Source organism: Camellia sinensis, chromosome 1, assembly GCF_055761805.1.
Source record: "Camellia sinensis isolate YWXY chromosome 1, ASM5576180v1, whole genome shotgun sequence".
NCBI classification, from domain to species: Eukaryota; Viridiplantae; Streptophyta; class Magnoliopsida; order Ericales; family Theaceae; genus Camellia; species Camellia sinensis.
The window spans coordinates 244959363-245031451 of record NC_138961.1 but is presented as its reverse complement, the minus strand read 5'-3'; the positions used below and the strand labels follow the sequence as shown (position 1 = coordinate 245031451).

Below are 72089 nucleotides of genomic sequence, written 5' to 3'. Positions count from 1 at the left end.
AACATGTGAATTGGTGTACTCAGATCGGGATGGTTTAATGGGGTTAACTGGGAATGGAGTAACTGAAACTAAATGGCTGGATACAAATGGATCGGCAGCCAATGCAGAAGAGTAATCAGGACGATAGATGTTACCAAGAGTTTGGTAACGGTTAACCATTTCAAGTGAATAAGATTGGGTGACTGACTCCAAAGGAGGAGGGACAATAAGTTGATTAGGTTTACTGGAAAATGAGACCAAAGCCTTGGAGGGAGGCCTTGGACGAGACATTTGTTGAGAAAGAGACAATGGTTAGCAGCCAGAGAGAAGATCTAAATAATCTTGATGGTGATGTAAACAATTGTAGTTGTGAGCAAGTAAATTACGGCGAGCTTGAATTTGATGGTAAATGATATATTGGGCTCTTTTGGTGGTTGGTCTGGCTAATTTGAGGCGGTGAATACGGTAGGTAAGTTGTTTAATTAGGGTGTTGAAATGGGTAATTCGGGATTTATGGTAAGAAGTAAATGGTGCAGTCATCCCTTACCCCCCTGTAAAAATTCCCGGGTAAAAAAATCAGGCAGGGAATTTTGACAACCAGGGATATAGGTAATATCAAAATAAAAAACGCTTAAAATGGATTGCCAACGAGCAAAAATTTGTTTACTAGCAAGATTTTGAACATCTTTTTCCAAAACATATTTAGCAGATTTGCAATCAACACGAAATAAAAATTTTTGATTTAAAATATCATCTTGAAATTTTTTAATGCATAAGATAGTAGATAAAATTTCCTTTTTAATAGTACTATAATTTAATTGTGCTTTATTCCAGATACCAGAATGATAGCGAACAATTTGTTCAGATGATTGAGGAGTGACCTTCTGAAGAAGAATGCCACCATAACTAATATCGGAGGCATCAGTTTGAATAATTTTGAATGAATTCTCAGTGGGGATACCAAGACAAGGAAGAGTTTTAACATATTGTTTGACTTGTTGGACAATAGAAGTATGAACAGAAGACCAAGGAGGAGGATTATCCTTTAACCTATCAAACAACGGTTGACAGACTTTCCTAAGGTCTTTGTAAAATTCAGCAATGTAATTGAGGGATCCTAAGAATCTTTGTAATTGGGTTTTATTAAGAATTTCATCATGAAATTTAGAGGCAAATTCAATGGATCTACTAATGGGTAAAATAGTATTATGATGAATATCATAGCCTAAGAACCTAACTTTAGTTTGAAACAATTTGATTTTAGGAGCAGAGATAACAAGACCATGACTTTTAATGGTGTAGAAGAATGCAGTTAAATGTTTCTAATGTTCACTAATTGATTTTGAAAAAATTAATATGTCATCAATGTAAACAATCGAAAAATGACTAAATGGGTTGAAAATGTCATTCATGATATTTTGAAATTCACTATGAGCATTTTTTAAACCAAATGGCATGACATTCCATTCATATTGACCAAAGGGTGTGTTGAAGGCAGTTTTATATCGATCTCTAGGATGAATTTGTATTTGCCAAAAACCACTTTTTAAATCGAATTTACTGAAAATAACAGCTTGACTAAGTCTTTTAATTAAATCTTTTTTATTAGGGATAGGATAGCGGATCCATTCTAGAACAGCATTTAAGGGTTTATAATTAATAACTAAGCGAGAGACACCTCTTTCTAATTCAGCATTTTTGTTAACATAAAAAGCAGGGCAAGACCAAGGTGATTTACTTGGACTAATTATTCGATTTTTTAATAATTCATTAATTTCTTTTTTACACATTTCAAGTAATTCATGATTCATTTGAATGGGTCTAGATTTAGTAGGAATTTGTCTTTCATCAAAATTCTTAATATAAGGTAAGGTAACTACATGCTTCTTCCTATGCCAGAAGGCAGTAGGTAAGGTGGAACAAACAGTTGATTCAAGTTTTAATTTGAAATCATTGATTTGAGAAATAAGAACTGGATCAGTTAATTGTTGATCAATGCGTTTGTAATTAATTTCTTCTTTAAGAAAATTTAAATGCCGAGTTAGACGACTAATTGTATGAGAAATAGAACAATCTTTTAATTGATTTAATGCTAACATTTCAGGAGGAGATAAGAATTTAAAAGTAACAGATTGACCTAAAACATGTGTAGTTATTCCTGTACTAGTTGTAGTAAATGGATATAATAAATATATAAATGGGGAACCTAAGATAATTTTATCAGTCATATTTGTAACTAAAACAAAAGAGGTTTTAAAACATACATTATCTTGGCAAACATGAACTTTAGGTAATTTATATTTGATATGCATTTTACTACCATTAGCAGAAGTTAATTTCTCGTGACATTTCTCATAATATGTAGTAGGAAGTAATCCTTCTTGTATACAATTTAAATCAGCACCAGTATCAATTAAAGCAATTAGTTTTAATTCAAAATCATTAATGATTATTTTAATTTTAGAATACCATTTTTGAATGTAAAGCTTATTAATTAGACTTAATCGTTTTTCTTCAGGATTGTTGGAGTGAGATTGGTGTGATCGATTATCAAATAGCAAATTATCAGGATTAGTGGGATCAGAATCATGTTCAGATTCTTGTGGAGATTCGTGATCATTATTTTGGAAATTATCTAGACTTTTATTAATAATTTCGTCTTCTAATTTTTTATCTTTATTTTGTAATTCTTTAATGGTTTGTTTAATGTGATTGATTTCTTGTTGTAAATCTTGTAATGTAACTTCTTTTTGTTTATTTTTAAATCTATCTAAGGTTTTGGATAAACTAATTATGGGTTTATCAAACTTAGGTTTATTATCGGAATGAATTAATAATGATTTTAATTTATCAATATATTTTTGTTTTAATTTGGGATCATCTAATTTACTAATTAGGTCAATAAGAACAGATTCTTCTTGAGTATTTTTTGTAAGAACAGTAATTTGTTTAACTGGTTTACATCAAACATCATTACATCCGATATTAATATTGTTATCAGAATCGTCACTAAGTGATTGGTAATCAGATGAAGTATCAGGATGATCAGAAGAAGAGGAACTATTAATAGATTGATTTAATTGAAGGATTTCATATAATTGATTTTTGGAGTTATCATCAATTTGAAGTTGGTTAACTTTACCTTTTAATTTTTGTTTTTCTTTACATTTATTGGAATAATGACCTTTTTTACCACAGTTATAGCAAGTAATATCTTTGGTAGATTTAGATTTTGATTTCGGATGTGATTTGGATTTATAATATTTCTTTTTAGGTTTAGTATAGAATTTATCATTGGATTGGGAAGGGGAATAATGCTTTTTATATTTGTATGATGTTTTATGTTTATGTTTGGAGTCTTTGTGTGATTTCCTACGAGAAGGTACAACAGGAGGTAAACCATATTGTTCACAAAAATTACCTAATTCATATTTAGCTTTATGTTTATCTTTATTAGCTTTTTGACTAAGTTTAAGATCAATACACATTTTTAATCCTTCTTTTTGAATAGTGCTAATTATATCACCATAGGTTAAATTATCATATTCAATAACACCAGTGGGTTGACTAAGTACATCTCTAATTTTGTGAGCAAATAAGCTAGGTAATCCATTAATAAATTTTTCTTTCCAAAATGATTTAGTACAGTTGTAATAACCCTCATCACTATTTACCGAATAACCACTGATTACCGTTAAACTGAACTGATTATGACTAATAACTGAACTGATTATGACTAATAACTGAACTGATTATGACTGATAAGTGAACTGAATAAAGTACTGAACTGACTGACTGAAAACTGGAACTGAATCGACTGAGTATATGTGTTAATCTGTATTCTATCTGTTTGATTGTTTACTTGTTCTGTTCATGTTTTATGTTCAAATTGCTAATTGGAGGCCTTATCGGCGGCCGAGCCGGGAATTGATTGATGTTTTATGATCATTGTAATTTATGTGATTTTATGGTATAATTATCCGAAAATTGATCTGGTATGATTAAATTAGATTAAAATGAGCCAATTAAAGAGTTAGGCTTAATTACTAAATTGCCATCCTAGTGGGTCACTTACTTAATACTTTGAGGACTCATTCTTATGCATTACAAAACATTTACTCAGCTCATTCCTTGCCTTTGCCGACCAGAGAGAGAGAGATAAGGGAGAGAGTTAGATTTCATCTCACTTTGCTTGGTCTTGCTTGGAAATTAAGACGATTGAAGTATAAATTTGCATAATTGAGCTTCCTTGCCTATAATTCAAGACTTAGGTAAGAGAATTTAATCTTCTAGTAATGTATTTGAACTTGTTCATGCTTAGTTCTTGAGCCTCTAGTGATTTGAGCATTGATTGGTCCATGTATGTTGAATTGGAGCCTGGTTCATTCATGCATGCCTTCATTTTGAAGTTTTGAAATTGTCTTTTATAAAAATTATACATGCATGCTCATATCTTTACAAGAGACCATGAACTCATCATGTTTTTGAAAGATTTGGCTCACTAGAGCATGAAATTGAAGCTTTGAAATGGTTTGAATTCATGCATGTTGCATGTTCATCCTGCTCTTGAAAATAGTTTGAAATTGAGTTTGAATTAAACACCCTTGGGCTTTGATTTCTCAAATTGAGCTTTGAACCATGCTATTCCATGTGTTTACAAATGTTTTTTGGAAATTCAGCCCAAGAGGTCGAGTTTTGAGCTGTTAAAACTTAGTTTTTGACTTGGAGGTGCAATTTGGGTTTTCCAGATTTTGCACCTCCGCTCGAGCGGGGACTAGTGACGCTCGAGCATGGAATCCGAGCATCCAGTATTTTCTCTGCACTGTTTTACAGTCCGCTCGAGCGGAGGATTGGGCGCTCGAGCGGAGGCATGTGTCTCACGATCGAGCGGGCGTCGAGCGTCTGTCGAGCGGAGATTTCACCCATCCAGTACTTTTACAGTACGCTCGAGCGGGAAAGTTGACGCTCGAGCGTGTACCTTTGTTGCATGACCGCTCGAGCGGGTAAACCTGCGCTCGAGCGGGACTCTGTTTTTCTGAAACTTCTGAAACTGCTTTTTGAGTACATCTTTGCATCCTCATCTCATTCTAGGCATTCTTAGGCCTAGTTTATGGCATCTTATTGAGGATATAGATGTAGAACACACCGAGGCAAATTAGGGATTAAGTTATTATCTTTCCCAGCTGTGTAGCTTAGTGTGTTCAATCTGTTAACTGTGTAGGGTTGGCGACTGGGGAGGCACGCTCTAGCATACTGTAGCCCAAACTTTGTAAGTAACGATTGTGTAAAGATATGTTCACAAATGATTATCTTCTGAACAACTGAACTGTACTGTTGTAGACACCCCATTTTTGACCCACCTTAAGACTCAGACGTCACCAGTTGAGCACTTGGTGATATTGCATAATGTGCTCGTTCAGAAGTTTCAGAGTCGCGGCTGCGAGCCCCGCCTCCGGACTTCCGGACCTTCTTCGGTGCCTTGCTTCGGTTTGCGAACCAGACTCGGTTTTCTCTGTTTCTTTTCCTGAGGGGAGGGAGAGGTCCCGTAGACCATCTCTCAGTGGCCGTGGGCTACATTTGGTGGCCGTAGGCCATTCTGCCCATTTCGGAGCCCGGTTCCCGGTTTTCGGAGCCGTCAGGCCGTGTGCCTCGGTTCGGGACCGTCTAACCATCTCCGTTTGCTCTGATTTTTGGCATACATCTTATTTTCTCCCTTTTGAGGGACACTGGGGTCTGAGAAACCCACTTCGTGGCCGAACGCCACTTTCGGTGTTTAACGGGCAGTTTCCGGGACCCCGAACTGCGTGTTTTGGCTCCGGAACATTCGTTTTGCAACGGTTTTCGCTCATTTTTGGCAGGTACCTCTGTTTTATCCCGAGGAAGGTCACTGAAGGGTGGGAGGCCAGCAATTGTTGCAGCAACCAGTTATCTCTCCTCCCGAGCCTCCCGGCGCCCGTTTTTCGCACTTCCGGGCTAATGTTGAATACCTTAGAGCTAGCGTTGCCAACTTTCAACCACGTATCTGTGATCTACACACCTGAGAGGCCCCTAAAAGTTAGTGGCCGGCCATTAAGGTCACCTGACCCTTTTGACCCCTTTCTTCCGGGCTAATGTTGAACCTCTTGGACCTTTTTTCTTGAACTTTGAACCACATATCTGTGATGTACACACCTGAGAGGCCCCTAAAAGTTCATGGCCGGCCAGTAAGTCAACTTGACCCTTTTGACCCCCTCTTTCCGAGCCATTGTTGAACCCCTTGGGCCCACTTTCTTGGAATTTCAATTACATGGTTGTGTTGTACACACATAGGGCTACCTCCCCAATACCTGGCCGGCCAGAAAAGCTGGTTGACCCTTTTGACCCCTAGCCGGCCGGCTAGGGGGTGTGGCCGGCCGGCCACCTCCAGCAAAAGTGAGCGGCCGGCCGTGCTCTCCTCACTGTACCCTTTCCAGCTGTGGGGCAATATCCCCCAGATATTTTCTGTATCCGGGGGATATTTTGGGAGAGAGGATTCCTCTCCAACTCACCCCCCTTTTACACCCCTTTCTTGACCTTATAACCAGCTGAGGGTCTTCTTCATGAGGGTTAGAAAAATTCTTCTCCAAGGACAAACCCTAAACTCCATTGTCTTCTTCTTCAATTCTTCAAAAAACCCTAAGTCTATAACCTTCATTCCTTCTACACCACCAAGCTCTACCACCACCATCTCATTTCCAGCAGCTAGGAGGGATTCTTGAAGGCTAAAGAAGCTGCAAATCAACCCAAGAAGCAACAAAAACTTGGATCTTCAAGGGTAAGTTACACTTTGATCCTTTTGACCCTTTCCTTTGATCTATTTTTAAGCCTCATTTCTTTTTGGTTTCAAGCTTCGGCCCTAACTGAAAAGGGCCATATTTTGAGCTCATCTTCACTTCTCATTAAGGGCTCAACCTTATTTGAGCCCTCCATAATATACTTGCTTCATTGACCATGTTGTATGTCATGATTTTGCATGCTATTTTTGACCCATGAGCAATTTATTTTCGAGCATGTGGTAAACTGATATGAGGCATATTTTGAGCCCCTCTTCAATATTGGAGAAGGGCTCAACATTGTTTGGTGTTTCCATATGTCACTTGTAGTTATATCCCCTATTTGGCCCCATTTTTTGCATAAATTAGTAGCCCTCTTTGCTTCTGTTTTTGGACCTTGGTCCGAACTGAAAGTGGTTTTATTTTGGCCTATACTTCATGTTTCATTCACACTTTTTTCTGTTTGGTGATTATTTTATATACTTCATGTTATAGCACCTTTTGAGCCTCATTTTGCATCATATTTTTAGCATGTTTGTATACTGATTTTGAGGCTGCCATATACTGTAAATGTTCATATTTTTGGTCCATCTTCAGTGTTGTAGAAGGAAATTTTTCAGTTTGGGTTTAGCTTATACCACTTGCTTCATTACCCCTCTTTTGGCCCCTATTCTTGCATGCCATTTTTGCCATACCTATGCTTGCTGTTTGGCCATGTTTATAACTGGAAAAGTGCTTATTTTGGGACTGTCTAGCTTCTGTCTTTGCATTGCATGTCCATGTTGTGCATGTTTAGTATGGCTATGGGCCATTTCGGGTGCCTAAATTCGCATTTCGGGACATTTCCTTGCATTTCATGTCATTTCGCTTCATTTCGGGACTGTTTTCCCCCATATTTTAATGCTGAAATTCCATTAGTATGCTTGCATATCATTTTTGCCATGTTTCATTGCATTTTGTCATCGCCTCGGTTTGCGTGCCCGTGTGAACGCATTTCGAGGCGTCTCATTTTCTGCCATCGGCATCTTATGTGAGTGTGGCTGAGGCTCTCTCATGTTAGTATAAGTCCATTTGTCATTTTCCATGTCATTTGCATTGCGTATGCACCGCCTCGGTTTGCGTGCCCGTGTGCACGCATTTCGAGGCACTTCATTTTCTGCCATCGGCATCTTATGTGAGTGTGGCTGAGGCTCTCTCATGTTAGTATAAGTCCATTTGTCATTTTCCATGTCATTTGCATTGCGTATGCACCGCCTCGGTTTGCGTGCCCGTGTGCACGCATTTTGAGGCACTTCATTTTCTGCCATCGGCATCTTATGTGAGTGTGGCTGAGGCTCTCTCATGTTAGTATAAGTCCATTTGTCATTTTCCATGTCATTTGCATTGCGTATGCACCGCCTCGGTTTGCGTGCCCGTGTGCACGCATTTCGAGGCACTTCATTTTCTGCCATCGGCATCTTATGTGAGTGTGGCTGAGGCTCTCTCATGTTAGTATAAGTCCATTTGTCATTTTCCATGTCATTTGCATTGCGTATGCACCGCCTCGGTTTGCGTGCCCGTGTGCACGCATTTCGAGGCACTTCATTTTTATCCGTCGGCATCCTATGTGAGTGTGGCTGAGGCTCTCTCATGTTAGTATAAGTCCATTTGTCATTTTCCATGTCATTTGCATTGCGTATGCACCGCCTCGGTTTGCGTGCCCGTGTGCACGCATTTCGAGGCACTTCATTTTCTGCCATCGGCATCTTATGTGAGTGTGGCTGAGGCTCTCTCATGTTAGTATAAGTCCATTTGTCATTTTCCATGTCATTTGCATTGCGTAGGCACCGCCTCGGTTTGCGTGCCCGTGTGCACGCATTTCGAGGCACTTCATTTTCTGCCATCGGCATCTTATGTGAGTGTGGCTGAGGCTCTCTCATGTTAGTATAAGTCCATTTGTCATTTTTCATGTCATTTGCATTGCGTATGCACCGCCTCGGTTTGCGTGCCCGTGTGCACGCATTTCGAGGCACCTCATTTTCTGCCGTCGGCATCCGATGTGAGTGTGGCTGAGGCTCACTCATGTTGGTATAAGCCCATTCGTCATTTCCATGTCATTCCATTACATTCTGTCACCGCCTCGGTTTGCGTGCCCGTGTGCACGCATTTCGAGGCACTCCATTTTTATCCGTCGGCATCCGATGTGAGTGTGGCTGAGGCTCACTCATGTTGGTATAAGCCCATTCGTCATTTCCATGTCATTCCATTACATTCTGTCATCGCCTCGGTTTGCGTGCCCGTGTGCACGCATTTCGAGGCACTCCATTTTTATCCGTCGGCATCCTATGTGAGTGCGGCTGAGGCTCTCTCATGTTAGTATAAGTCCATGTTTCATTTTCCATGTCATTTGCATCATCATATCATCGCCTCGGTTTGCGTGCCCGCGTGCACGTACTTCGAGACACACATCATCGCCTCGGTTTGCGTGCCCGTGTGCACGCATTTCGAGACACATGTCATTTTCTCGGTTTGCGTGCCCGTGTGCACGCATTTCGAAGCATCTCATTTCATAGCATTCTGTATTTTCTCGGTTTGCGTGCCTGCGTACACGCATTTCGAAGCATCTCATTTCATAGCATTCTGTATTTTCTCGGTTTGCGTGCCTGCGTACACGCATTTCGAGGCATCTCTTTTTCATAGCATTGAGTATGTTAGGATTGTATCTTAGTTGCATTTCACGCATATCATGCATATTGCATCGTGTCCGGAATAGGAGTTAGCCCGGGCACGGGAAACGAGGTACATTTCGTACTCCGAGTGACGGAATGTGTCTCAATTCCCCAGTCACCCACACTCCGGATTATCCATGATGGAGTTAGGTTTTAGCTGTAGTTTCATGTGCATTCATCCTATATTGAGTTGTGCATTTCGACTCCTCTGCCATCATGCCTCGGTATGCGTGATTGGTGGCACGAGGATCGAGACATGCATATATTTGTGCAAATACATTGCTATGCCCCTTTCCTGCTCTCTGTTGCAACAAAATCAGGAATCAGCAACTTTCCGGGACTTGGCACGCTTTTCAAGAATAACAGGTGTAAACAGAGGCTAATTGGGGCATTCCGGTGGATTTCCGCGCAAGACAATCCGGACATGCATCATCCATCAGAAGCAAGGCAGTCCCCGGCTTGCACGCCAGATTTATTTGCTTTCTTAGTTAATTCATTAATTAATTAGGATTTTGTAATATTTTGGACTGTAATATTCTCTTATTCGGGACTGTAATATTTGGACTGTATTATTTATTCGGACCCTCCGAGTGAGGGCACAACTGTAATAAGTGTGCGTGAGTGTGATGTATGTCTTCCAACCCCACGTCTTTCTCCCTTTTATTTATCCGCTTATGATGGTTAGATTAGGGCATATTTTAATTAGCATATAGTATGACAGCATGTTTGCATCATTCATCTGTATTGCATACATCGGGCTCGGCGCATCATACTAACTGCATTGTACTTTCAATACCAAGATGAATACATGTTAGTTGTAGCATTTCATATGCCATCTTAGAATAGCCGAGCCTACTACAGTTGCATTTTGCATGTGTTGCATTAGGCATTTCGGTACACTTAGGATCATGCATAATTTCTAATATAGTTTCTATTTTGGCTTGGAGTACTCGGTGAGTTTTATGCTTTAGCATCCTTGCATGCGTGTGAGTGAATGCCATGATAGCATGCTTACCATGAGGCTATGTGCTTATCTGATATATCTGCCTGAATGCCTGTGGGTGAAGGTTGGGTTATCTGAATTGGAATGAATCATCAAAATGTTTCGAGCCTACCTACGGGTAGCAAACCATTTTCAAAAGCAAACATGAAATGTTTTGTTCCAATTCGGGCGACCCGGTCTATACTTATATGCTGTGAGCATCACATAGTAACCTAGGCTAATAACCGGAATAAGAACTCACAATGTTTTCAAAAATTGATATCATGGTTAGTAGAGGCCGGTCTATGACCGGGCGAGCGGGGGTGCTCAAGAAGTGACCTTCCCCAATCGTACCCAAGTTCCCGAGCTGAGGTAACTTTGGTGATGACGGACACGTGGCCTTTTGGCACCGAGTCAGGGTTTCCTAAATTTCCCAAAATAAAATATTTAGGTGGCGACTCTGTATCTGGCAAAGCAGTCCATGTTTGGCACTTCTTTCAAAAATCTGTTTTCCTAAAACGATTTGCCGGATTTGGACTCTTTGGTTCAGATTTAGAACCGTGACAACAAAAGTCGAGTCCGAGCTGTAGCGAGGTCCCCCGCGGGCTTGTTACAACTGTTTTCTGAACTGATTTACTGTTAACCGAATGAATGTATGTCCTATATTCTGAACTGTATTGTGGCATCCTTAGCACCTACTGTTTACTGTTACTGTGACAGAATTCTCTGTCGGTTCCCTTGTTGGAACCACTACTGTTTACTGACTGATGGCCATCATTACTGTTCGGTCTTTTAAGACCTACTGCTTACTGTACTGTTATGCTAATGGATGTACCATATAGACTGTACTGACTGAACGACTGAAATACTGTTTAAATGGACTGTTTTCATTACTGTAAGGACATTCATTCCTAACCTCTTTACGCATTATGTTATTCACTGGGCTTTAGCTCACTGCTCTTATATATATGTAGGTGTTCAGGCACCAGACCGCGGCTAGGAGCGTCAGGGTTACTCCAGTTTTGTCAAGCCAGCCTATGTGCCTCACTGCGAGGTTCCGAGCCTATCTTGTTAAGGCTTAGGGGTGTTTTACAATTCCCCCTTCTGTACTGTCTTACTGTTTTGTGTAGACCGAATGCTTACTGTACTGTGATGTAAAGGGTTGAGTCCCTAGTCTGAATGATTGTGCATTTTGTGCATACTGTTCTGTACTGATTATGTATATATATGTATGAAAAGTTTTTTTGCATACAGACTGTCACAGCTCATTGGACATTGTTTATTTACTGTTTTGGCTTCCGCCAGGCCCTGTACTCTGTTTTACTGTTCTACTGTCCTGCAGGCCTTCGGTAATCTCGGATTACTGGCCGGTTACGGTGCTAAACCCATAGGGCCGGGTTTGGGTCGTGACAGAGTGGTATCAGAGCGATACTTAACCACGAGTTATACCGCACACACGTGTCCAAATGAGCTATAGGGTGTCCTAGAAAAGTAATTAGGGCATCGCATGAGCATGATAAGTGTGTGGTTATGTTATGACTGAATGTATGCTAACGTGTTAAACTGTTAAACATATGACTGCCTTTGTTAATAACTGTCATAACTGTTTATAGTGAAATGGATAATGCAAACACTGCAAACGAAACTGAAACCTCATCCTCTGAGGCCAGAATGGCCAGACTGGAACAAATGATGGAACTGATAACTGCAAGACTGGACCAACAACTGAATCAACAGCTCCCACCTCCTCTTCCGGTCGTACCAAAACAGAATGTGAATGTAAATGATGGGGACATAATTGCTCTCACCCAGAAGTTCAGCAAAATAAAACCGCCATCCTTTCAAGGAAGCCTTGAACCGTTAAAAGCTGAAGCTTGGGTTCTGGAGACTGAAAAATTGTTTGAAGTTTTCCCGTGCTCTGAAGCACACAAAGTACTGTTAGCCACCTTTACATTGTAAGAAGAAGCTAGAAGGTGGTGGATGCTCATCCGTGATGAAAATACCGTTCTGACTTGGGCTCAATTCAAATGAGCCTTCTTTGAAAAGTACTTCCCTCAGTGTGTAAGGGACAGAAAAGTAACTGAGTTTGAACAGCTGAGACAAGGGGCAATGTCTGTGGCTGAATATGAAACGAAGTTCACCGAGCTTGCTAGATATACACCGCATATAGTGGATACTGATTATAAGAAGGCCAGAAAATTTGAAGGCGGCCTGAATGTTACAATTCTTGACAGAATAAATGTTCTGAAACTACCGAATTATGTAAATGTCCTTGACAGAGCCTTAATGGCTGAATCAAATATTGAAGCACTGAAAACTGAAACGCCAGCGCCTGAATGGCGGGGTAAAAGGCAGGGTTTCAAGTTTAAGAAAGGCAAGCATAGTCCATTGAACAAGAAACAGAATACGGGGTCAACGACTACGTCTAGTCAAGGAAACCGTACCATACCGCCCTGTTCTGAATGTGGTAAAAATCACAAGGGAGTCTGTTACAAGATATCAGGAGCCTGTTACAGGTGTGGCAAGGTGGGCCACATGGTTAAAGACTGCCCCTCTGCTCCACAAGCTAGTAGTAAAGCTACATCAAGTGTAGCGGCATCAACTGTTACACCGAAACCGAACCCCAAAGCTACTGGGAAAGAGCCTATAAGGCAGGGCCGAGTGTTCGCCCTAGTACCGGGAGACGTCCAGAATACCGAAACCGTTGTGTCAGGTATTCTCTCTATTTGTACCCAGAATGCTTATGTACTGATTGATTCGGGGTCTACGCATTCTTATGTGTCGCATGTTTTTTCGCGTAAATTGAATAGACCCTTAGAACCCATGAACTATCTGTTAGCTGTATCATCATCCGTTGGGGGATCTATGACCTGTGCATATATGTACCCTGTTTGTGAAATCATTGTTGGAGATGCACATCTGTTTATTGATTTACTGCCATTGAACATTGACCATTTTGATGTTATATTGGGGATGGACTGGTTAACGAAATATCATGCCACCATAGACTGTGTAACAAAACAAGTAGTTTTCCATCCACCTGGTCTACCTGGATTTGTGTTTAAGGGGGTTGGAGTAGTACCTCCCCCGTATCTGATTTCATCTGTGAAAGTTGTAAAATTGATTAGGAAGGGATGTAAAGGGTATTTGTGTTCTGTACTGACTGTATCTACTGATGATAATGCTAATGTGAATCGTATTCCTATAGTCAGAGAATTCCCAGATGTTTTTCCAGACAATTTGCCAGGGGATTTGATTGACAAGGAGATTGAGTTTACTGTTGATGTGGTTCCCGGAACACAACCAGTTTCTAAAGCTCCTTATCGAATGGCTCCAACTGAATTGAAAGAACTGAAAGTGCAACTGCAAGAACTGTTAGACAAAAAGTTCATCAGACCCAGTACCTCACCTTGGGGTGCGCCTGTTTTGTTTGTAAAGAAGAAAGACGGCTCACTGAGACTGTGCGTTGACTATCGTGAACTGAATAAGGTAACTGTAAAGAATAAATACCCATTACCGCGTATTGATGACCTGTTTGATCAGTTACAGGGTGCTAAAATATTTTCGAAGATTGATCTCAGATCCGGATACCATCAGTTGAAAGTTAAATCAGATGACATTGATAAAACTGCTTTCAGAACGAGGTATGGACATTACGAATTTTTAGTTATGCCTTTCGGAGTTACCAATGCACCTGCTGCATTTATGGACCTTATGAACAGAATTTTTAAACCATACATTGACAATTTCATTGTTGTATTTATTGATGACATACCGATTTACTCCAAAAGTATAGAAGAACATGAACATCATCTGAGACTTGCCCTACAAACCCTAAGAGAACAGAAACTGTATGCTAAACTGTCTAAATGTGAATTTTGGCTTGACCATGTTATGTTTTTGGGGCATGTTGTTAGCAAAGATGGAATTTCTGTTGATCCGCAGAAAATCGAAGCTGTAGTGAACTGGCCTAGACCAACCAACGTGATTGAAGTCCGAAGCTTTTTGGGTTTGGCTAGATATTTCAGAAGATTTGTCAGAGATTTCTCCAAAATTGCTTTACCATTGACTCAACTGACTCAGAAGGGGATATCATTTGACTGGACTGACCAAAGAGAATCTGCTTTCCAGGAGTTGAAAACTCGATTAGTGACTGCACCTGTTCTTACCTTACCTTTAGGTACGGATGGTTATACTATGTTTAGTGATGCTTCTCATAAGGGTTTGGGATGTGTTTTAATGCAGAATGGGAGAGTAATTGCCTATGCTTCCTGACAACTGAGACCGCATGAAAGGAACTACCCGACCCATGATCTGGAACTTGCTGCAGTGGTATTTGTCTTGAAAATTTAGCGTCACTATCTGTATGGGGTGACATGTGAAGTATATACCGACCACAAGAGTTTAAAATATTTCTTCACACAGAAAGAACTGAACATGAGACAGCGGAGATGGCTAGAACTGATTAAAGACTATGACCTACAGATCTTGTACCACCCGGGAAAAGCCAATACCGTTGCCGATGCATTGAGTCGGAAATCAATTGGAAACTTAACCTGTTTACTCACTGGACAGAAAGACCTGCTTTGTGACCTTGAAAAATCTGAAATTGAAATTGTTTTACGAGAACAAGATGGAACCTTAGCTGCTATTTCTGCTCAACCGGCACTGATTGAAGAAATTAAAGAGAAACAGCAACTGGATGACTTCTTGAAGAAGATCATCGAAGAAAGAGAATCTAAACCGAGACCGGGAGTCAAATTTGAGCATGATGTACTGAAATTTCAAGAAAGACTGTGTGTACCGAATGATACTGAACTGAAAAGAAGAGTTCTGCAAGAGGGCCACAACTCAAAATTTTCTATCCATCCAGGGAATACGAAAATGTATCAAGACCTGAAATTGAATTTCTGGTGGCCGGGAGTGAAGAAAGAAATCGCTGAATTTGTATCGAAATGTCTTCATTGCCAACAAGTTAAAGTCGAACATCAACGACCCGCAGGCTTATTGCAGCCCTTACCGATACCGAAGTGGAAATGGAAACATATTACTATGGATTTTATTGTTGGGTTGCCTCGCTCCAGTAAAGGTATGGACTCGATTTGGGTTATTGTTGATAGACTGACTAAATCTGCTCACTTCTTACCTGTTAAGACAATTTATAATGCGGACAAATTGGCTGTACTCTATATTGATGAAATTGTTAGACTGCATGGAGTGCCTGTGTCCATTGTTTCTGACAGGGATTCGAAGTTTACATCGAGATTTTGGCAAAGCCTACAGACTGCACTGGGTACTGAACTGAGACTGAGTAGTGCCTATCATCCTCAGACAGATGGCCAGTCAGAAAGGACCATCCAGACTCTGGAGGATTTACTGAGAATGTGTGTCCTTGATTTTCAGGGAAACTGGGAAAGCCATTTGCCATTGGCTGAATTTGCTTACAACAACAGCTATCACTCGAGTATTGGCATGGCGCCTTTCGAGGCATTGTATGGTAGAAAATGTAGATCTCCGATTTGTTGGGCAGAAGTTGGAGATGGGCCTTTGCTTGGGCCCGAGATTGTTTATGAAACGACTGAGAAAGTGAAACTGATACAACAGAGATTGAAAACTGCACATAGCAGACAGAAGAGTTATGCTGATGTCAGAAGACGAGACAGAGTATGAAGTGGGTGATCACGTATTTGTGAAAGTGACACCGATGAAAGGCCAGACTCGTTTTGGAGTCAAAGGCAAATTAGCACCGAGATACGTCGGGCCATATGAGATTATTGAGAAAATCAATCCGGTGGCGTATCAAGTTGCGCTTCCTCTTAAAATGGAGCATATGCATAACGTCTTCCACATTTCTATGTTGAAAGACTATCTCCGGGATCCTTTCCATGTAATAGAGCCTACTCGTATAGTGCTGAGTGATGACTATACTTATGAGGAACGGCCTATACAGATTGTAAACAGGCGGATCAAGAAACTGAGAAACAAAGAAATCCTACTGGTAAAAGTTGACTGGCAAAACCATGGTGGTGTGTATGCCACTTGGGAAAGGGGAAGAGGACATGGCTAAAAGATATCCTGAACTATTTCCACTGAATAATGTTTTCTTCCAGAATGAAGGTAACTCGAGTTTAGAGGACTAAACTCTTTATAAGGAGAGGAGACTATAATAAACCTCGTCACTGTTTACCGAATAACCACTGATTACTGTTAAACTGAACTGATTATGACTAATAACTGAACTGATTATGACTAATAACTGAACTGATTATGACTGATAAGTGAACTGAATAAAGTACTGAACTGACTGACTGAAAACTGGAACTGAATCGACTGAGTATATGTGTTAATCTGTATTCTATCTGTTTGATTGTTTACTTAATCTGTTCATGTTTTATGTTCAAACTGCTAATTGGAGGTCTTATCGGCGGCCGAGCCGGGAATTGATTGATGTTTTATGATCATTGTAATTTATGTGATTTTATGGTATAGTTATCCGAAAATTGATCTGGTATGATTAAATTAGATTAAAATGAGCCAATTAAAGAGTTAGGCTTAATTACTAAATTGCCATCCTAGTGGGTCACTTACTTAATACTTTGAGGACTCATTCTTATGCATTACAAAACATTTACTCAGCTCATTCCTTGCCTTTGCCGACCAGAGAGAGAGAGATAAGGGAGAGAGTTAGATTTCATCTCACTTTGCTTGGTCTTGCTTGGAAATTAAGACGATTAAAGTACAAATTTGCATAATTGAGCTTCCTTGCCTATAATTCAAGACTTAGGTAAGAGAATTTAATCTTCTAGTAATGTATTTGAACTTGTTCATGCTTAGTTCTTGAGCCTCTAGTGATTTGAGCCTTGATTGGTCCATGTATGTTGAATTGGAGCCTAGTTCATTCATGCATGCCTTCATTTTGAAGTTTTGAAATTGTCTTTTATAAAAATTATACATGCATTCTCATATCTTTACAAGAGACCATGAACTCATCATGTTTTTGAAAGATTTGGCTCACTAGAGCATGAAATTGAAGCTTTGAAATGGTTTGAATTCATGCATGTTGCATGTTCATCCTGTTCTTGAAAATGGTTTGAAATTGAGTTTGAATTAAACACCCTTGAGCTTTGATTTCTCAAATTGAGCTTTGAACCATGTTATTCCATGTGTTTACAAATGTTTTCTGGAAATTCAGCCCAAGAGGTCGAGTTTTGAGTTGTTAAAACTTGGTTTTTGGCTTGGAGGTGCAATCTAGTTTTTCCAGATTTTGCACCTCCGCTCGAGCGGGGACTAATGACGCTCGACCGTGGAATCCGAGCATCCAGTATTTTCTCTGCACTGTTTTACAGTCCGCTCGAGCGGAGGATTGGGCGCTCGAGCGGAGGCATGTGTCTCACGATCGAGCGGGCGTCAAGCGTCCGTCGAGCGGAGATTTCACACATCCAGTACTTTTACAGTACGCTCGAGCGGGAAAGTTGACGCTCAAGCGTGTACCTTTGTTGCATGACCGCTCGAGCGGGTAAACCTGCGCTCGAGCGGGACTCTGTTTTTCTGAAACTTCTGAAACTGCTTTTTGAGTACATCTTTGCATCCTCATCCCATTCTAGGCATTCTTAGGCCTAGTTTAAGGCATCTTATTGAGGATATAGATGTAGAACACACCGAGGCAAATTAGGGATTAAGTTATTATCTTTCCCAGCCGTGTAGCTTAGTGTGTTCAATCTGTTAACTGTGTAGGGTTGGCGACTGGGGAGGCACGCTCTAGCATACTGTAGCCCAAACTTTGTAAGTAACGATTGTGTAAAGATATGTTCACAAATGATTATCTTCTGAACAACTGAACTGTACTGTTTTCTGAACTGATTTACTGTTAACCGAATGAATGTATGTCCTATATTCTGAACTGTATTGTGGCATCCTTAGCACCTACTGTTTACTGTTACTGTGACAGAATTCTCTGTCGGTTCCCTTGTTGGAACCACTACTATTTACTGACTGATGGCCATCATTACTGTTCGGTCTTTTAAGACCTACTGCTTACTGTACTGTTATGCTAATGGATGTACCACATATGACTGTACTGACTGAACGACTGAAATACTGTTTAAATGGACTGTTTTCATTACTGGAAGGACATTCATTCCTAACCTTTTTACGCATTATGTTATTCACTGGGCTTTAGCTCACTGCTCCTATATATATGTAGGTGTTCAGGCACCAGACCGCGGCTAGGAGCGTCAGGGTTACTCCAGTTTTGTCAAGCCAGCCTATGTGCCTCACGGCAAGGTTCCGAGCCTATCTTGTTAAGGCTTAGGGGTGTTTTACAATTCCCCCTTCTGTACTGTCTTACTGTTTTGTATAGACCGAATGCTTACTGTACTGTGATGTAAAGGGTTGAGTCCCTAGTCTGAATGATTGTGCATTTTGTGCATACTGTTCTGTACTGATTATGTATATATATGTATGAAAAGTTTTTTTGCATACAGACTGTCACAGCTCATTGGACATTGTTTATTTACTGTTTTGGCTTCCGCCAGGCCCTGTACTCTGTTTTACTGTTCTACTGTCCTGCAGGCCTTCGGTAATCTCGGATTACTGGCCGGTTACGGTGCTAAACCCATAGGGCCGGGTTTGGGTCGTGACAACAGTCTTCTCTTAACATGACTCGAGAAGTAAATACATCCTTATACCATCTAAAATCACTTAAGGTTGGACAGGTAAGATTACTTAGTTGATCATGGATACGAGAATATATATTTGTAGGTGTACCAATAAAATGTCGGACTATGGTATAGATTAATTGATTAATTCCGTCAGGGTGACAACATCCAATAGTTTCATCAAAAATAGGTAGACCATTTTCATCAGTTTGATTAGCATAAATGATTGAGTCACGTTGTTCGTCAGTAAGGTATTTTTCCCACCAAGATTTGAGCATACCAGTGAAACCAGAGGTAATTAAAGAAACAATTTCAGGTTGAGAATATTGGGGATAATTACTGAGATAGCTATTTGCGACCATAGATAAATGATTTAATTTTTGAAGGATCTGATCTTCGCTGAGTCCATCTATGTTCCATTCGTATAATTTTTTGGCAGAAACAGAAAATTGATTATTAAGATTAGTTTCTTCAAATTGGAGATCAGGTGGAGTAGGTCGAGAATACCAATTTTTGGTAGTTTGAGGATTAACTTTGGGATAATGAATTTTATTAAGATTAGAAGATTGAAATTGTTGAGCTAATTGATTTATTTCATTATCAGTAGTATCAGTGTCAGATTGATTAGAAACAGTATCAAGAGAAACAGTATCAAGAGATTGTTGATTTAAAACAGTAAGACCTTTATTTTTGGATGTAGAAGTATCATTTGGAGTTAACTTAGTAAATAAATGTTCAATGGCTTTGACAGTAGATTGATCATTAGTAATTAGGTTAGTTCGTTTAGAACGATGACTCGGAAGATTAAGTAAAGGTTGATTTAAGGATTTAGTAGATTTGGCAGATTGTTCATCTAAATTAGTTTCTAATTTATCTAATTGTTTACCAATGGTTTTTAAACATTGATTAGTATAATTGTTTTGTTCAATAATTTTTTTAATTTCAGGGTCAGTGCCAGGTAATTTAAAATGAGAGGCTGGAACTTCAGAACCTTGGTGATCAATAATTATATTTTCTAATGGAGGATGATTAGAACTAACAGAAGTATTAGAAGAAGTTTTCCATTTATGTTTTGTGATTGTGTTAACCTTTTTGTAATATGTTTCCAGGTATTCAAAGAAAGATAACTCAAAACTATATTGAACCATAAAATCATACCATTTTCTAGTTATTTTGGATTGTTGAGTAGAATCATATTTAGCACGATAAGCATGTCTCTTAGCCTTATTTTCTTTAGATCTAAAATCAATAAGTAATTTATCTAAATCAGGAGTAAAATCTCGTTTAATTGTCATTAGTTGAGGATTTACCGGAGGTATAAATTCTTCAAAATCAGTTTGAGTTGGAGAAGTGTTTGAAGCTACGTCTTCTTCTGGTAAATGTGTGAGAGTAGTATAAACAGGTTTATTAATCTGGGAAGTGGTAGAATTATCAATTCCTTTTAGTTTGTTTTGGGAAGTTTGGTTAGTTTGACCAAGATGTATTTGACTATTTTTTCGAAATAAAGAAGTGTTAAATATTTCATCTTCAGTTGTAATTTCAGTAGGGACACTAGATGTACTATGCCTAGAGGATTGACTGCGATTAAATTTAATTCGGACAGAACCATCATTGTATTGTTGAATATCTTGAATTGAAGATTGTTGTTGATTGTGTTTGTAATTTTCATTGACAGTAACCCATTGATCAGGTAAATCTATATTCTTCAATTCAATCATTTGGGGTATATTAATATTGGATTCACCACTACTACTGCTTTGTATTAATAAAGTTTTATCTTTGGGGCTTTTGTGTAAGGCATGAACATTTAAATTGGTTTGCATACATTTATAATGAACACGATAAATTAAAGCAATATTATGAACTTTTTCTAACATTTCAGTAAATGAACCATGTAATTGAATGTTTAATGTTAATGCTTTGAGAATATGTGGATCGCGTAAACTAAGTGTAAAATCAGGAAAACAATTAAAATGTACCGGACCTTTATGAAGGCCAGTTTCCATCATACCCATTAAACTATCATTGTAATTAAGAAAGCGAGCATCTCTTAAACATAATAAAACAGAAGTGTTTTTGCCTACCATTGTCAATGGATTGACACCTACTTGAATTAAGCCAATATGCATAAAATTATAACCATTATCTAAATGTCTCTTGATCAATTTTTTATCAAATAATTGGCAGGTTTCCCGAGGTTTTTCTAAAGCATAAACTTGTTCAATAGTTTTAATATGGAGAGAAATTTTAAAAACATTTTGTAAAAAAGTAGTTTTATAGATTTCTTTAATTGGTAATTTGGGTATATTCCATTCAGTTTCAAATTTATCATTTTGTATCTCAATATCTTCTTCATTAATTACTAATCCTTGATTAGGTATTGAGGGCAAAGTTGTTGACCTAGAACTTACTGATGAGTTACTTCTAAATAATCGACTCATTGTTCTGCTTAATTAATCAGTTTTACAGATATCTTAATACATACCCTATTCTTGTCAATTTTACCACATACCTAGTATACATACATACCCTATTCGGAAGACCCCTAAGTCCAACACGGCCTAACTCTAAGGACTTACTCAGGACAGGGACGAAAGTGGGTGACTTAAACTAGGTGGATATAACAGACTGATCTTTCGGGTGATTAAGATGAACTGAAAACGAGATTAATCAAATAAACAATAAAGACGATTGACTAGAAGTAGCAAAGCAGTGAGAAACAGGATACAACATCATATATATATATATATATATATATATATATTTACTCTTTGCAAATCCATTTCTAACCTATACATACACACACATTATATATATACTCTCTATCTCTCTCTTTCTCTTTCTAATTATGTTATGAGTGGAGATTACACTTTCACACCAGGTTGTATTATGGTGACGGGATTGAACAAATCTTAGGGAGGAAATAGTAGATGTGACGATGGATCTGAGAGAGATAGTGGAGGATGGTGGCAAATCTGAAGAAATTAAGATGTAGGAGTAACGAATTCGAGTGAAACGGTGAGGGTGACGATAGATCTGAGGGCGAAAGGCAATGGATTTGAGCAATACCCTTCATTATTCCACCACCACCATCTTTTACTAAGCTTAGTGTGGCTATCCATTTGTTTTATTTATTGAAACTGTGTGTTTCTAGGACAGTTTCTGATAAAAAATGGCGAAGAAGAAGAGATTGGCGATAGTGAAGGCTCCAGTGAGGATAGGTGGGATGAGGTTAAAATGGGGATGTGGGGTTATGTGGGGAGAGGTCGATGAGTGGTTCTGACGGTTGCGGCGCCAAAAAATCTGGAAATGGTGGTGGTGGTGGGCGTGAAGGCATTGTTGGACAAAAATAGAGAAAATGAAGATTGAATATCTATATATATATATATATATATATGTAATGTGTGTGTATATGTATAGGTTAGAAATGGATTTGTCAAGAGAGAGAAAAAGAATATAAGGTGGAAAGAGAACAAAGAGAGAGAGCTAATAAAAAAAAATAATTTAGAAATAAAATAATTATAATAATTATTGACGAATCAAAAAGTGGCACATGTATCAAATAAGTGTAAAAAGTTAACAGAAATAAATGGAAACAGACGAAGGGTCAACACGGTTAAAAATTTAGGGTTTAAATTGTTAAAATTAAAATGTTGGGGTTTAAATTAAAAACACGCTAAACCCTGGTGTTTTTTTGGTAATTTCTCCAAATAAAAATAAAAAATGAAAAGTGAAAAATATAATGTATATAATTTTTAAAGTGAGCATGCTTAAAAGTAGGTGAGTGTAAAAAAATGCTAAGCATAAATAAAAGCATTTTTCGGTTAATTATTTTTTAACATAATTATGGAAAGAAAAAGTTGAAAAAATCAATTTTCTAAAAAATATCAAAAAGATTATTCTCAAAATATGAAATTTTTTTAAAAAATTCAAAATTTTCATTATTTTTGTTTAAAACACACACACATAAAAGCAAATAAAAATTTGGATTAATTACCAAAAAAAAAAAAATCCAGGATTTCACGTGATTTTTAATTTAAACCTTAGAATTTCAATTTCGACAAATTAAATCTTAAAATTTCATCCGTATTTCTCTCTGGCCCGTCCGTTCATCTTTGTCATGTTAAACTAACAAAAATCTAAGCAGAATTTCATATTCAAACCCACATATTCAAATACTTGTATCTTTCTCGTTGTAATTCCGTTTCGCCTCATTTTAACATCGTTGGATTCACCTCATGGCCTAGTTTTCATTCCACTCTTCATACACCTTGTTTCGCATCATTTTACTTGCCGTCGGAGCTCTGAAAGTTGGCCAAAAAAAAAAATTCTCTCATTGGGCAAAATTTTTATATTCAAATCCACATATTCAAGCATTTGTATTTTCTTCGTCGTAACCCCATTTCACCTCATTTTTGCGTTGTTAGATTCAACTCATAGCCTAGTTTTTATTCTACCCCACATATGCCTTGTTTCACCTCTTTGCATACTGTCGGATCTTCAAAAGTTGGCTAAAAATAAGTTTTTTCTCTCTCTTTTCTTCCCTTCTTTATTCTTCCTCCTCCACCCCGACTCCTCTTCCTACCTTGCTACACTGCTGTTGCTATTGCTGCTGCTACTGCTTCATCATCATTACCTGTAGAGAGCTTGGGCTATAAAAAACTGGGCAAATTAACAAATTGAAAGTTCAAAAAAATGCCATTTTTTTGAAGCTTGAATATTTCCCTTTTTCTAATAGTTTTTTACATTCAGAAAAGATAATGCCGATTTCCTAACTACTTGTTCATAACTGATTGTGGGTCCAAACAATGTAATCAAGTCCACTAGACTATAAGTCTCTGTTTGGTTCTTGAAAACAATGTCAGGGAAGAAAAGAAAATTGGAAAAATATGGTTAAAATGGTATCTCTCTTGGGGGATCTTTCTGTTATTTGTAATTTTCAAATGATAGTCCAATTCAATGTGTGCAACAAAAATTCTTAGTTAGCATTCATGAAATCAAACACTCGTCTTGCTCATTTGAGGTTGTTCACTTGAAATTCATATAAGCACAAAGCAACAGTCAAGACCATAAAATTCAATTGCTCAGAATTGTAGACACCGTCAAGTGATGATGATGAAGCAGATAATGATAATGAAGCAGTAGCAGCAAGGCAAGAGGAGGAGGAAGAAGAAAAAGAAGAAAAAAGAAAGAGAGAAAAAGTCTATTTTTTGCCAATTTTTGGAAATCCGACGGCATACAAAAAGAGGTGAAATAAGACATGTGAGGGGTGAAATAAAAACTAGACGTTGAATCTAACAACAAAAAAATGAAGTGAAACGAAGTTACGACGAGGGAGATATAAGTGCTTGAATAAATGGATTTAAATATGAAAATTTGGTCTAAGAAGAGAAAAATCTTATTTTTGGCCAACTTTCGGAGCTCCGAGCGTATGAAGAGTGGAATGAAACTAGGCCATGAGGTGAATCCAACGATGAAAAAATAAGGCTAAACGGAGTTACAACAAGTGAGATACAAATGTTTGAACATGTGAGTTTGAATATGAAATTTTGTCTAGATTTTTTTTAATTTAACATGACAAAAATAGACGAACGGACCAGATTGAAACACGAATGAAATTTTAGAGTTTAATTTGTCAAAATTAAAATTATGAGATTTAAATTGAAAAGCACGCAAAATTCTGAATTTTTTTTTTTTTTTTTTTTTTTTTTTTTTTTTTTTTTTTTGTAATTAACCCTAAAAATTTTCATTTTATCACCCTATATTTTCAATATTCATTGTATTCCACGTCGCAAAACCAAAAGACTGGATTGTAGACAGGCACTGGGCCGACTTCAACATAGGGCCCAATAAAAAGCCCAGAAGCAAGCTATAAATACCCCGGTAATCTGCTACAATGGATCGCAAGAAACCCTAATGTATGGCATTCTAGCCTAGCCGCTGGGTCGTGGTTCTTCGTCGCTGTTTTGCTTCATATTCTTCTTTCTCAGTGATTCATATTAATTATTTTTTTGTGATTTAGATGATGATAAATCGAGAGGAGTTTGGGGGGCTAAGATGAACAATGCTTTTATTTCTGACACCTCTTGTATGAGAAGTGCCTCGAAAGGGCTCTTCTTTGAGCACATTAAGCAACCCTCTGAGCCCCCATATCTCTTCTTTTTGATCTTTTTTTTCTTGTTCATTGTCTGTTTTTTTCTCTCTGATTCATTCAGATTAAATGATTTGAAACCCGAAAAGATTTTGCTTTTTAAAATCAACTGGGAAGTAAATCTGATTTTGGATTATATTTTTTGATATTTGATTTAGGTTTGTGAGTTTGGGTAAATATTGAGCAGAAATTCAGGCAGCCCCCTTTTCTTAATATTATAATGAATAGGGCGGTGTTAATCTGCTCGGAAATCAATCAATCTTTTGCTCTTCAGATTTGCTGAGATTGCTCATCTTTGAAGCTGGTCTAGTAAGCTCAAGTACATTTTGTTTCCTATATTAACCCTAATTTCTAACTTAATTTTTCTCAATGTTTTGTTTTTTCCAATTTGTTTTATGGTTTTACGGTTAAATGCTTATTGTCTTTAAAGTTGATTTTAGGCTCTGTTTATTTTATTTTTTTTATTTATCAGAGTATCGTGTGATTATTATGAATTGTATTTTGAATATGTGTGTTTTGAAATTATAATTTGAGTATGGAAAATTTGTGTGGTTATGATTTTTGAATAGAGTGTTGAATTGACTGTAGAATTGAGTTTTGAAACTTTGATTTGATATGTGAAGTAAGAAAATTTGTTTGGTTATGAATTAATTCAAATTGTTATAACTCATAACAAAATAGATTATTTTTATACTATTGAAAATTTTGATCAACACTCACAATCAAATTTTTTTTAAAATTCAATTAAAAAAATTTATTATTAACAGAAAATAATATTAATCAATTTTTTAATTGAAAATACTACAAAGATAATAAATTTTTTTCAAAATAAATATTCAAAAAATTTAAATCATAAATATTTAAATAATTTAAATAATCTAAAAAATTTAGAGAAAATTGGTTTATGGTCTCTCTCCTACTTTTCGTAATGAAAGAGATCTATAAAAATATTTTTTAATGTCTAAGGTCCTTAAACATATATTAGAGAAACTTGATTTTTTGTCTCTCTAAACATATATCATCTCAGCTCAGCTCTGTTTTCTCCAAATGTCTCCACTCTCTCTGCTCCTATTATGTTTTTTCATTTACATCCAAAGTCTTAACTTTACATACTCTCTCTCCTCCGACGACCTCTCTCTCATCTTTTTAAAATTTGCCGTCGTTCACGGAGGCGCCAGCGCATTCTCCGACTGGAACGAAGGAGCTCGGAAACCATTTTGAGTGACGTTGGGGCCGAGGATCGGGCACCGATTTCCATCAATTCGTCGGAAGATATGTCGGTGGAGAGGTTTAGGGAGGTTCTCGCGGAGCTTGATCGACGGACAAAAGCTCTACGGCACAATCACAGTCACCAACGAACAGAGATCTCAATCCATCTACAACTGATCAAGAGATCATTACGAATCCATCAGCTCGGGCCAAATCGCTTTGTTGACTGGCCCAGCTCGATCCATCTCAGCCTGCGACAGTTTCACCATTGACGTGGCTCTCAAGGATAAGGACAAATTGTCTCTGGACAAATTGTCGGTGGAAAGGTTTAGGGAGGTTCTCGTAGAGTTTGATCGATAAAGAGAAGCTCTACGACACAATCACAGTCACTGACGGACACCGATCAAGAGATCATTACGAATCCAGCAGCCCGGGCCAAATCGCTTTGTTAACTGGCCCAGCTCGATCCATCTCAGCCTACGACAGCTTCACCATCGATGTGGCTCTCAAGGATAAGGACAAATTGTCTCTGGACGATGATGTCAGCAACGAGCAGATACCGTGAAACGTTTACAACACCGCCAATAACTATGATAAGCCCTTATACGATGACGTTCCTGGCAAGAATGGTTCGGTGACGGTCAACTATGTAGTGTCGAGGAATGCGGTGGGGGCTACTGTAGAAGTTACGCTCGTAAATCGAGGTGGGAAAAATTAGCTTCATGTTTACGGACTACTTACTGCTCGCAATGGAAATTTCATGAATGACTCTTCATCGTGCTTTGCTGAAATCGCCAAAGAATGTGCTATGACTTTGTTTGGATTTCCAAAACTCGTTGCAAAGTTCAAGAAACTATCTCAAGAGAATTTTTGAATTTTTGTGTTTGAGGTACAACTGCTTTTGGAAATTTCAGAGATATTCCAAAGAATATCTCTGGGTTTATTTTGACTGATTTTCTCTAGGTTCAAATTCAAATTTCTCTAGATTCATTTATAAACTAGAGAAATTTTCTCTAGGTTAATTTTCTCTGCCTTTAATTGAGTAAAATTGGATTAGACATCCACAATATTATGTAGAATCAGAGCATTCACATTCTAATTAATTCACTGAATTGAATTTCACTGATTCAATTGAAAATTCAAGAATTTCATTGAATTGAATTCAGTGAATCAGTGGATTCCATCTTAATCAGTCCAATTTTACTAAAGAATAACACTGAATTGAATTTTCTCTAGATCAAATTGAATTTTCTCTGGGTTTGGACCAAAAAATTTCATTGGATTGAATTTTCTCTAGATTGATGTTAGTATAAAAATATTGAGTGTTTTTTATATTATAAAATCATAATACTAGGGACTTTAAAAAAAAATCCCAAAAATTTAATAAGTAAAAAATTAAAATAAATATTCAAAAAATTCAAATCGTAAAAATTTAAAATTTTAATATTTTGAATTTAAAAACAATTCTACACTTAAATCGTAATCAAACACATAAAACAAAACTCAATTAAAAAATTATTTTTAAAACTTATAACCAAACACATAACTCGAAATTTCATATTATTTTCACAACTTTACACTTAAATTGTAACCAAATACAAAACAAAAAAATTAAAATATTTAAAAATATTTTTATAAAATAGAGTTTGAATTTATTTTATAAAATATTTTAAATTTTAAAAAATTAAAATCGTAATATTTAAAAATTAAAATATTTAAAAATATTCAAAAAATTAAAAAAATCGTAACATATTTAAATATTTAAAATCTTAACAAAATTAAAATATTAATTTGAATTGAATTTTGAAAAGAGTTTTGAATTACGTGTTTGGTTATGAATTTTGAAAAGTAATAATTATATTTTGAATTGAGTTTTAAAAAATAAGTGTATAATTATGATTTAAAAACTTAAAATAAACATCACACTCAAATCAATAAATGAAATTATCATTTGAGAGACTTACCAAATAGAGCCTTTCTTTTTCAACCCGAAGTTTATTTTGCCTATTCTATAAAAAAAAAAACTAGACTTTTATGGGAAAACCACTGCTCGGTGCGGTTTTGAAAAATTAATTGTCGAATGGTGATAAAGTTAAAGTCTATCACTTCTTTTTTAGTACTTGTAAAACTATATTTATCAATAAAAAAATCAAATCAAATCTAATCTTCATATATGTCAAGACAAGGGCATTAACATTGATCACAAGTTTTTCAATAAAAATTTAAAGGTCATATTTGTTTGGACGGACTGGATTAACATTCTCATGACTAATAGTCCTAGGACTACGAATCCGTTAAGCATCAGATTAATAATTTTATTGAACTATTAGTCCAATCCCAAACGCATGTCCACCCAAACAAACATGGCCAAAGAGTAATAGATTGAAAGCCATAATGATTTGTATAAGGTTGCAATAATTGATTTATCTTATCACCAAAAAAACTAATGCCAAATAAAAAGAGCAATTTGGAAACAAATCAAACATCTACTAGCATGGTTCTAACTTGAGTTAAAGTTACCAGATGCTCGCCAATGAATACCTTCTTGTTGGTCACTATTAGACACTCACCAAGGAATATTGTGTCTTTCCAGGGAAGGAGAACCGTCTTCGTTGGTATTAAGGGACACCAATGATCATTTGTGTTTTGACACCAAAATAAAATTGATAAATAACTAACTAACTAATCAAATTCAAATTCAAATTCAAATTAGCACAACACACGACAACTATCTAAAATCACCAAACTAAGTAACTTCAAACTTCTCATGTGTGTACATGTGGGATGGTAGAGAGAAGACAACAAAGTTGTTTGCTAAGTTGCTAACATTCATTAATACATCGAAGTGTTCTTGTCATCAGCCTAGAGAGTTTCACATTTGACAACTCAAACCGAAATGAAGAACTTCCTGACGAATTCCCTGATATCATGTTTGTTTGCATCCCCATCTCCCTTGCCAACTCTTCTGCCTCATCCTCACTCTGAATCACACGATCAAAGCAAATGTACCTCCCAAACGCCGTCTTACCCATTTCCTCAAATGTGCAAACATGTGCTTCTGCCAATCTGTTTACATCGACTGTTGCCAATAATCCATATGCGTACATCTCTTGAGCTCCTGTGTTTCGACATCAACAATCCATGACTAGTTTCTATGTTTCTGCTAATTGGATTCAAAACAAGAACCATCGTGGAGAGTTTTGGGATGAAGATGATATGTACCTTTGAGATAAGCAATTGTTGCTGTTGGATTTCTGTGACAGAATTCAGGACCGGTAATGAGACCGGGGCAGATGGTTACCAGGTTCAAACCCCTCTGCTCAGCTGTTCTCCTCGCAGCTTTCTCTGCCCTTAGTTTACCCAATGCATACCAGAGCTGTAATTTTTTTCTCACAGCTAAGTAACTATATATTCACCATAATAAAATATTGGGGGAATCACACCCCATTCATTAAAAAGTTTATAAATTTATTCATAAAGTATTGCACTAATTTGAAATTACTTTTTGTAGTACTCACTGATGTGATATTTCTCCTAAAATATTTTGTCAAAACAAATGGAGTCTAAGGAGGAGTACCTTTTTGTCTACGCAGATGGATTCATCGCTCCAGCTGTTGTGGTCAACTATGGAGGAGACATCACTTTGGGAGTTGTCTCGCCAAATGCAGGCCAGAAGTGATGATGTGAGTACACAGTTTCTAACTGAGGATGTTCCTGAACATGCCTCCATTACATTCTCACTTGTCTTCACTTCTATATCAACCATGGATTTCTAACAATACAAAAAAAATTGAAGTAGAAAATTAATACAAAGTGGTAAGAAATGAAGTAGGTACACCGTAATTAAACAAAAAACTTTCATGACCAACCAATATATATATATATATAGCAATACCGCAGTTAATAGGAGGAATAGAGGGGCAACAGAGGCCATGAATTGAAAAGGTGTCACAACAAAACTTTTGGTCTTATTTATTGTGTTTGATTTCAATTTTTTGGCTTCAATTTTCTAGAAATTGAATTTTTATTTTTCGTATTTTTTTGTTTTTAGTGGATATTTTTAAAATTTTAAGAAATTTTTTTACTTTTTTAGATGCATACATCTAAAAAGTAAAATATTTATAAAAAAATATTTTAAAAAATCAATAAATATACAAGAATACGAAAAATATATTGAATTTTTTTTTTTTTTATATATATTTTTGGTATGGAAGCAGCTTGCCTTTAGTCCGAGATCGAGACCACGAGACCCATTTTAATGATCAGAACAGTTCAATGTGCAGAACTCATCGAGTACTATATGTCTGTAAAATATCACATTGATCGGATATCGATAGCTATCTCATCGTATCAGTTTTTTGTCAACCGTTAATTTGTTCACCTTTCATTTTTTTTTTTTATACAAAACTAATTGGATCACATAACTATCGATATCCAATCAACGTTATTTTTTACAAACATATAGTATGCGACGAGATGTACACATTGAACGATTGAGATTATCAAAACGAGATCTGTAGTAAACCCCACAAACCGAACAGTACCATCCAGTCCGAGGCAAACTGCTCCCTTTTGGTATTTAGTGAATTTTTTAAAGATTTTTTTCACAAATATTATACTTTTTAAGTTTATTTATGTTAGGTATATCTAAAAATTAAAAAAAAAATACTTAAGATATTGAAAATACTCAGTGAGAGAGGAGATTTGCGCGTTAGTACGGCCGAGCTACGATAACGCCGATCATGACGAACCGCGCGCCGCCGAGCAGACTCCTCTCTTGCTCGGCCCAGCGGCCTGACTTGCACGGCCGGAGAGGTCGACCGGCCAAACACGAACCAATGCCTGGCCGAGCTATAGCGCGGCCGAGCGCGCAGTAGTGTCTGATGACCAAGCTAAGAGCAACGCGGGCTAGACTATGGACGCGGTTAGGGCCGGCACACTTCTGACCGACCAGCCGAGATAAGTGGGCTTCGTGTGACCGAGAATAAAGGTAGGACGGGTGGAGGCCGGCATACCTCACAACCGGTTAGCCTAATGAACCGGTCAATATCAACTTGGCCATGAGTATCGCCCTTTGGCCCCTTCACAAGGGACAGTCCAGGGACGCATAGCTCGGTTGTGTGCATGTGATGGCAACTCTCCACAAGTGATAGGCCGGTCGTGGTATTTTGGTCAAGCGTGCCACCTGGGCCAATGGCGTGAGGGATAGAGGAAATCTGCCCCAAGCATGCGCCAATACCGTTGGACAGTTCTGCATGTACTGGTGGGAGGACTAAGCCTTTACACGCGTAAGGTGGTGAGAGGCGAGCGCTGCCACCTGTCCTGAGAAGGACAACAGAGGTAGTGCGCGCATAATCTTGAGGCTGCATGGCCAGCCTTGAAATATGGAGGAGGACGAACGTTAAAGGTATGCAACTTCTTCCCCAAAAGAGAATACTCTCTCTCTCTATCAGTCTTCTTCTTCCTCAAGTGGACTGACTTGATCGTCGGAGGGTCTATCCGGCACACCACCGCCGGGCAGCTCACCGTTTCTGTGTTGCCAGGTAGACGCTGTCAAGAGAAGCTTGGAGTACAAGGAGTACGGAAAGCAGATGATATTTCGCCCCCGTACAATTGGCGCCGTTTGTGGGAAGTTCTTTGATACTCAACCCTTGTTCTTTGAGCTTCTTCAACCATTTCCATGGCCAACAACGGCGAAGCCCCACTGTCCGTCGTCGATGGCGTCACACCTGAGTACGTCCGCTTGAGAGAAGGCCCCCCGAATATTCCAGCCATGGCGAGCCTAGAGACTCCTTCGCGAGGTGCGCGAGACAAACGGGAGAGGAGTACTGATCGCTCGCAGAGTCCAGGGGGCCGCCGATGCCGGGGGGAGTTCCATGCGCAGCACTTGGAGCACAAACTCAAGGACCAAGACGCCCTCATTCGCAAGATGGCGGCGGAGATGGAGCTGCTGAAACGCCAGATTAAAGGGAAGGGTGTTGCTGGAGAGGGCAACCTCAGTGAGCACACCCCGTCCCCCCGTTGCAGCAGTCGCCGCCAGGGGAGGACCCACTCTCTCTCCATCACCAGGAACTATGGGGTTGGAGATTCCGACCACAGAAAGGGCAGGTCCCTCTCTTGCGACGGCACTTATCGCCCCTCACGCCCGACGCCGACGTCGGGATCCTCTTTCTCCACGCGTTCCAGGGACTTGAGGGATGTATTGGAGGAGAGGGCGCGCCGTCGGGAGGCTCGGAGAGTGCCGGCATTGCAGAGGTTGAGCGCTCCAGTTCGTGGTAGTGAAGAAGTGACGATGCCAGCCTCCAAAGTGATGGCCCCTGCGCTGGTGGACAAAGAGCTGGCGCGACTTACAGCCACGCCGCTGTCTCCAGAGATTGAGAGTACGCCACTCCCCGCCGGATTCCACCAGCCAAAGTTCACTTTGTACGACGGCAAGACGGATCCGTACATGCATGTGAGCCATTACCGGCAAGTAATGGCTGGACACTGGTGTAACGACGCCTTGATGTGCCTCATATTCCCAGCAAGCTTGGGAGAGCTGGGTTTGAAATGGTTCGAAAGACTCCCGGAGGGAAGTATTGAGGGGTGGCAGCAACTAGCGGAAGCCTTCGTCACCAGATTCAAAACCAACACACGAACGCCGAAGGAGGTCGACCATCTCCTGGGCGTCAAGATGGAGTCTGGATGCTCGTTGAAGGCATACAATGCGAAATACTGGGAAACTTACAATGAGATCCTCGACTGCCCCACCAATCTGGCGATCACTCAATACAAACGGGGTCTTCCAGTCGGGCATAGGCTGCGAGATTCACTCACGATGCATCAACCCACAACCTTGGAGTCATTGATGCAGCGGATCAACGAGCACATTCGTGTGGAGGATGACGCCGCCTCCGCAACCGAGAAGGCTAATCCAGTCGCGGCGGACAGAAGGATGGCGGGAAAAGTTCACTCAGTTGGGCCGGAGGATAACCGCCCAAACAATCGGTCAAAAGATCAGCGCCATAGTTCAATCCGTGATGACAGAAACAAGGGTCGCCGAAACGACCGGGCTGACACTCCCCGTGATGCAGCAAAGGATGCCAAAAGAAAATTAAAGGCACAGACTGGAATCACCACGGTATTTAAAATCCCCATCTACCGCATTTTGAGCGAGATTCGAGGTGAACCCTTCGTCTGTTGGCCGGCCAAGTTGGGGAGTGCGCAGAGGGGCTTCAATTCAAAATATCGCTGCACCTTTCATGAAGAGTGGAGGCACCGAACAGAAGACTGCTTGCCGCTCAAATAACACTTAGAGGAGTTGGTGGCGGCGGGACATCTTGACCAATACATAGATGGGGGCATCAAGGCCGCGCTAGCGGACCAAGCCGAGCCAAACAGCCTGGCCGCCCAAGAAGCGCCCCCGCAAGGTGTAATCAACGTCATCCACGGCATCATTGAACCGGCCAAGGTCTGCGAGCTGAGAGGGATGATCAAGAAGGCCGAGCACATGAGGGAAGTGCTCTCTGTTCAGCCCGCTGTGAAGAAGGGAAAGACCGAAGAGAGGGACATCCTTTCATTCTCGACCAAAGACTTGGAAAGAGTTCAGATGCCGCACAATGATGCTCTAGTAGTCACTCTTCGCGTCAAAGACTTTGACATCAAGAAAATCTTGATCGACCAGGGGAGTTCGGTAGAAATTATATATTATGACGCGTTTAAACAAATGAAGTTGGAAGACAAGGACTTGGCCCCCGCAACGTCCTCTTTGGTCGGCTTCAACTCACAGCTAGAATGGCCAATCGGAAAGATTATTTTGCCAGTCAAAGCAGGATCAGTCGTAAAGCAAGTAGAGTTCTGGGTGCTCAAAGTTCCATCGACTTACAACTTGATCTTAGGCCGGGATTGGCTGCACGCCATGCAAGTAGTTGCTTCGACCTTCCACCAAGTCATGCGCTTTCCGGCACCAAGCGGACAAATAGAGGAAGTTTGGGGGGACCAGGTGATGGCGAAACAATGCTTCGTTGCGGTAAATGGCAGCCGAGTGGCCAAAGGGTTCGTCCAAATGATTGAGGGGCCCGAGGGTAAAGAGGTCCTTGAAGACGTAGGAAGAAAGGCCGAGGAAAAATCGGTCGAAGATTTGGTGGAAGTGCGCATTGACGAGAACGATCCAACTAAATTCTTCCTCTTGGGATCATCCTTGTCTAGCGCCGAGCGGATGGATTATGTCAACTTCTTAGTTTTCAATTTGGAGGCCTTTGCCTGGACGCCTTACGACATGCCTAGCATCGACCCGAGCTTCATTTGTCATCAGTTGAATGTCTTCCCCAATGCACGGCCAGTCATTCAAAGGACGCGCCGCTCAGCCTTGCACCATGTGGAAGTGGTGGCAGAAGAAGTGAAGAATTTGTTGGAAGCTGGGACCATAGAGGAGGTGCAATACCCTCGGTGGATATCCAACACGGTGGTTGTTCCAAAGAAGAACGGCAAATGGCGAGTCTGCGTTGACTACAAGACCGTCAACCAAGCTTGCCCCAAGGATAGCTTTCCCCTCCCACGAATTGACCAGCTGGTGGACTTAACCGCTGGCCATCAGAGGTTTAGCTTCCTGGACGCATATCGCGGCTACCACCAGATAGCCATGTATAAATCGGACAGAGAGATCACGTCGTTCACAACCCCCAGAGGCTTATATTGCTACAAAGTCATGCCGTTCGGACTAAAGAACGCCGGGGCGACTTTTCAACGGATGGTGACAAAGATGTTCGCCCCAATGCTGGGCCGCACCATGGAGGCCTACATCGACGATATGGTGGTGAAAAGTAAGGAGAAAGCTCAGCACCTCTCCGACCTAGCAGAGATGTTTGCTATACTTAAACGCCACAAGCTTCGTTTGAATGCTTCCAAATGCGCCTTTGGAGTCGACACTAGGAAGTTTTTGGGTTTTCTGGTCACAAATCGAGGGATCGAAGCTGACCCATCACAGATCAAGGCTATACAAGACCTAGAGCGTCCTAACTCCACGAAGGACGTGCAACATCTTGCCGGGATGGCAGCCGCGTTGAACAGATTTATCAGCCGGTCTTCTGATCGTTGCAGGCCCTTCTTTAAAACTTTGAAGTCCAAATTCTTCTGGGATGACGAGTGCGACCGCGCACTAGCAGACCTGAAAGCATATCTCTCTTCAGCCCCTATTTTGGTCACACCTCAGCCGGGCGAAGAGTTGTACCTCTACTTGGCTGTCTCTCAACACGCAGTCAGAGCGGTATTGGTTCGTGCTGAAGGCATCCAGCACCTACCGATCTTCTATGTAAGCAAGACTCTGCTCCCAGCCGAAACGAGATATCTTCCCTTGGAAAAATTGGTGCTGGCCCTAATGATGGCGTCAAGAAAGCTGGCACACTATTTTCATGCCCATACAATAGTTGTGTTAACCGAGTTCCCACTCAAAGTGCTTTTTGAAAAGGCAGACTTCAGTGGGAGAATTTTGAAATGGGCCGTGGAATTAGGGCAATATGACATCAAGTTCCGACCGCACACCGCAATCAAGGCTCAAGCACTTGCTGACTTTGTGGCGGAATTTGCCCCTGGGATGCATCCAGTCTGCCTAATTGATTTGGTTGGTGCGGATTTAGCACAACCCATGGTTCTGGCAACAAAAACGAGTGTTGGTGCGCAAAAGGAGGAAGGGCAAAGAGCGACCGAACCAGCGAAGGCGAACGACTCGACGCAGGAGGAAGTCAACCATGACGAGGAAAAAGACCAGAATGAGCCAACCAGAGACTTGGAATTGAGAAGCTCCTAGAACCCCTCTGATTGCTGGAAGCTGTTTATTGGCGAGATGCGGAAGCTCTTCGTTGATGGGGCATCCAACAGACATGGGGCCGGGCTGGGCATCGTGCTGAACTCGCCGGGCGGGCTGATCATCGAGCAGGCAATTACACTCGGCTTCCCAGCATCCAACAACGAGGCTGAGTATGAAGCTCTCCTTGCCGGACTAAGAAGCGCGCTGAGAATGAAAGCCACAGCCCTTATGGTATTCAATGATTCCAAGTTGGTGGTCAATCAGGTCTCAAGGGAGTATGAGGCAAAGGACGAAAGAATGGCCAAGTATCAGCCGCTGGTACGCGCAGAGATCAAGAAGTTCGCTGCAATAAGGATGGAACAAATCGACCGCGAGGAAAACAGCGCGACTGATGAATTAGCCGGACTTGCTTCTGCTCACACAGTTTTTCCTAACCCCTTGATGATAGAATTTTTACCCCGGCCAAGCATTGAGGAACCAGAATCAACCGAGGTACTCTGCACCGAGCATTGAGGAACCAGAATCAGCCGAGGTACTCTGCACCGACTTCGGCCCTTCTTGGATGGATCCTATCATCGCCTTCCTGAAAGATAGAATTCTACCAGAAGAAAAGAAGGCGGCACACAAGATCCGGGCAAAGTCAGAGCGGTTTTGGCTCTCCCCATCCGGGGCCTTGTACAAGAAATCTTTCACCGGGCCGTATTTGAAATGTGTCCACCCCACCAAGGTGGAGGCTTTCCTCTACGAGATACACGAAGGCATCTGTGGCAGCCATACTGGGGGCAGATCCTTGGCTTACCGAGCAATCTCTCAGGGTTATTGGTGGCCGCGCATGCAGGCAGATGCGCAAAAATATGTTCGTAGGTGCGAGAAGTGTCAAAAGTTCACCCACCAGATCCACCAGCCGGCTAGAGACTTGCTCCCTCTCACAAGTCCTTGGCCGTTCGCGCTTTGGGGGTTCGATATTGTTGGGCCACTCCCAGCTGCGCCAGGCAATCGCAAGTTCTTTATCGCCGCCACCGACTATTTCACCAAGTGGGTTGAGGCTGAGCCACTAGCGACCATAAAGGAAAAGGACGTAAAGAAGTTTGTATGGCAAAACGTTATCACCCGTTTCGGTATACCCAAGGCCCTCATCTCGGATAATGGCACTCAATTTGATGGTAAACTCTTTCGTGGGTTTTGCGAAGAGTTGAAGATCGAGTTCTACAATTCGACACCGGCCTATCCTCAGTCAAATGGTCAAGCAGAGGCCTCAAACAAGACCATCCTGGACGGGCTGAAGAAGCGGCTTGAGAAGGCTAAGCGCAAGTGGGCTGAAGAACTCCCTAATGTGCTCTGGGCATACCGCACTACGCCAAGGCGGTCAACTGGGGAAACACCATTTGCTTTGGCCTATGGCATGGAGGCCATCATCCTGTTGGAAATTGGCATGCCAACCATCCGCTTTGAAAGTTTCCAGCCAGATCTGAATAATGAAGCGATGGCATTGGAGTTGGACCTTGCTGAAGAAAGGAGGGAGCGAGCATTGATCCACATAGCGGCCTATCAACAAGAACTCTCCAAAAAGTACAACAAGGCTGTGCACCCCAGGCTGTTCAAGATTGGGGACTGGGTATTAAGAAAGGTGCTTGGCAACGCAGTGGTCCCTGGCGAAGGAAAGCTCGGTGCAAATTGGGAAGGACCATACAAGGTGATTGGTCTTGCTGGTAAAAGGGCATACCATTTGGAAGATTTAGATGGCAAGGCTGTCCCCAGACCATGGAATACGGCCAACCTTAAGGTCTTTTACTTTTAAGATGTAATTTGCTTGTGTTGTTTAGCTTTTCTAGACCTTTAGCCTTTTGGCACTTAATGTAAAAGATAGCAATGCTTTTGTAATGAAAAATAGCCCTCTTGTTATTTGGTATTACATCTTTGAACAATGAATTCGCAAGGACGCAAGGCAATTATGGATGCCAGGGGCAAGGGACCGACCTGAATGGGACCGGTCTGATTTCCACTCGCCGGAATGGAAGCAAACCGCACAAACAGTTGGTGCATTGTCCAACGATATAATTGGCGAATGAACCAATTCACACATGTGCCGAGCTGGGATTTGCTCGGCCAACGGAAATGTTGGCGACATGACCAACCTAAATGAAACATTGGTGTCTTGCCCAATGTAGCGGCCGAGCTGACTTTGCTCGGCCAAATTTGGCATGTTGGTGTTTTGTTCAACTAATGAGAAGCCGAGCTGACATTGCTCGGCAGAAAAGAAATGTTGGCGTCTTACCCAACTTAAAAGGCGAGCTGATTTTGCTCGGTCACGTTGAAGTATTGGAATTCTACAAAGTCTACAACCAGTCAAAGCCGAGCAGATTTTGCTCGGCTGAGTTAAAATGTCAGTTCATCTGAAAGTTCGAGGAGCCGAACTGCTAATTCTGATTAGAAAACGTCTAAGGTGATTTTAGCTCGGCAAATTGTGCAGCGTAGCTGACCTGGCAGTTGTAAATTGTCAACGATTGAATCAAGGAATTTATGCACACGCCAACTGAACGGAAATAGAAGATGTACGAGCAAGAAGTCGAAATTTCTCATTGATAAAGGAAATTTTAGTACAAGATTGGGGCATAGCCCGTTACATCCAAAACAAACCAAAAAAAAAAAAAAAAAAACGAGGAAGATCTTTAGTCCAATTCAAGGTCCACGGTTTGCTCGGCTGCCTCCGTCGTCTGCTCGGCGATCTCAGTTGTCTGCTCGGGCAGGTTTTCCTCGGCGTCATCGTCTGCTCCATCCTCCACAGCAACCTCCCGGTCAGCCACTTCATCTTCCGCATCTTGGGATGCTTCGGTAGTGGTTTGCTCGGCTTGTTGCGCGGCGGCAGCTTCTTCCTCGGCCTCTTTCCTTGCCTCGGCGATAAGCCGATTCTGGGTAGCACTGGCGTACGCCTGCATATAGACCGGGATGTAGGCTGCAGGAGGGTTAAGGAACATGTTAGCGTCCTGACCAAGGCCAACTTTTTCCACGGCGACTTTCCAACCACACTGGAAAAAGATGTCCTTGGTCGCTTGGACCTGGCGCTCGTAAGTCTTCTCGCCCTGAGCGTATCCCCGGTCCTCGGCATCCACGACCGCCTTGTCCATGGCTAGCTTGTTGGCATCGCGCAATTTCCTCAGCTCGACAAGGTACCGAGCCTTCGCCGACTTCACGGCCCGTTGTTTGTCCTCGTTAGCTCGGTCGACCTTTCGGCTCAGGATGTCTCGCTCCGCCGCGACCGCTTCTTGCGCGACCTTGAGTTTTGCTATCTCGGCCTTTTGGGCCTTATTCTCAGCAATTGCATCCCGCAGGCTTTGCCGCACTTTGATCATTCGGTCGTGGGCCAAATAGTTCTTTTGCGCAACCTGAAAACAAGCGAGAGATCGTGAGTATTCGAGAAACCGAGCAAAAACCGAGCAAACAGTCTGACGCAAAGAATGGAGAACTTACCAGAACTATGGATTTCGCCGCCGAGCGGAGGACCTTGAGGTCGGAAAGCTTGTCGTGTTTTTTCATATCAGCGGGCAAGATCAACCCCTTGGTCAAATTGAAACCAAGCGAGTAGTCCTTGTCCGCGTAGACAGAGTCTTCAGCAGAAACTGCTCGGCCCTGGTATTTGAACTCGGGCGCCCAGATCGGGGGGGTGGCTGGGCCCTTGGATTTGCCGGTCTGTGGTTGCTCGGTCTGGTCCCCGAGCTCGGTGGAGACGCGATCAGTAGAGTCTTCATCCGCCAGACGCGGCCCGGTTTGCTCCTTCCTCGGCCGCTTCTTGGACCGACCAGTTGGTTCGCTAGCAAGTGCCAGTACTGCCCCTTCTTGTTGCCCGGCGGGTGTGGAGGATGTCCCCCCGGTTGCCTCTGGTTTTTGGGACTCGTCTTCTTCCCCGGTGATCATGGACTTGATGGCCCTGATTTTCGCCATTTCTTGCTCGGCGGTAAGTGGAACAAGCCTGATCGGTGGTAGGTTTGGATCCGGTTCTGGGGTTGGCGCACGCAGAAAATCGGTAACCCGGCTCTTGCGCGGTGCGGTGTAGTGGTAGGTCTGCTCAAAGTCGAGCAGTTTCGAAGCCTCCCTCTCCTCGGCAGGATGGCACAGCAGGGCTCTGATGGCCTCTTGGTTGGCCTGGTAGTAGTCTGCTGCTAGGTGCTTATCTGCAAAAAGAAGACAAATGTTAGATCGGCATGGAAAGTAATTGATGCATAAAGAAAACAGCGCGATCAGCCGAGCGACTCACCGGCACTGCCAAAATCCTTTCTAATGTACCATCCCGGTATGGGTGTCTCGGTGTCCTCATAGCGACCGGACACCCACAAGAAGTCGTCGTCGTTGGTCTCCTTGTCCGGGTTGCCCTCTATTAGCTTTGCTCGACCCTTCTTGACTTTGAGGTACCAGCAAAGCCCACTCTTATTTCTACTTAGACTATACTGATGGAAAATTTCGGCCAGACCGAGATTGAGACCGAGCCTCCGATTCAGCTCGGCGACCCCGTTTATTATTTTGTAAGTGTTATTTGAAACTTGGGTCGGGCAAAGCCTTGTCTGTCTCAAAAATTCGCAGATCAAGGGTTGAACCGGGAAGCGGAGCCCTCCCTCTACTATTGATATGACGGTAAAGGGGCACCGGTCTAGATCCCCCCAAGGGGTGTCTCCCTTTTTGGCGAGCTCTAAGACGACGTCATCTGGGATGTTGTACTCCCTACGAAACTCGGCCATCGCACCGGGCGAGCTCACTATGAATCGGTACTTGCCCATCTATCTCGGTTTTATTTGGTGAACTAACTTGTATCTTGAACAAAAATGTTTGGTGTATTTGCTCGGTCTTTGAGCTCCACCAATGATGGTTCTTGACTGAACTGATCGGTCCTAGTTTGTTCTGCATTGTTAAAAAATGAGGCCAAGGGTTAGCACGGCATAAATTCCACGGCTCCTATTGGAAATAGCTCAGTGAAGGATTTTTGGTGCTTTACCGGCCTGACACCTATCTCGGCTAGACTACTTGGTCGATTTCCTAGCTCGGTTCATTCCTATTTGCAGATCTAATGGAGTATTCGGCTCGGCTAGGCTTTGAAGTGGAAAAGTTACAGCTCGGTGCGTTCCTATTTACCAATCTAATTAGAGTATTCAGCTCGGCTGCAGCCTCTACGAGAAGCCACAAACCAGTTTTTTGCTCGGCCATAGTATCATTTATGGATCTAAACGAGCGTTTAGCTCGGTTCTACCCAGATTCAAACTGTTCATCCTAGAAATAGGACGAACTCGTTCGAACCCAGGAGAAACAAGGGGCACGAAAGCCCCATCCATTCCTACTGTTTTTGTTTGCCCTAGGGTGTGCAAGATCTAAGCAAGGGAAAGCAACTCTAATGGCCCCAAGCATAAACATGAAGAATACAACCACAAAAAAGTGGAAAACTTGAGGAACTCGAGTACGAGAGTTTGAGGGAAGGGTAGGAGGACTTACCAAATACCAGATGCAAGAACAGGGCCTCTCGAACTTGGTTGTGACCTCACGAGAAACAAAAAACAGGAACGGAAGCAGGTGAGATACAGCGGCAGCGAGGGCAATTTCTCAGAGAATATGGAAGCTAGGGTTTAGGGTTTGTGTGGAAGAGAAGGTGAAAAGTGAAGGGTCTTAAGCCCTTTGTTGGAATACAAAAGAGGAGGGAAGGAACCCAAACGGCTGCGCCATTTGAAATCTGAGCGTGCAGAACAGCTGGCTGCACGACCCAATGGTGTGAGGCCATATGGCACTGGAAACGCGGCTGTCAGTACGACTGTACGACCTTTGATAAGACTGTGGAGGAAATGGCCGACCAAATGGGACGGCTCAGCGATAGATATGCCCCCAATCATGCTCGGCTTGGTGATGGCGCAACTCAGCCGTTAGCTCGGTCACGATGGTAACCCCAATCACGACTAGGTCGGATGGGGTTAATGGGCAATTGAGAGGGGAGATTTGCACGTTAGTACTGCCGAGCTACGATAACGCCGATCATGACGAACCGCGCGCCGCCGAGCAGACTCCTCTCTTGCTCGGCCCAGCGGCCTGACTTGCACGGCCGGAGAGGTCGACCGGCCAGACACAAACCAATGCCTGGCCGAGCTATAACGCGGCCGAGCGCGCAGCAGTGTCTGATGACCAAGCTAAGAGCAACGCGGGCTAGACTATGGACGCGGTTAGGGCCGGCACGCTTCTGACCGACCAGCCGAGATAAGTGGGCTTCGTGTGTGACCGAGAATAAAGGTAGGACGGGTGGAGGCCGGCATACCTCACAACCGGTTAGCCTAATGAACCGGTCAATATCAGCTCGGCCACGAGTATCGCCCTTTGGCCCCTTTGCAAGGGATAGTCCGGCGACGCATAGCTCAGTTGTGTGCATGTGATGGCAACTCTCCACAAGTGATAGGCCGGTCGTGGTATTCTGGTCAAGCGTGCCACCTGGGTCAATGGCGTGAGGGATAGAGGAAATCTGCCCCAAGCATGCGCCAATACCGTTGGACAGTTCTGCGTGTACTGGTGGAAGGACTAAGCCTTTACACGCGTAAGGTGGTGAGAGGCGAGCGCTGCCACCTGTCTTGGGAAGGACAGCAGAGGTAGTGCGCGCATAATCTTGAGGCCACATGGCCAGCCTTGAAATATGGAGGAGGACGAACGTTAGAGGTATGCAACTTCTTCCCCAAAAGAGAATACTCTCTCTCTATCAGTCTTCTTCTTCCTCAAGTGGACTGACTTGATCGTCGGAAGGTCTATCCGGCACACCACCGCCGGGCAGCTCACCGTTTCTGTGTTGCCAGGTAGACGCCGTCAAGAGAAGCTTGGAGTACAAGGAGTACGGAAAGCAGAGGATATTTTGCCCCCGTACACTCAGTAAAAATATAAAAAATATAAAAAATAAAAAATTTCAATTTTTTAATAAATGAATTCAGAAAACTTCTATTTTCTGAAGAAGCCAAAGAAGAAGTAACTCTTGCGGCAAGATTAAACAACCTATGGAGAAAAAAAAGGTGTTCTGACACCAAAGATCCAGACTGAGATATATAAAGTCAAGTGGTCGTTACACTCATTTTTTTGACATGACAGCCATTCAGGACTGGTAAAGAAACCAAATTGTTAACTTATGGATGAGATTGGTGAATGGAAAACAGAAAATGATGACATTTCAAGGTTAATCTCAGCTCACTTTCAAAACCAATACAGAGGCTATTTATCGAGATTTCTCACAAATTTTGCAGGTGATAGACTCTGTAGTGACTGATTCTATAAATAAACCGTGTCGGCAGGTCACAAACATTGAACTTAAAGAAGCCGCTTTTTAACTAGGGCCTCTTGAGGCTCTACATCTGAATGGATTTCTAGGACACTATTATCCTGAGTACTAGAATTCTATTGGAAGGGGCTTGTGTCAGGCAACGAAGTTTTTTTTTTTTTAACAGCACTTTTCTCTTAAAGGAGCTAAACTAAACTAATCTGGTTCTTATTCCTAAAGTTCAGCATCCAGAGACTATTGTCAGTTTAGGCTAATTAGTCTCTGTAATTTCAACTCACTTCTACCTTAATTGCACTTCCTAATCTCACAACAGCAGGCAGCCTTTGTACATGGCTGGCAGATTCAAGGCAATATCATCTCATGAAGCTTCACTCCCTCAATCATAAGAAGGACCTAAATTCTAATGTAGCTCCAAGTTAAGAGAGATGGGCTTTGCTAAGCAATGGATTGGGTGGGTTCTGCAATGCAGCACTTCCATTCCCCGATGCTCAACTGTGGTTAATGGAGATAAAGTGTATGAAGTCAAAGAGGTCACGGACAAGGGGATCAACAATCTCCTTATATTTTCTTGTTGCTGAGGCTTTATATGTTACTTTCTAGAGCAGTGGCAACCCAACAAATTTCTGGGATTAAAATTAAGAGGTGCCCAATCCTTTCTCAGTTGCTGTTTGTGTTGTTACTCTTAAATGCCAGGGCTGTAGATTGTCGGAACTTTAGAAGGAAGCTAGAGTCTTCAGGCAATCGGTTAATTACCAGAAGTCAGAAATTTCATTCTCACCAAACACCCTCAAATACTTGAATGCCTATTGTCCTGTTCCTAGCCTAACTAATTTATGTTTTGTTTGGACTGCATAAAATTGGTATGTAGGTCACAAACATAAAAAACTAACCCGAAAAAATCACATACAAAACAAGCTTAAAAATTGGATTGGAATCATCAGTTTAGGATTAGAATTGCACGATCCAACAAGATTCAACTACAAGAATCGAAAGAGCCTACTTGCAAGGGATTTTTTTACACAATCTGAATCCATTTCGTGAATCACAAGATCATAGAATTGTAATATATGGTCGGAATTGTAACAACAGTGGCTAATCATTGAAATTGGCTACTCCTTATTAATAAACTGTACGGGCAGGGAGTGTGGCATACCTCACACAAATAGTCTTGTATTGTAAGGCAATGAAATAAATAAATAAATAAAGGCTTGACGTTACCACTCCACCTATCACACATATATGCTTTATCAATTTTACCTATCACAATGAATGCATGGTCGGGAATGTTGTATACTTTTTAATGAAAATTCCAGTTACCAAAAAAAGAGGTGGGATGACAAAAAAAAAGAAAAAAAAAAAAAAAAAAAAAAAGGATGGAATGAGAGAAGACTCACGGAATAACCAGAGAGCCCAGCAGGGTCAACGAAAGCAGCGGTGTGAAATACGCCACGACAACCATCAAATGCTTGAGAGAGGTTATGAACATCAGTGAGGTCGGCCATCACTGCAATTACTCTGTTGTTAGCTCCAATCATCTCTCCCGACAATTCCGTCTCCCTCAACTTCTCCATATCTTCTGCAACCATTTATTCAATTCAATTCAATCCAATCCCGTATGTTGTTTTACAATTTCTTTTTTTAATCAGATCGAACTATCAACACCAATTCTTAGCATCTTTCATTTAAAAAAAAAAAAAAACACAACACACACACACACAGTGATCATTGATGTGAATTTGTCAAGGGGAACGAAAATTAAATTACTAATTCATAATAGCCAAACAAATAACTACTAGTTTTCTTCTCATTTTCCTAAATCATTGGCTTTTAAATTTTTTTAATTGATATTTTTTTATACTTTTTAATTGTTAGTTTTTAACTTTTTAATCGAACGCCCATACTAAAATTTCAGTACCCAAAAAAAAAAAAAAACACACATACACACACAAAGTAACTAAAAAGTTAACAAAAATTAGGAGATAAGTCAGATCCCAAATTTTCCGGCATGTTCCCAACCTTTCTCAGTGACCAAACAGAGAGTATAAATCACCTTCGTTAGTGACAACGATTCGGACAGAGTAGCCACGGATTAAGAGCCGGTTCACGATAGCGAGGCCGAGGAACGATACACCGCTGGTCACGCAGACCAGTTTCTCTTCGGCGACGCCGTCGTTTCCGCCTAGCGCCGCCGTCACTGGTTGGTCCCTGAACTCCACTTGGTGTTTCCTTGTCTGAACCCCGCCGGCGTAAGATAGCAACATCCGCCGGAATTCTTCAATCTCCACCTCCTGCTTCTCGCAAAGCCGTACAATCCCCATTCCTCCAGAACTCTGAAAGTTGATGCGGTGTCTCTGATAGATAGACTTTGTGAGACTAGCTTTCTACTATTTTCCTTCTCTCTCACAAATCAAACTGACATTACAGAGAGAGCGAGCATGTGGAAAAGCGGTCATACACAACAATACTACGGACCCATGTGCCAACCTCAATTATTTTTTTTATAAATAAAATATCAACCATAGTAAGTGGTCTGAAAATTAAATGGTTTGAAATATTCAAAATAATGTTTTTTTAAATATAAAATGGTATCGTTTTGACATATTTAAATTATTTAAGTCATGAAAATTCGGATCATTAAATATTTTTTATAAAATATTAAATTTTAGTATACATACTAGATGCCAATGAGTCAAATTTTTTTTTTACATCTGGATTTTTAATTATTAATTATTTTAATGACATCATTTTGGGTGTGTTTGGTAACGTTTACGTTTTCAGTTTATATTTACAAAAATTTTATAAACTGGTTTTTGTTTATTTATAGAAAAACATAAACTACAAATGCATTTGGTAATTAACAAAATGTTTAAAAAAATTTAAAAATATAAAAAATAGTGAGAAATGGCAAGTGGTGGCAAGTGGCAGCGAAAGACGGTGGTGGAAAGTGGTGACGGTGGGTGGTGGGTGGCTGGTGGTGATGGGTGGGTGGGTGGGTAACAGTGGTGGTGGTGGTGAGGGGTGGTAGGTGGTGGTGGCAGGTGGGTGGCGGATGGCGGGTGGTCTTGGGTGGTGGCTGGTGGTTGTGGTGGGTGGGTGGGTGGCAGTGGCAGGTAGTGGGTGGTAGCGAGTGGGTGGTGGTGGCAGGTGGGTAGCGGATGGCGGGTGGTGGCGGGTGGGTAATGGGTGGTGATAGTGGGTGGGTGGGTGACAGTGGCGGGTGGTGGGTGGCAGTGAGTGGGTGGTAGTGGTAGTGGTGGCGGGTGGTGGGTGGTGGCAGATGGGTGGCGAATGACGGGTGGTAGGTGGTAGCGAGTGGGTGGTGGTGGTAGTGGTGGTAGTGGGTGGTGGTGGCAGATGGGTGGTGGGTGGTGGTGGTGGTGGTGGTGGTGGTGGTTGGTGGTGGCGGGTGGGTGGTGGCGGCAGGTGGAGGATGGTGGTGGCAGGTGGGTGGTGAGTGGTAGTGGCAAGTAAGTGGCGGGTGGTGGTAGCTAGCGGTGGATAGTAGTGGCGGGTGGTGGGTGGTGGCAGTTGGATGGCAGGTGAGTGGTGGATAGTGGTGGTGGTGGTAGTGGTGGTGGCAGCGAGGAATGGGTGGTGGTGGCGAGTGGATGGTGGTGGTGACGGGTGGTGGGTGGTGGTAGCGGGTGGTGGGTGGTGGTGGCAGGTGGTGGTGGAGGTGGGTGGTGAGTGGTGGTGGCGGAAGACGGTGGTGGAAAATGGTGGCGAGTGGTGACTAGTGTTGGGTGGTAAAAAAAAAACTCAAAACTCAAAACGAAAACATATTTTTTGTATTTTCATTTTTTAGCCAAATTTATAAATTGAGACCACTTATTTATAAATCAAAAATTTTACCAAACAAGTTTTTATTTGAATTTTTAAAATTTTTATAAATATAAATAGTAAACTAAAAACGTAAATGTTATCAAACGACGCCTTTATGTTTTTACCTTAAGCCTCATAATTTTGACTTACTTATCCCTGCATGTAATTTTACCTTATTAATAATCTTCTAAACTATATACATGTTTGGAAATGATTTTTTGAGATTGATTTTTTTAATTTTTTTGACTATTTGAATCTCGTTAAAAAAGCTTCATTTTGGATGATTTTTTTTTTTTATACTTTTGTGAGAAAAAATGTAAAATTATTATAATTTGAATATAATATTTTGTCTTATTGATTTTTAAACTTATTTTGTCTTTTAATAGGCTAATTTAGTAGCAACCATTTTGCCAAATGGAGTCATTAAAAGGAAAAAAATAAAGAAAAATTATTACCCAAATATATTTTTCATTAAATTCACAATATTTTTAACTCATTTTAAACTATTTTTTAATGTTTTTATTATAAATTACAAATACACATCTGAGATTTGTTTAAAATATGAATTGCTCCCAGTGGTTTGAAAAATTACAAATACATCCGTGTCAAAAAAATTTATTTAACAGAATTAATTGAAAAAGTAAAATTTCTAACTGTTCACCTACACAATAATAAAATTATCTGAATTATTAATTGAAATAAAATTTTAACATTATTAAAAACTATTAATTAACTTGATAATTTATTAATAAAATGATCTATTTATTATGAAATTAAAAATCTTAGAGGGCATAATGTAATTTCTAGAACTACAGGGATAATTTGTAATTTAGGTAAACCCTAATGAGTGTGTTTGTAATTTATCCAAATTTTAATAATATTATTAATAAATATAATATATATTGTCTTCGTTTGGGAATGATTTTTTTAGATTGATTTTTTAAATTTTTTTTTTACTATTTTAACCTCGTTAAAAAAGTTTCATTTTGGATGATTTTTTTTTTTGTACTTTTGTGAGAAAAAGTAAAATTATTATAACTTAGATATAACACTTTGTCTTATTAATTTTTTAATTTATTTTGTCTTTTAATAGGCTAATTTAGTAGCAACCATTTTGCCAAACCGAGTCATTACAAGAAAAAAATAAAGAAAAATTATTACCCAAATATATTTTTTTTATCAATATTTTTAACTCATTTTAAAGTATTTTTTAATGTTTTTATTATTTTTAAATTACTTTTTATATGCTTCTCAATAATAAATAATGTATTATTGGACTAAGGGGTTGTTTGAGATGACCTAAATAAGTGTACTTTTTATCTTTTTACGAAAGATGTGTAAAAAAATAGAGAGGTGATTTGATGAAAAAAAGATAGATTATTTTTTGATTGTCAAACTTGACCTAAGTAACAAACGTCCCGTCATCAACAACAACAACAATAATATATACCCATTCCGTCTTAAAATAATATTTAACTTTTATATTCCTTTCGTCTTAAAGTAATATTTAATTTTTTTGATAATATAATTATTGTAATTTAAAAATATTAATTTTTTAAAATTACCCTTTAATAGTACATTTTTAAAAAAAATATCAATTGTCATAATTGTACTTTTGTATTATTAATAAATTTAAAAGAAGAGTAAAATAAAAAATTTATATTATTTTAGTTTTTAATTTTTTTTTAAAAAATTAATATTTTGAGATAATAAAAAATAAAATAAGATAATAATATTTTAGAACGAGTAATAATAATAATAATAATAATAATAATGAATAAAAAAGTTATATTAAAATCTGTATAGGACCGTGTGTAGATTTGTTTTTATTTATTTTTAATTATTTACTCTTTTTAAATCAGAAAATATAGTATTATTGTGTTTGATTTTTATTTTTTAGAAATTGAGTTTTTTGTTATTCGTATTTTTTTATATTTTTAATGAATATTTTTAAAATTTTAAATAAGTTTTTTTACTTTTTTAAATGCACATTACTTAAATATATCAAAAAAAATATTTTAAAAAATTAATAACTATACAAAAATATGAAAATATACTGAATTTTCATATTTTGTATATTTTTGGTATTTAATAAATATTTTAAATATTTTTTCATAAATATTACGTTTTAAGTGTATTTATATTATGTCTATCTAAAAATTAAAAAATATATTTAAAATATTAAATCAATTGTACAATATGTTTATAGTTATGCTAATTGTATTAGGTGTGTCATGTTCATGTTTACATTGTAAAAAAATGTTTTTTAAAAATTTTAAAAACAAACTGCGTACTTCTAATATCACAATATAATTTAATGGCTAAAAATAAAATATTTAAAATTTTATGATTACTATATTTGAAAATGATAAGTTTATATTCAAGTGTTGATACAGATTTTTACCTAAGTCATATGAATTGTATTCGAGTTATACATGATTAATCTTGGCATAATTTATTTAATATTTGTGTTGTCAAATTGTATTATATTCGGATTTATATTAAAAAATAATCAATCTTAATCACCTAATTATTTTTACAATTTTACGAAACAAAGTTATTTGAATTGGGTTAGAATGATCTAAATGAATGTATTTTTTAATTTTTTATAAAAAAATAATAATAAAATTAATTAATATAACTTAAATAATTACACTTACAAAAAAAAAAAAACAATAATAATAAGAAGAGGGAGAACAATGTTAGACGGGTAGGCTTACAAACAACGGCTGAGTTGAGAAGAAGAGGGAGGGATTGGACTTTGGGCAGCCCACGTGTTGATTCTGTTGAATGGTTCAGTATAACCACGCTACCCTCGTGCCACCCACCATTTAGATATTCAAAAAATAATATTATTCTATTATCTTTTTCTTTTCTTTTTTATTCAAAAGAAAGGTAGACAAACAGAAGTTAGAGCATCCGCAGTGGATCGGTTAAGGAGAGTGTTAGTGTCAGTTAGTAAGTTTTAGTTAACAAGGTGTGTTCGTTAGTGCTGCAGTGGATCAATTAGTATGTATATTAGTGGTGTGTGTTGGCAAGGTGTGTTAAAACGTTTGTTAATTGCAGCGATGGTTTTAACTAGCGGAGGGAGTGTGTTTGTATTTTTACGAGTTGACCGGCCGGACGTCAGACCGGTTGACCCGGTCAACAGAATTTTTTTTTTTTACATGTTGGAATTTTTTTTGACTTGAAATTTAATTTTGGACTTAAAATTTTTGATTAAACTAAATTATTTATTTATTTTATACACATATATATATATATATATTTAACACACACTTTAACACACCCCTTAATACATCCATTGCACCACCACTCACTCTTTAAAATTAACAAACTTTTAACACGTCTTAACTAATATTTTTGAACCCCACTTTTATCACTTTTTATCATATAACACACTTTAACAAATAATTTTGACTATCCCATTGTACAACCATTACAAAACAGCAGGTTAGAGCAATATTATTCTATTTTCACACTACGGTGCCACAATCTAATCTGAAAGCCCCTCAAATAATATTATGCAATGATCTCTTTATTAATATTGTATTTTGTTAGAAAATTTGATGAGAGATTTGAAAAGAAAAATAGAAAAAATAAATAAAATATGATTAAAATATATCTATATTTCACTTAATTTTATACACATTTTATTTTTTTTCTTTTCAAATCATTTTTCAAATCATCTAACCCAGTATAAGAAGACTTATCCTGTTGGTAGAAAATTTTACCTTGCTAATGTGTCTAATCAATAACAATGACTTAATAATTATATGAATTTATAATAAGAGAATAATAGAGAAATTACAAATATTAAAATGACATAAAAATGTAGGTCTATTTTGACAAACCAGTCCCGCTACGTAGCTCGAATCCATCTAACTCGAGTGGCCCGATTTCTTTGTACAACCCCATTTCTTTATACAACCACATCTCCATTCACCCACACATTTCATTTCAAACATAAAAATAAAAAAGAAAAGAACAGAGAGCAAAGAGAGAGGAGACCGACTAACCTAGCTGTGTGTCGCCGACCTGTGTGCCGTTGACCAGACTGCTGCCGTTGTTATGTGTGCCGCAAGGGTGCTGCCGCCGCTGCTGGGTGTGATTGTTTGTATGTTTTTTGCACTAGAAATTAGTTTGGCTCTTGGTTGCTATGAAAAATATGGCTTGTTACAAAAATCTAAGCAACATCTCATGAGAATGAATTACATCATTGGGCAACATTAGCGGTACAAAAAACTCAAAATCATATATTAGAAAACAAAATATTAATTTAAAAATAAATCCTAAAAATCAGCATCAGTAGTGTATTAGGAACTCAATCTTGCCCGACCCTATGGGTTTAGCACCGTAACCGGCCAGTAATCCGAGATTACCGAAGGCCTGCAGAACAGTAGTATAGTAAAACAGAGTACAGGGCCTGGCGAAAGCCAAAACAGTAAATAGATAATGTCCATTGAGCTGTGACAGTCTGTATGCCAAAAAGATTTTTCAAGCATTCACATATACAAACAGTACAGTCTATACAAAATTTACAGTCACACAGTATAGGGACCAAATCCCTTGATAACAGTACAATTAGTAGCTGACAGTCTATACAGTAAACCAAACAGTACGGAGACAGACGGGGGAAAAACAAGACACCCCAAAGCCATAGCATGGCAACTCGGAACCTCGCAGTGAGGCACAAAGGCTGGCTTGACAAAACTGGAGTCTAACCCGCGCTCCTAGCTCCGATTTGGTGGCTGAGCACCTACATATATATAAACAGTGAGCTAAAGCCCAGTGAATAACATAATGTGTAAGGAGGTTAAGAATGAAATGTCCTTATAGTAATGAAATCAGTTCATTAAACTAAACAGTACTTCAGTCTTTCAGTCAGAACAATTATTCAATCATATGTGGTACATCCATTAGCATAGCAGTAAACAGTAGGTCTTAAAGACCGAACAGTAATGATGGCCATCAATCAGTAAACAGTAGTGGTCCCACGAGGAAACCGACAGAGATCTCTGTAACAGTAACAGTTAGTAACAGTAGTTGCTAAGGATGCCACAGTACAGTTCAGAATAGAGGACATACATTCATTCAATTAACAGTAACAGTTCGGAAAGCAGTGCAGTTCAATTGTTCAGAAGATAATCATTTTGAACATATCTTTACACAGTTGTTACTCACAGAGTTTGGGCTACAGTATGCTAGAGCGCGCCTCCCCAGTCGCCAACCCTACACAGTTAACAGATTGAACACACACTAAGCTACACAGTTGGGAGATAACATAATTTAACCCCTAATGCCTTGGTGTGTTCTACATTTATCCTCAACAAGATGTCTTAAACTAGGCCTAAGAATGCCTAGAATGGAATGAGGATGCAAAGATGTGATCAAAAGACTGTTTCAAGATTTTCAGAAAAACAGAGTCCCGCTCGAGCGCAGGTTTCCCCGCTCAAGCGGTCATGCGACAAAGGTACACGCTCGAGCGTCAACTTTCCCGCTCGAGCGTACTGTAAAAGTACTGGATGAGTGAAATCTCCGCTCGACGCCCGCTCGAGCGCCCAATCCTCCGCTCGAGCGGACTGTAAAACAGTGCAGAGATACTGGATAATCGGATTCCACGCTCGAGCGGCACTTCCCCCGCTCGAGCGGAAGTGCAGAATCTGGGAATTCCATATTGCACCTCCAAGCTCAAACTCACATTCAAATGCATCAAAACCAATCCTCTTGGGCCCATTTCCTGGAAAACATTTATAAACACATAGAATATCCTAGTTCAAAGCTCAATTTTGAGAAATCAAGGCCCAAGGGTGTTTAATTCAAACTCAATTTCAAACCAACTTCATGAACAATATGAACACGCAAACATGCATGAATTCAAATCATTTGGAAGTTCCAATCTGATGCTCTAAGGAGCCAATTGATCCAAAAACAAGTTGAAAACATGGACCATTACAAAATTATGAACATGCATGTTCCATTTCACCATGGATTCAACTCAAAACTCATCAATTCAAACATGCAAGCATGAAATGAGCTCTATATCAACATGTATGAACTAAAACATGACTTAGCTCTACAATTAGACATGAACCATGCATGAATCAACTTAAAGACAAAATCAAAAGATGAAATTCATACCTAGGTTCCTTGAATTAGAAGACTAGGAGCTCAAATATACAATCAACCTTGAAGTTCTTCAATTAACAAGCAAAATTCAAGATGGACTTCAAGTTCTCTCACTCTCTCCCTCTCTTGGTCGGCTAGAGCAAGGAATAAGGGATGAGGAAATGTTTGTTTCAAGTGTATACAAGGCTCACATGTTATATTGAGATAGTGGCCACTAGGGGTAGTTTGGTAAATAAGGCCAACTTAAGCAATTGATCAATATTTAATCTAATTTACTCACACCTAATCAGTTTTCAGATAATTATACCATAAAATCACATTAATTATGACAATCATAAAACATTAATCAATTCCGGATTCGGCCGCCGATAAGGCCTTCAATTAGCAGTTTAAACGCTAAAATATGAACAGATCAAATAAACAATCAACAGATAGAATGCAATTCAAACGTACATACTTAGTCAATTCAGTTCCAGTTTTCCAGTCAGTCAGTTCAGTACTTTAATCAGTCCAATTATCAGTCGTAATCAGTCATTAATCGGTAAACAGTATGAGGGTTGTTACAACCAACTACATCAAAAGCATTAATAAAAGCCCTCAGATCTCATAGCCATCATAATTCATTAATCAGTAAAGTGGATAAAGTGATTGGCCGGCCAAATTAATCGGCCAGCTAGCTAATAAGTTGGTCGACTAGCCAATTAATCGGTCGGCCGTCCAAGATAAGCAACTCCTTATTTGTACAAAAGCACTGAACACACATAAATTCACAAACACTATAATCCACAACCCACAAAACCTAATGAATCATCATCACTATTCACCAGAAATGCCCCCAAAAAAAAGCTTATATTATATGTATATATAAATTAGGAGTAATTACATATAAGGATTCAAGCAGATCAATTACATATTTGAAAAATCTAAAAATTCTCTAGATATTGATTTATGATTATGTATCAATTTTAAGCAGTAAATAACAATCCCAATCAAATAATTAAGACAAATCGACACAAAGATTTTACGTGAAAAAATCACAATTGAAGTACCTCCAATTGTGATTAAAAAAAAAATTACGGGGAAAAGCCACAAAACAATCCACTAAGAAGATGTAAAAGAATTACACAAGTGTACTCTCAATTACCTAGTATATCCACGCCCGAATCGAACCGACCCCTATGTGCCTCTTCCAGCCCCGTCTTCACCTCAGAATTGTCTTACCCAACGTTGAATCCACACTGCCAATATCGAATCCACGACGATGAACCACTCCGGAATCCACCAAAGCTTCAGGCCCGAATTCCACGGAATCCACCAAAGAACAACTCTCTCTTTTTGAATAAAACAAAATAAACAAACTCCTTTGATATAATCCACTTAACTCATGATTAAACTCTCACAGATATCAAAGGAAACAAGCAAAGAAGCTCTGGATAAAAACCCTAATACTCAAGAAGAAGATCTAAAAGTCGTAACCCTAAAAACTGATAAAACCATATATTTATAGAAAACTAATCTGTGATCTCCGCTCCAGTGCAAAAATGACCACTCGAGTGGATCTACACTAGTGGCGCAGGAATAGACACTCGAGCAGGAAAAAACAACTCCCAGTACTTTTGCAGGAGAGTGAAACTTCTGAACAGATTGCATCTTCGCTCGAGCGCAAGAATGGCCGCTCGAGAGGATAAACAACTTCGACTGCAATTTTATTTTTTGCTTAGGGGGTGCTGCCCCTCGACCTCGCCTAGGCGTTGCCCCAGACCCGCCAAAGGGTGCTGCCCCATCGATCCCTGCGAGCTGACTGGGCAACTCAATTCCTGACATAGTTAGCGAAGTGGTAACATGATAAGATTAAGATCATAAACTCCTCTACATATGCACAATTCGGGTTGGATTCGAATCTACAAACTCATAGCTTCACTAAAGTAAAAAAACGAATAAAATTACAACTGAAAGGAGTTTTGCCAAATGGGATTGCCAATAACAAAACCTAACAATATTGAAGAGAAAAGTTTACAACTTGGCACAATGCACCTAATTGAAGAGAAAAGTTAAGAGCTTGGTTTTTCCAATCTGAGATTTCTCACTGAAAAAATAAGAGAAAGATGACCAATTGGAGCAACCAAACAAAACAAACTCATCAGAAACATCACAAACTCATCATCATCATCACAGTGATTTGATCAAATTCACAACAAGTCAAGCCCCAAAAGTCGCTATAGATCAGTCGTAGCATCGCTATTGTCGGTACCCAAAATATTTTTCTTAGTAAAGAAAGCAGGTAGAGACAGAGAACTCGGCGATAGAGACGAAATATAAGCAGACCCAGCATAGAAATGAGGACTTTCAGGTGCTAGTACATAAGGAGTTATTTTGTATTGTATTTCATCGTCTGTCGTTTGCTGTCGCAGGTCGTCGTTCGTCCTCCTTCCGCGATCGAAAGGTTTAACAGAGAAGAGAGGGATAAGAGAGATTTGTGGAATGAGAGGGATGAATAGAGAGAAGTGAGAGTGATGAGAGTGCTTCAATTCTCTTTCTTGTTTCGAGAATATAGACAGATAGTAGAAGAGATGAGAGGGAAGAGATAAAGAGGAGAGAGAAAAATAGTACTTTCGAACCACTCGATCCGAGAAAATTCGAGCTACGAAGCAATTTTGTTTGACAAACCGATTAAAAATTAACTTTTTAATTTTTTAACTTTTTTAGATCATATCATCTTTTTATTTTTTTATATATATGTTTTTTAAAAATTAAAAAATTAACTTTTAACTTATTTCTCAAAACACCTCTAATCTTCTAATCTATGTGGTAATTTCTATTTCATTAATCTTTTGTTTTGATTGGTTTATTTTTGATTGGGCTGTCACAGCATAACTGAAACATCAAAGAAAGCCACGTCACTAGAAGTTGGAGCTATCAATGACCTTTGAAATTCGATTTGCTTGGTGACGGGTAGTTTACCGGTATCTAATCCTCTGCCGCGATTAACGGTTAATGGATAAATTAGATTAATTTTAATAAAAATATTAGAGATTCTAAAAATTTTATTAAAAATTTTATCAAATATCTCATATAGTGTAGGATTACAAATTTCAGACATTTGGTAAAATTTTTAAATTCTCTAACATTATTTTAATTTTAAGCCTTACAATTGAAATGTGAATTAACTTTTAAAATTTTGTTTGTGAAGTGGGAGATAAAATTGTATAGACGTAACATTACTGTTAATTATATTCATATCTCTCTCAATAAAAAGATATCAAAATTAATGAAGTAATTTATACTATATATTAAGTAAAAGGAGATTTTAATCCCAAGCATTGTGGAAGCTTCAATCTCTCAACCTAAATTTTTTGATTTTTTAATTTTTTTAAAAAAAAAATCTTAACATTTATTAACTTCTCTCAACTTCCAAGTCGTACCCTCATAATAACACTTTAATGCATTAAGAACAAGTATAATTTTTTTTTTTGAAATCCAACACATATGAATTCCTTGAAAAATCCCAACATATATGATTATAATTCATCATAATAACACTTTAATGCATTAAAAACAAGTATAAAAAAAATTTCTTGAAAAGTCCGACACATATGATTATTATCAAAATATTAAACTTTAATATAATATAATAAAAAAGAAAAGACTTTTAATTCCTTGAAAAGTCCAACACATATGATTATTATCAAAATATTAAACTTTAATATAATATAAAAAAGAAAAGAAAGAAGACATTTAAAATAAATAAAAAAATATTTAAAAACCACAATTCACATATATAAATAATTGTAAATACAATTCGTGCATAGCACGAGTGATATGCTAATTGATTAATTATACAGATAATGGTGATTAGGGATTTTTAGGAGGCATTTGAAATGCCAGACTTCTTGAAGTTGGTTTTGCTTGACAATGTATCCAGGTTACAAATCTCAAGATGGGCGTAGATTCAACACTCGAATGGTCAAAAAAGATCAATGAGGCCTCGTATGGGAACTCTCCTTTTTCGTTAAAAAGTCAAAAAGTTATTAAAATTAGTCAAAAAACTAACAACTCATACCAAAAAGTCAAAGATTGTCTTTTCTCTCTACTTTTTGCACATCTTTTCATAAAAAGTCAAAAAGTCATCCCAAATATACTAGTTTTTTTAGCTCATATTTTAACCAAATAATTAAAAAATTACTAAATTAACCTGTTCCCAAACGAGACCTGAGCATGAATTTGATAGGGTTTAATCGCCATATGAACAAAAAATTATTCTTCTACATATTCAAAAGAATTGGTCCGTAATAGTTAGGATCATACAAAGTTAAACAAAGTAAATAGTATTTTAATATAAAATATATTTATTATTTTTTTCATTCATATGATTAATAAATTATTGATAAAAATAAAATTAAGCTAATTTTTATGTGAATTAAAATTTTAAAGGAGTTTAATATAATTATGTTAAAATTATAAATCTATCGTATTTTATCGAAACTTTAAAAAAGTTGAGTGTAATTTACTCAAAATTGAAAATGTTAATTTTTTAATGAAAAATTCTATTATATATCACTAAAATTTTTAAGGAAAAATTACAAATTAGGTGTACTTCACAAAAATAATTACTTTTTTTTTATATACATAGGACAAAAATAATTACTTACAAATGCAAAAATTTATAGTTTTAATAATTAAAACTTATAAACTTTATCATTATTTTGAAAACAAAATCTCACAGTCGCACTGTTTAGTTATTTCCCCAGTTTTTGATTTCCGGGTGATATGATGAGTCTAATTTGTAAGAGAAATGTTATGGTACACATATGGAGATTATGTTATTTGTGAGTTTGATTATTATAAATGACATAACTTGACATTATAAAAGTTATGACTAAAAATATATTTAAAAAAATGGATTATAATCAAATACCATATAAGAAACAAAAAAAAAATATATATATATATTGCATCCTAAATAAAATAATATCATGATCAATATCACAATGAGTCATAACTACCAATGCAAGAGATCATAATAAAAAATATAAATATCATAACTAAGAGTGCATATAAGAGTGCATATAATACATCAATTTGTTTTTGTGGACACATCTTTGAAGCAATAATTTAAACATTTATTATTATTTTTTGATAAGAGTATATATAGCAAATTATTTCTCGACCAAAAAGTGGTGACATATGTTTAGGATTTGTTAGGCCATCTCCAACGCTAAACTAAATCCATTACCAAATTCAAATTTGGTGAAAACTTTCCCTTTTTTGTACTCTAATGATTTCATTAAACTTATATCAAATTGAGAATATACAATATATTTCAACAAGCTGAGGACGGCAGGCACCTTTCAACATTTTAGTGTACATAACCGTTGAGGAGTTAACCCACCGAACGTTTGGCCGGATGTCCACCCGGTCATGCTCTTAGTTGCAAAAGTCCCAAAACAGAGCAAATTCCTTACCAACAGTTGAGGGAAGTATAGTAGAGGCATTTTATTTATTTATTTATTTATTTTTGGGCAGGTACTAGCTTCACAAACTACTTGTAGAATAGACTATAAACAATGAGAAAGCATGTGTATTTTGAATGATTGTTTTGGTTCTATATTGTAGTTATTATAGTTGTCTAGTTCAATCAAAAGGCTTTGCGAACATGGGGATCTTTTTCTACTTGTTTGTGTTTTCTTGTTTGAGAATGGAACAATTTGAATGTTGTTTTGTTCAAGCAGATAAGCAAGCTACTGACAGAAGGAAACTAGTAAGCAAATGGCATCCCACAACCAAGGTTACATTGAAGTGGAATTACAGAGTACTTTCCAAATCTGAAGAGCGGCACCTTCTTAAATCCATTGCATCTTTGCTATCAGATGATGATCAATTCAGAGATGCCACTTCCCACATGGTAATACAACTTCACAAAACAATTTTAGAACTTTGTTTTGTTCTTATTCTTTTTTTATTTGCAATGTTTGTCAAAAAACATAAATCTGAAAATCAAATATTGTTGCTTATCATAGATTACTTTTGTTTTGTAATAAGGTTGCCAGATTAGGAGGAAGAGCGCTCATGCATGAAGAGAGAGTGTGTGCTGTAACAATGTAAGAGCTTTGGTTGATGAGCTCCCAACTCCACACTCGGTTGTGGAAATCACTCATTTTCCTACTGGTCCCCTCACAAAAAAAGGATTATGAGAAGGCCGAGAAACTAGAAAGGGTGCTTAGGTCTGGTCCTTGTGTTTAAATCATCCTTGATAATCCGTACTTTTTTCTTTTTGTTACCAAAAGACAACCTAAGAGAGGAGGTGAATTAGGTTTTTATAATTAAAAATTAATAATACCCTAATAAAAATTATGACTAGCACAATAGATAAATATAGTTAATGAGATAAAACTAATTAAAACAAGTGTTCTAATAACTATGTCAGTTAATGATTTTAGCACAGTGAAAATGTGAAATATAGCTATAGCAATTTAAATAAAATAAAGAGATAAGGGAGAGAGAGGCAAACAAATTTATAGTGATTCGGTCTTAACTCGGCCTACATCTACTCCTCAAGCTTCACTTGAGATTTTCTACTACGCTCTAGCTTCACGGGGGTGCTAGCAACCCTCTTTACAAATTGAGCAATCTTCTACGGGTTTTACACAGACTTTCTAAGGCAAGAATACTGAGTGTACTACACTCTTACAAGGTTGAAAAGAATGTATGTTTGCTTTCACAGAAACCTACAAGAATTGTCTCTCAAAGATAAATATAAAAATGAAGCTTTAATTTTTCTGAAAACCTCACACAAGAAAGATGGGCTTAAAGCTATAAGGCTTAGTGTATAATTTCGGAAAATAAATATGAGTGATTATAGATCAAAGAATATTTTTAGGTTTTTTGGTAACTTGTTTACATTGGAGGCTGTGGTATATATAATGAAAATTATAACCGTTTATAGCCGTTGTATTCATTTGAATTTATAGCCGTTTATAGCCGTTGTAGTCATTTGAATTTATAACCGTTTATAGCCGTTGTACTCCATCATTATTAATTTGAATATCTTTCATTCCATTATTACAAATTTGAATATCTTTCACTTGAACCTTTTAAACCTTTTGAATTGCTGCTGTACTAGGTTGTTTGAACCTCTGTTTTTAGGCTATTTGAACTCATTATTTAATCAAATATTAAATACATTCTAACAACATTTAGGATAAAAGTTTAGGTCTGAAATAATAGGACAAAATAAAATTTGATTTTATCAAAACATAAAATCATCAAAATAAATATTGATTCTATTTTTATCTTTCAAATAAATCATTAAAATAAACTTTGATTATATTTTTCTCTTCCAAATAAATTAAAACATAATTAAATAAATCATCAAAATAAATAAGTCTAACACTTTTCTTTTCCTCTTTTTGTGTTTTGTATTGTTGAATCCATCAAAAATTCTCGTTTTCATCAAAATGGCTGAAATGCTTATGTTTTCATATGTGATTCCATATAGATGCAAACATTCTTCTGAAAATTATATAGAAATTTCAACAATTTATTGTCTAGAAGTACCTATGTTGATGATCAAAATTTCATTTCGCTATGTTGTTTCTATTAGCTTGGAAACAGGATATTTCAAAAACATAGGAGAAATGGCAAGATAATTTGGACTTGACCAAGCTTGTTTCAGCTTTTCTTCTCAATCTATCCAATTCTCGTTTCAAGTTTTTCAAACTCTTTAATAAGTTTAAGAGGTTTTCGGGTTTTTGTTTTTTGATCTTTTTGATATGTTTTTGTCATATATTTCACTATTATTGTGTTTGATCTTGTGGATCGGATTAGCTAAATTTGATAGAAAGAACTGGAGATCTTAAAATGCTCTAATTGTTCTAAAACACTTGTTGACCCATGGACTAGAGAGCGTATCAAAAGAGTTTCAAACTGACAGAGATGTTATCTCAGAGATTGGAACCTTTCAACATATTTCAAATTACACTAGCTGATCGTCTACCCGATCGACCGATGGTTTGATGAAAAGCCAAATCTCTCCGTTGGAGCAGGTGATATCAAAGAGAATTTTTACTCAAATTTGATATTTAAAAAAAAAAAGAAGCAATACACCGTTAGAGATGCCCTTACACTGTGTTTAGTTGGGGGATTTGGGAAAATATTTGGAAAGGAAAAGGAAAAAGGTGTGTGAAATTAAATGAAATATAAGTATATTTTATGCACATTTCCCCTATCTTTTTCATTTCCCTTTTCAAATCATTTTTCAAAATTTTCAACCAAATACAGCATTAGTGAATGACCAACTCGTTCAAATTGATAGGGATGTCTTTTTTTAGATTAGGATGGAATGTCTTAAACTCCAATAATTCTATAAATATTAATATTATTATTAAAAATCTCTAGAAAGAAATATTGGTGAAATATTTTGTGACCATATATATACTTGTGGAAGTTTTATAATGAGCCAATTTGGAAAGGGAGCTTTTTTGATAAATCCATTTTCTAAGAGTTTTATTCCATCCAACCCATATTCTTTTTGACTATTCCATTAGGTCCAATTTGAGATAAGAAGACCAAAATACCCTTTTCATCTACTTATGTTCCATTTAGTTCACATTATTTTCTTATGTTTCAATAAGTCCTATGGGTGACATAATTACCAAAATACCCTTAATGTGAATGTTCACACCGTCAATATAAATGTTTATATCGTCAATGTGTAGGGGCCCGGCTCATGTTGATCCTCGTGGGTGCCCGAAAAAATTCGAGTCGGGCCGGGCCGGCCCACAAGCCAAAAAAATAAGCCCGACCCGGCCCGTTGATAATATGAATATTCACATTGACAAGTTAATATTCACATTGATAGGAGTGTAAAATTGACCTGCGGTCCGTGGGCGACCCGAAACCATCCCGTCGCCCGGGGCGGGCCCGGGCCAGGGCCGGGCCGTTCACAATATGAATATTCACATTGACATATTAGCATTAACATTAACATTGACAAGAGTGTAAAATTGGCCCATGACCCGTGGGCAGCCCGAAGCCCAGGCCCGGGTCCTGGTTGGGGCGGGCCCGGCCCGGCCTGTTGACAATGTGAATATTCACATTGACATGTTAACATTCACATTGATAGGAGTGTAAAATTAGCCCGCGGCCTGTGGCCGGCCCGAAACTCGCCTGCGGCTCGTGGGCTGCCTTGGGCAGACCCGGCCCGACCCGTTGATAATGCAAATATTCACATTGATATGTTAACATTCACATTGATAAGAGTATAAAATTAGCCCGCGTCCCGTGGCTGCCTGAAACTAACCCACGGCCCGTGGGAGGCCCGGGGCGGGCCCGACCCGGCCTGTTGACAATGTGAATATTCACATTGACATATTAACATTCACATTGATAAGAGTGTAAAACTGACTCGCGTCCCATGGGCGGCCCGGGGCGAACCCGGTCCGGCCCGTTGACAATGTGAATATTCACATTGACATATTAACATTCACATTGATAGGAGTGTAAAATTGGCCCGTGGCCTGTGGGCGGCCCGAAGCCCGCCCGCTGCCCAAGGCGGGCCCGGCCCGGCTCGTTGACAATGTGAATATTCACATTGACATATTAACATTAACATTGATAAGAGTGTAAAATTAGCCCGTGACCCGTGGGCAGCCCGAAGCCCGGCCCCGAGCTGACGCGGGCCCGGCCCGTTGACAACGTGAATATTCACATTGACATGTTAACATTCACATTGATAAGAGTGTAACATTAGCCCGTGCCCCGTGGCTGCCCGAAACACACCCACGGCCCGTGGGCGGCCCGAGGCGGGCCTGGCCCAGCCTGTTGACAATGTGAATATTCACATTGACATGTTAACATTCACATTGATAAGAGTGTAAAATTGACTCGCGTTCCATGGGCGGCCCGAAGCCCATGGGCGGCCCGGGGTGGCCCGGGTTTGGGTCCGGGCCTACCCCGGGCCGCGGGCGAGCTTCGGGCAGCGGACAAGTTTTACACTCCTATCAATGTTAATATTAACATGTCAATGTGAATATTCACATTGTCACGGGTCGGGCCAAGCCCGCCTCGGGCTGCGATCGGGCTTCGGGCCGCCCACGGGCTGCGGGCCAGTTTTACACTCCTATCAATGTGAATGTTAACATGTCAATGTGAATATTCACATCGCCAACGGGCCGGGCCCGCCCTGGCCCGAGGTTGGCCTTCGGGCTGCCCACAGGTCACGGGCCAATTGTACACTCTTATCAATGTGAATGTTAACATGTCAATGTGAAAATTCACATTGTCAACAGGCCGGGCCGGGCCGCCCACGGGCCGTGGACGAGTTTCGGGCAGCCACGGGGCGCGGGCTAATTTTAGACTCCTATCAATGTGCATGTTAACATGTCAATGTGAATATTCACATTGTCACGGGTCGGGCCAAGCCCGCCTCGAGCTGCGCTCGGGCTTCGGGCCGCCCACGGGCTGCGGGCCAATTTTACACTCTTATCAATGTGAATGTTAACATGTCAATGTGAATATTCACATTGTCAACGAGTCGGGCCGCGGGCGGGCTTTTGGCCGTCCATGGGCCGCGGGCCAATTTTATACTCTTATCAATGTAAATGTTAACATGTCAATGTGAATATTCACATTGTCAACGGGCCGGACCGGGCCCGCCCCGGGCTGCCCATGGGCCGCGGGCAGGTTTTATGCCGCTACGGGACGGGAGCCAATTTTACACTCCTATTAATATGAATGTTAACATGTCAATGTGAATATTCACATTGTCAACGGGCCGGGCCGGGCCGGGCCGAGTCGGGCCCGCCCTGGGCTGCTGTCTAGTTTTATACTCTTATCAATGTGAATGTTAACATGTCAATGTGAACATTCACATTGTCAACAGGCCGGGCCGAGCCTGCCCACGGGCCGTGGGCGGGTTTCGGGCAGCTACGAGGCGCGGACTAATTTTATACTCCTATCAATGTGAATGTTAACATGTCAATGTGAATATTCACATTGTCAACGGGTCGGGCCGGGCCCACCCCGGGCTGCGGGCGGGCTTTTGGCTGTCCATGGGCCGCGACCCAATTTTATACTCTTATCAATCTGAATGTTAACATGTCAATGTGAATATTCACATTGTCAACGGGCCGGACCGGGCCCGCCCCGGGCCGCCCATGGGCCACGGGCGGGTTTCGCGCCGCCACGGGACGGGGGTCAATTTTACACTCCTATTAATGTGAATTTTAATATGTCAATGTAAATATTCACATTGTCAACGGACCGGGCCCGCCCTGGCTCGCGGGCGGGTTTCGAGCCGCCCACGGGCCAATTTACATTCCTACAAATGTGAATTTTAAAATATGAATGTTCACATCATTAAATTGCTAATCGTTGAAAAAATATTTATAAGGGTATCAAAATTAAATATAAGGGCATAAGTGTCCAAGAAAATAGTATAAATCAAGAAAATGAACTTTATGGAATAAAACTATACGGACTAAATGGGTTAAAAAATTCATTCATGGACTTCTTGGGTTAAAACACTTCTAAATTGGACTTATCAATAAAAATCCCATTTGGAAGGGAACTTGGTAAAAAGTCAATTTGGCTTTTAGCTTATTTTAGATCATATTACTTTTCTACTTTTTTACATGTTTTTTTTTTAAAAAAAACTAAAGAGTCAATTTTTAACTAACTTCCCAAAACAACCCAATGTAAAATCATTTTAGCCTTGTTTGGAAGGTTGATTATTTTAATTGGCTATTATCTTTTGTCTATTTTAAAATAATTGTGTTTGAAAAGTTGGTTGGTTTTTTTTTTTTTTTTTCTAGTTCATTTGATAGTTGTGAAAAAAAAATATGAAATAAGTATGAGTTAGATATAAATTATTTTAATTTATTTTATCTTTTAATAGATTATTTTAACCCAATCCACTTTCCAAACACCTCCCTTACAACGTTACTTGTTCTAGTACAACTGAAGTTGCTTTTCCGTTAAAAAAAAACATGAAGTTGCTTTTTGCTATATAACTAGATTGAAGGAGATTGATATACATAATTTCTACTCTATATTAGTTTGAAATACTTGAGTTTTTGAATAGAAGTAGAGACTTTAACATAAGGAAAATGTTAAACATAGCCCTCAGAATTGCGATTAATATTTTAAAAATGTAAAAAAATATATAAAAATATTTTAAATTTATAAATATTTTGACATTTTATACTTATGGAAGATGTACTCTTTGTTTGTCCATTAGAGCATCCTAAGGGATAGTTAAAAAAGACTTGTTAGAAATTTTAACCAATGTAATTTTAATTTTGAGTTCCAATGGATTAGCTATTAGGCTAGCTACTTAGAGCATCTCCAGCAGCTTGGCTATTCTTTCCTTTTAGCCATAGAAGCAAGCTTGGAAGGGTAAAACATTGCTTCAGCAGACTCGCTCAAGGATCACTAGAATAGTCAATTTTTTATTTATTTTTGCCTCCTAAATTCTATTTTTGGCGGTAAAATTTTTCCCTCTTTTTGGTGCTAAAATTCTGTTAGTACCTCCCCAGACAAATCTATAGAGAAGGCATTCCAAAACTTAAACTCTCTCATCCTCTCTATCTTTTTCTCAACCTTTCTGCTCAAGGGAGGTAAAGTTTTGTAATTTACATTTGTTTATGCCATGAATAGTGGATAAGAAATTGGAGAATATGAAAGCAAATGTTCAGATTATTGCATTCTTATTTCATTATTTGTTGATTTTGGCAAAAATATTACACATTGCTTTGTCATTTGTTCAGATTATGTGAATATATATTTTCTCCTTTGCTTTGTGGCTTCCATGGTTTTTAATCTCATCTCAGAAATTGTTGTAGCAAGTTATGGCTCCATGTTCTTAATCAATAGGTCATTATTTTACTACCTGTAAAAGAGAAACTAGTTTGTATTTATATTGCACACCATATGTTTGTTGTAATTTCTGTTAGAATAAAGATTGTAAATTGTATCCAATTATTTCTTGTATTAGTTCTTCTATCATATTTGACAAGAATATTCATTAATATCCAATTTTGATTGATTGTTTCATGAAAACAAGGCCTAGGATATTTCAATATAACAACACTCAACACTCCCTATCCTCCAAAGCCTTCAAATGTACTGGATCTCCCTATCCTCCAAAGCTGTCTAAAACAGAGGATTCCACACCACTATTGAATCATTTGAATTGTGCTGTTCAACCACTGGTAAACTAATGCTTGTGTGATATGATCTTTTGTTGTGAGACTTCGACATATTATCTTAATGCGATGAAGTCTCCTCAAGGACATCATCTTGACACATGCTGTTCAATAATGTGCACTCTTGACCAACATATCCCTTCACACCACACAAAGAAAACAGACACAAATAGATTTCCATATGGGGTGGGTTTTGTGGGATTGGTAAAATCAATTTTCTTTCCATGTGATTGTTTAATCAGAGAATTCCCATTGGTTTTAGGTTCATGAATTACATATTTCTTTTCTTCCACATCTATTTCAGTTTTGTCCCCAATATCTTCTCAACGCTTATTGCATGTTCAAGTTTGTTAGTGCTTTCTTTCATCTTTTTCTCTTTCTTAGCATTCTTAGTTTTATTTTTCAATTCAAGTTCTATGTGAGTAATCTTGGTTTTGAAAACATTATTGTGCCAAAGAACCTTATCATCTGCTACCTCAAGAAACTTAACCATTTCAATTAGGGAGGAATTTTTATTTGAAGTAATCAAATCTAAAATTTATTAATTTTTCACTTATTTTTTTCAGATTCAATCTCATTCACTCTCTCCTTAAGTTTTAGTTTATTGTTTAGGTTTTTGGTCACAACAACACACTTTTGAAGAAGTTTTATCATACACATCAGCCATATCCTTATCTTCGACAGTTATGTGTTAACAGTTAACACCAATATCTATCAAAGATTTAGTCTCATTTAAAGATATAACTATCACTTTTTTGAGGCACACACTTTGAGATATAACCAAAAATACTACTTTAATGCATAATCAACATACTTTGAGACTATAAAAAAACACCTTATTGAATTATAACCAAGCATTACTTTAAATTGTTATCAAAACTAACCTAATTTGATTTGACATAAATAACTCTTATCTCAAATCATAACCAGCATCATTTTTTTTTTTCCAATAGGCATAGCCAATATCACTTTATGACATAATCAAACCAATATTGAGGCAAGTTACGTACCCAAGGACCTTGAATTTTGTTAGCTTCCATAATGAGGTAAGGAACACTGAAATATATGTTTGTATTGAAATGATAAGAGTTTTGAATTCTTACTCTTAATTTAATACAAAGCAAACTACATTTACTGAAGTCACATTGTTATTCTTACAAGTGATTTAAATTCCTTCAATTGAGTTGTTATTTCATGTTATAATTCTTCATAAGAACTCTGAGCATGTTTTGTGATAATTCACCAGTTAGAAATGCTTATGTCCATTTTGTAATGGCTTTGGGTAATGCTTGAAATCATGCTTATGTATTTTTTATACCTCTTCATTTCTAAATACTTCTTCATTTTGAATTTTTTTTTTATGTGTTTGAAATTAGATTTTTCTATTGCAATTTTATTGTACTGTAGCTTGGATATTAAATTTTAATTCTTATATATTATTCAATCTTAGGTATGGATTCACAACAAGATGGTTACTTTACCAATCTTTTACAAGAAAGGCCCAACATTGACGAACATTATCTAATGGAATCTCAATATTTGAATCAAAGCACTCAAGACTTCGCCCAAGAGTCTCAATTTACTGCTGAAATTGAGTCTTTGTCGAAGAAACCTCAACGTGGAGGAACTTCACAATTGAAGAAGACAAACTCCTTGTATCGGTTTGGCTTAATATTAGTTTAGATGCGGTACATGGGAATGAGCAAAAATGCTCTACCTATTGGAAAAGAGTGTGGGATTTTTTCCATGAGCACAAGAAATTTGAGTCTAATCGAAATGAGAATTCTCTTATAAATCGATGGTCAACCATTCAGCTTGCCATGAATAAGCTTTGTGGGTGCTACGCCCAAATTGAATCATTGCATCAAAGTGGCATAAATGAGGATGACAAGGTATTGAATATTGAATATTGTACATTTACAATTATTATTATTTGTGAAGTTGCCAAATATTATTTATTTATTTAACTTTCAGATTTGCAAGGCGAAAATTATGTACAAGGAACTCAAGAAATCTACATTCCAATTCGAACACTGTTGGATTATGTTAAGGGATCAACCAAAATGGGTGGTAGAGTCTGAGAAGAAAAAACAACTAAAAAGACCAAGAACAGGGGCAACCTCTTCTCCTTGTACTCCGGATTCGATAAATCTAGGGAAAGACAATGTCTCACCTAATGATTTTGTAGACTTGGAGAGACCAACCGGTAGGAAGGTTGAAAAGGAGCGATTGAATAAATGAAAGAACAAAGAAAGCGTACATTCGAGTATTACAAAAACTTTGGAGGACATCAAGCAAGACAAAAAGAAAATGATTGACAAGAAAATTGAAATGATTGACAAAGTGTACGTTCAAAAAGAAGTGGAACTTCGTATCATGCAAGAAAAGCATGAGGTGGAACTTCAAAAGCATGAAATGGAACTTTTCAAAGAGAACGAAAGAGTTATTTTGATGGATCTCAGTGGCTTGCCGGAAATCCAACAAGAATTTTATTGTGCTCGGCAGATGGAAATCATTAAGAAAATAAGAACGAATTAGTATTCATTCTTTCTTTGCTCTTTATGATATTTTGGCTTTTGTCTAGTAGGCTAGAAACTTGGTATATGATATTTTGGCTTTTGTTTTTGGTTCTACTTTTGTCTAGGATAGATGTTGAACTCAGCAATGTTTTGGTACACAATGTTAGTTGTCTAATCTGATGCTTTTTGTGCTGTATTGCTGCCATTTTTGGCCTGTTTTCTAATCTATTTTTGTTGCTATTTTACTGGTGTTTTTGGGCTGTTTTGATGGCATTTTTGGGCTGTTTTGCTGCTGTTTAATGTAAGTACTAATATTTACTTATTCTTAGATTTTGAATCCAAAAATAGGTTGTGGTTGAGACGGGCCAACAGCTAGTACTAATTGATTAATAATTCTGATGAAGAGTTTTATGATGATCTCTACATTTTGAATACTGGTAAGTTAATGGATTAGTCAAAAAGCCACTCATCGAAAATCACAGAAGCTGAATTATTTTGTCACTATTTGGGGTTAGTTTTTATTTTTATTTTTTATTGTTTGATTAGTAATTACAAGCTTATAATGCTACATTTATACAAGGCATCAGTGTGGGATTTCTCTTTTCAAATGATTTTTATTTATATAAAGCCTCTCTTTTCAAATGAGTTTTATTTATATAAAGCCTCTCTTTTCAAATGAGTTTTATTTATATAAAGCTCAGTGGTAGCTAAAGCATCGGTTTTATTGTTCATAATTTTACAAGGGCTGTAGATTTGCACGAATTCTAGATGATTGATCCCAGTTTAGTAATAATTTGATTCAGAGAGCAAAGTGGAAAAGAAAAAGTTACTACTTGTTTCTTCATCTTTTGTAGAGACTTTTGTCTGGAAACGTGCTGCAACATTAGGCTGTCCACCAGCAAAGCGTGATAGCCATACTTGTTCATCTTGGAAGAACAAAATCGTTATAATTGGTGGTGAAGACTCATATGATTATTATCTCTCTGATGTTCATATCCTTGATGCTGGTATCAATTCTTCTTGAAATTTCCTATATTGATCGCCAAGATAGAATCGAAATTATAACTTGACGAAACTACTTGTCAGTGGGTTTTTTAAAAATTATTGTTTATTAATGATAAAGTTTATCACTGCATAGTTAATACTTGTAAAGTTTATCATTAATTTGTTAATATTTTTTAAAATATACATTGTCATGTAAATTTCCCTTTTAACTTTCATGTTTAAAACAGAGATACCCTTGTGTGGAGCAAGCTGTTCAAAGGAATTTTTTTGAGTACCAAGTTTTACTAATGAGGTTTTAATGTTAATATTTAATATTTTAATATTTTAAAATTCTAAGAAATCATAATTTTACTATAAATATTGATTTGTGATTTAGATTTAATGTTATATAATAATGAATCTCAATCATTCAATATTTTTTTTTTTTTAGATAAAATTTTTAAGAGCTTAGGTTTTTTATTTATTTATTTTAAGCACAACTCTCCCTTAATAGGCTACCATGATAACCATATAATAAAAAGGCATATAGAATTATAAAATTACACATAAATTAAAAGCATATACCGATTACATTCAAAACTAATAGCATACTACATAAAATGAAACTTCAAATTCAAAGCTTTTACATCTCGCTGTGTAATTGCCACAAGTGTTCGACAAGGTCCGATTGGAGATGAAAATGTGTTTGCCTGTCTCTAATGTTATGATGACATTGAATGAATTCCATAAGTTCAGTAGTTCTCTCTTGTAACACTGTTACATGGGGACTATCTTCGATTTGATCATAATTGAAGTTTTTTACTCCATCGTCATCACGCTCATCCTCAATGATCATATTATGTAGAATTATACATGCCTTCATAATATATTTAAGCATTTTAGTATTCCAAAAACGTGCCGGTCGACGCACAATTGCAAATCGTGCTTGAAGCACTCCAAATGCACGTTCTACATCTTTTCTTGTCGCCTCTTGAGCTGCAGCAAAAAGTTTTTTCTTATTTCCTTGAAGAGAAGGAATTGTTTTCACAAATGTTGACCATTGTGGATATATACCATCGGCGAGATAGTATCCCATTGTATATTCATTACCATTGATGGTGTAATTGACTGCAGGAGCACGCCCTTGAGCAAGTTTGGTAAATACAAAAGACCTTTCTAGCACATTGATATCATTATGAGACCCAGGTAATCCAAAAAACGCATGCCAAATCCAAAGATCATATGATGCAACAGCTTCCAAAATAATTGCTGGTTCATAAATGTGACCAATATACATACGTTTCAAAGCAGTCGGACAATTTTTCCATTTCCAATGCATACAATCAATGCTCCCCAGCATTCCAGGAAATCCACGACTTTCACCAGCCGCTAGTAGTTTAGCGATGTCATTGCTATTTGGTGACCTCAAATACTCATTAGAAAAAATATCAACAACTGCCTTAACAAAATATTTTAAGCTTTCTATTGCAGTGCTTTCTCCAATTCTCACATATTCGTCCATAAAATCAGCAGCTACTCCATAAGCAAGCATCCTAAGTGCAACAGTTATCTTCTGAAGGGAAGACAAACCAAGCTTTCCAGCACAATTTCTTTTTTGGAGAAAGTATGGATCGTGCGCTTCTACTGTAGCTTGAATTCGAAGAAAAAGTGAACGCTTCATCCGAAACCTCCTTCGAAATAGCTCAGGAGGATATACAGGCGATTCAATAAATAGTTGAGAAAAAGCCTTTCATGACCTTGAATAAGATCACGATGAATGACTTTACGACTTCGAACAGAACCACGACGTGAGCTTGATCCTATCTCACTATCTAGTAGTTCTTCATCCATAGTAACAGCTTTGAGCATCTCCAAATCATCATCAGATTC

General features: G+C 38.5%; 3 protein-coding genes, 1 long non-coding RNA gene and 2 other non-coding genes across 8 annotated transcripts; 3 read left to right on the top strand and 3 right to left on the bottom strand.

Annotated features, from left to right (window-relative positions):
- The first annotated feature begins 25167 nt into the window (after positions 1–25167).
- On the top strand, positions 25168–25263 carry LOC114266225 (small nucleolar RNA snoR1). The gene has a single exon (XR_003630591.1). It is a non-coding gene; the product is annotated as a small nucleolar RNA snoR1 (small nucleolar RNA).
- Positions 25264–25461: 198 nt separating this feature from the next.
- LOC114266226 (small nucleolar RNA snoR77) lies at positions 25462–25594 on the top strand. Its single transcript, XR_003630592.2, has one exon. It is a non-coding gene; the product is annotated as a small nucleolar RNA snoR77 (small nucleolar RNA).
- A 3527-nt stretch (positions 25595–29121) lies between these two features.
- On the bottom strand, positions 29122–46057 carry LOC114266201 (NAD(P)-binding Rossmann-fold superfamily protein). Of its 2 annotated transcripts, none has more exons than XM_028207087.2 (5): positions 45594–46057; positions 44938–45119; positions 30055–30249; positions 29700–29853; positions 29122–29595 (listed from the first exon to the last, which is right to left on the bottom strand). In XM_028207087.2, exons 1-5 carry the CDS (start codon positions 45859–45861, stop codon positions 29300–29302), a joined length of 1095 nt encoding a protein of 364 aa, XP_028062888.2. In that variant the 5' UTR covers positions 45862–46057; the 3' UTR covers positions 29122–29299. The 2 variants fall into 2 exon arrangements, with proteins under 2 accessions (XP_028062888.2, XP_028062890.2); XM_028207089.2 differs by having other exon boundaries at positions 44938–45116; positions 45594–46024.
- LOC145788650 (uncharacterized) lies at positions 38815–40499 on the bottom strand. The gene is made up of 2 exons (XM_082900466.1): positions 39730–40499; positions 38815–39644 (listed from the first exon to the last, which is right to left on the bottom strand). The coding sequence occupies exons 1-2, from the start codon at positions 40198–40200 to the stop codon at positions 38931–38933; spliced, it is 1185 nt and encodes a 394-aa protein (XP_082756592.1). The 5' UTR covers positions 40201–40499; the 3' UTR covers positions 38815–38930.
- Positions 46058–65508: 19451 nt separating the features above from the next.
- Positions 65509–69455, top strand: LOC114266215 (uncharacterized). Of its 2 annotated transcripts, XR_014347868.1 has the most exons (3): positions 65534–67742; positions 68147–68588; positions 68671–69455. It is a non-coding gene; the product is annotated as an uncharacterized LOC114266215 (long non-coding RNA). The 2 variants fall into 2 exon arrangements; XR_014347867.1 differs by having other exon boundaries at positions 65509–68588.
- Positions 69456–70842: 1387 nt separating this feature from the next.
- On the bottom strand, positions 70843–71880 carry LOC114266214 (uncharacterized). Its single transcript, XM_028207102.2, has one exon. The coding sequence runs from the start codon at positions 71878–71880 to the stop codon at positions 70843–70845; it is 1038 nt and encodes a 345-aa protein (XP_028062903.2).
- Between the last annotated feature and the right edge of the window lie 209 nt (positions 71881–72089).

What these genes read in the sequence shown, in the direction of transcription:
- LOC114266214 (XM_028207102.2), bottom strand. Translation starts at nt 71,880, where the DNA reads ATGAAGCGTTCACTTTTTCTTCGAATTCAAGCTACAGTAGAAGCGCAC.
- LOC114266201 (XM_028207087.2), bottom strand. Translation starts at nt 45,861, where the DNA reads ATGGGGATTGTACGGCTTTGCGAGAAGCAGGAGGTGGAGATTGAAGAA. An exon ending in AATCGTTGTCACTAACGAAG is followed by an intron (nt 45,120 to 45,593) that starts GTGATTTATACT and finishes AAATGGTTGCAG; the next exon opens with AAGATATGGAGAAGTTGAGG. An exon ending in CCATCTGCGTAGACAAAAAG is followed by an intron (nt 29,854 to 30,054) that starts GTACTCCTCCTT and finishes AAAAAATTACAG; the next exon opens with CTCTGGTATGCATTGGGTAA.
- LOC145788650 (XM_082900466.1), bottom strand. Translation starts at nt 40,200, where the DNA reads ATGGCGAAAATCAGGGCCATCAAGTCCATGATCACCGGGGAAGAAGAC. An exon ending in CGGCGAAATCCATAGTTCTG is followed by an intron (nt 39,645 to 39,729) that starts GTAAGTTCTCCA and finishes GCTTGTTTTCAG; the next exon opens with GTTGCGCAAAAGAACTATTT.